Source organism: Nicotiana tomentosiformis, chromosome 1 (assembly GCF_000390325.3).
Source record: "Nicotiana tomentosiformis chromosome 1, ASM39032v3, whole genome shotgun sequence".
In the NCBI taxonomy this organism is placed as follows: Eukaryota; Viridiplantae; Streptophyta; class Magnoliopsida; order Solanales; family Solanaceae; genus Nicotiana; species Nicotiana tomentosiformis.
In genome coordinates this window covers 78,413,183-78,483,451 of record NC_090812.1, presented here as the reverse complement: position 1 = coordinate 78,483,451, position 70,269 = coordinate 78,413,183, and the positions used below count along the sequence as shown (strand labels likewise).

The 70,269-nt window shown below is 37.3% G+C and overlaps 8 protein-coding genes across 10 annotated transcripts; 3 read left to right on the top strand and 5 right to left on the bottom strand.

Moving 5' to 3' along the window:
- Positions 1–1,381: 1,381 nt before the first annotated feature.
- On the bottom strand, positions 1,382–1,946 carry LOC104112990 (uncharacterized). Its single transcript, XM_009623049.4, has one exon. It carries the CDS (start codon positions 1,855–1,857, stop codon positions 1,468–1,470), a length of 390 nt encoding a protein of 129 aa, XP_009621344.1. The 5' UTR covers positions 1,858–1,946; the 3' UTR covers positions 1,382–1,467.
- Positions 1,947–11,302: 9,356 nt separating this feature from the next.
- On the bottom strand, positions 11,303–11,908 carry LOC138907015 (uncharacterized). The gene has a single exon (XM_070196885.1). The coding sequence runs from the start codon at positions 11,906–11,908 to the stop codon at positions 11,303–11,305; it is 606 nt and encodes a 201-aa protein (XP_070052986.1).
- An 18,890-nt stretch (positions 11,909–30,798) lies between these two features.
- Positions 30,799–31,386, bottom strand: LOC138907014 (uncharacterized). The gene has a single exon (XM_070196881.1). It carries the CDS (start codon positions 31,384–31,386, stop codon positions 30,799–30,801), a length of 588 nt encoding a protein of 195 aa, XP_070052982.1.
- A 4,622-nt stretch (positions 31,387–36,008) lies between these two features.
- Positions 36,009–41,190, top strand: LOC104112989 (probable alkaline/neutral invertase B). 3 transcript variants are annotated; one of them, XM_009623047.4, is made up of 5 exons: positions 36,009–36,347; positions 37,235–37,673; positions 38,569–39,000; positions 39,613–40,171; positions 40,652–41,190. In XM_009623047.4, exons 2-5 carry the CDS (start codon positions 37,251–37,253, stop codon positions 40,939–40,941), a joined length of 1,704 nt encoding a protein of 567 aa, XP_009621342.1. In that variant the 5' UTR covers positions 36,009–36,347; positions 37,235–37,250; the 3' UTR covers positions 40,942–41,190. The 3 variants fall into 3 exon arrangements, with proteins under 3 accessions (XP_009621342.1, XP_009621341.1, XP_070042081.1); XM_009623046.4 differs by having other exon boundaries at positions 36,010–36,347; positions 37,193–37,673; XM_070185980.1 differs by lacking the exon at positions 36,009–36,347 and adding an exon at positions 36,410–36,709 and having other exon boundaries at positions 37,193–37,673.
- A 1,269-nt stretch (positions 41,191–42,459) lies between these two features.
- Positions 42,460–48,361, top strand: LOC104112988 (uncharacterized). The gene is made up of 6 exons (XM_009623045.4): positions 42,460–42,887; positions 43,946–44,145; positions 46,822–46,962; positions 47,095–47,175; positions 47,744–47,868; positions 47,964–48,361. The coding sequence occupies exons 1-6, from the start codon at positions 42,665–42,667 to the stop codon at positions 48,010–48,012; spliced, it is 819 nt and encodes a 272-aa protein (XP_009621340.1). The 5' UTR covers positions 42,460–42,664; the 3' UTR covers positions 48,013–48,361.
- Positions 48,362–51,443: 3,082 nt separating this feature from the next.
- LOC104112986 (snakin-2) lies at positions 51,444–52,881 on the top strand. The gene is made up of 3 exons (XM_009623044.4): positions 51,444–51,603; positions 51,806–51,851; positions 52,462–52,881. Exons 1-3 carry the CDS (start codon positions 51,517–51,519, stop codon positions 52,641–52,643), a joined length of 315 nt encoding a protein of 104 aa, XP_009621339.1. The 5' UTR covers positions 51,444–51,516; the 3' UTR covers positions 52,644–52,881.
- Positions 52,882–53,175: 294 nt separating this feature from the next.
- On the bottom strand, positions 53,176–55,840 carry LOC104112985 (type III polyketide synthase B). Its single transcript, XM_009623043.4, has 3 exons — positions 55,546–55,840; positions 54,401–54,992; positions 53,176–53,715 (listed from the first exon to the last, which is right to left on the bottom strand). The coding sequence occupies exons 1-3, from the start codon at positions 55,721–55,723 to the stop codon at positions 53,313–53,315; spliced, it is 1,173 nt and encodes a 390-aa protein (XP_009621338.1). The 5' UTR covers positions 55,724–55,840; the 3' UTR covers positions 53,176–53,312.
- Positions 55,841–56,189: 349 nt separating this feature from the next.
- Positions 56,190–63,919, bottom strand: LOC104112984 (5'-methylthioadenosine/S-adenosylhomocysteine nucleosidase-like). The gene is made up of 8 exons (XM_009623042.4): positions 63,676–63,919; positions 63,483–63,546; positions 62,316–62,407; positions 60,318–60,424; positions 59,857–59,931; positions 59,309–59,383; positions 57,354–57,446; positions 56,190–56,797 (listed from the first exon to the last, which is right to left on the bottom strand). The coding sequence occupies exons 1-8, from the start codon at positions 63,776–63,778 to the stop codon at positions 56,600–56,602; spliced, it is 807 nt and encodes a 268-aa protein (XP_009621337.1). The 5' UTR covers positions 63,779–63,919; the 3' UTR covers positions 56,190–56,599.
- Between the last annotated feature and the right edge of the window lie 6,350 nt (positions 63,920–70,269).

The following is a 70,269-nucleotide window of genomic DNA, read 5'->3' as shown; positions in this document are numbered from 1 at the left end:
ATCTTACTATTAAATCAAGAATTTAAGTTATATACACGACGTTTACGATCACTTTAAACTCCTAAAGGAAATAGTGCATGCACGATAATTTGTCTTTGTACTATTTTTTTGTTTTTTTGATATCAAGCCTCATAAGTCATTTTCAGGATAACAGAGGGTCTTTGGCACCAATAATTGCCTTTGAAGATTTCTTATCCTTCATGATTTCGATAATTGCAACCCGTAATATTTCAATGTAGAAACCAATTATGGTCAAATCTGATTCATTTCAGTTTGACTAAAAAAGAGAAATATTGGGAAAGAAGACAAAAGCTTAAAACCTCAGAAATGACAACTCTAGATAAATCTATTTTCACTTTAATTACTCGCTAATTAAGAGCTTAAAACCTATGAAATGACCTCATACTTGTATAAGTAGAAATTTTGTGTATATTCATTTAAACCAAATGTACCAGAACCACTTATAGGTTCCGTTTCTTATGTCTCATATTATGTCATTAATTAATTGCAGAATTATGTCTCACCACCCTATCCCTCGAAAAATGAAAAATTATGCAATTCTTTATATGAAATTCACCGTAGAAAAAAGATCACTTCTGAAAGACTATTTAACCAACTTATTTCTCGTCTAGAAAAGAATGACGTGACTCAACAAACTCGCCAATTTTTTACTTGATATTTTAATCGAGTGGCAAGTTTACTTATTTGGGCCACTTGTTCATCAATCATCAATGAATATAAAGCTTAAAAAACTTTACCAAATAAAGGAGAGATAACCACCACAAGTAATCATTCTATCTTTCTGCTCTACCCTACAATCAAGTTTGATGGCCCATTCAAAAGACTAACAAACCAATCAAGTAATAAATGACAAAGTAGGACAGTAAACCTTACATTTAGCTCTATAGTACACTCCACCAAATGGCAATCAACTTTTACCTTTAGCTCTAATTCTCCCCTAATGACTTTAATTCCTTGTATATTTTTGAGGACTCATATTGTGTTTGTTTTTATGAGTCATTTTTGTAAAATGGTTTTCAGAAATATTTTTTTGTAAAATGTTTTGTTGGAAAGTTAAAAACTAGAAATTGGTAAATTTACTAAGAAACTATAAAGTGTTAATCTAGATAATAATATTAGCAAACTAAATAGAGATTTCGAGTTCGAGCATTAAGAATGAAGAAATTAAATTAGAGAGAGCACTTTCTCCTTAAATGTATTCTAAATGGTCCTAATCTAAATTAGTCTGAGTCGGTGAATCCCATCTATCAAATGGTTAAACAAATAGATTAGTAACAAAAATTGATAATAATATTGAAGTCTTGGTTAAAATTGTGAAAAGCAGTTAAGAACTGATCAGATAATAGTAATGCAAAAATGATTTCCACCCAAAAGTGAGAGAAGTTGAATTATAATCAGTAGTTACATATATTTACATATCCTTAATTCCTCTTGTAATAAGAACTACTATAAGAACCACATATCAAGAAAAGTAGACTGGTACTGCAACAGAACTAGTAACAACACAATCAAAGCAGCCACCCCCCACGGCGAGCTTCCTTCCGACGGCAGCTGATACATCCTCCGCCGCCGATCCCATGGCGACCCTCCAGAAAACCAGTCCGGCGGGTCCACCGTGGACAACCACCGGACGGCGAATAACAACACCAGTGGCACAGCCATAAGTATCCAACCAAAACTTTCTTCAGTAGCCTCCATCACTTCTTCATATGAAACAAACCATTGAATACCAAGAAAAATGAAAATCACAGCTAAAAATAAAAGCACTGGATAAGGCAAAGGATTTAGTGAAAAGACCTCCAAAATTGAGGAGGCTGTGTTTCTTCTTGGGTACATGAAAAATTATATGCTTAATTTTTTTTCCTCTTGAAAATTAGAGTTTGGACAAGTTCAAGAAGTAGTTGAGACTATGAGATTGTGCAAGGTTCAACTAATTTATAGCAAGGCTAAAGCTAAAAGCTATGTGTGTGATAGTTGTCAGTCACTGATTTGAAGTTGTAACTTTATAGCCGTTGGATACTTGCTTGTTTTTTTGACTATTTTACGAAAATGACATATCTTTAGTTATTACTGCTGAAAGGTGAAAACTTTGAGGAAATTTCGGACTACTTACAAGCTATAATTTCTACTTTAAGAGATGCCAAATGTTTGGTAAAGAACATATCTTTTCACTGTTTCTCTCTTCTAACGTACTCACTTTGATATCTATATATCTGCGGATCATGGAAACTGATACTTCTATACCAAAAAAAAAATATACAACAAAGCAATTCGTTTTGTTTTCTCCTGTTTTAGGGACCAAATAAATCTTTACCTTTGAGTACTAATTTTTTTCTTTAAAACTATTTTTATTCTCGAAGTAGTAACATCCAATTTTAACATCTTAAAATAGTTAATCCCAATCAAACAAATCATTTTATAGCACCACCATTTTTTCAACCAAGTGTGATAACCAAATGTGGGGCATTAATCACGAAAAAAGTTGGGGGCTCAAGAATGTCACATACCCTCCTAATAAATTAAGTAATTGAATAAGGAATCGACTAGTCAACTACTATGTTAACAATTCAAGTTCATCCAACAGCATGGTAAAGTACTACTCCCCATCTCATATTATATATCTCGTGTTTCTCTTTTATATGCTCCTTAAAAATTATTAATTAGGAAAATAATTAAACTATTCTATATTTATTTACGTCTTAAGATATAATCTCTCTTCATTGAATATTTATTCTATTTATGTATTACCTCTATTTTTAAGAATAATTATTACTAAGGATAAAAAAGAAAAAAAACCATCAATCTTATCTTGAACTTCTAAAATGACAAATAATTTGAGACAATTATTTTTAGTAACCATGACTATTAATATGAGACGGAGTGAGTATTTCCTAGTCATTCAAGATTAAACATTAAAGAGATAAAAATTTACAGGAGCATTTTGGAGAAGTAAACAGGTAACTTGGATCTGCAATTTACTCAAATTTCCAGCAGAGAAGAAACAATAAAAAGGCACATATATACATAAAGTTAATAAGTAAATCATTAAAGGAGACAAAGCGATATGAAATTTGGGCTACTTTTCTTCAAAATTTGGTGAAAGCAGCTGTAACAGTTGTAAAGCAGTTTTAAAAATCAGAGTGTATAAGAATTCAGCTAACTATCTGAGGGTTAAAGCTGAAATCTATGCCAAAGTTCATATGCTTAACTTTTGAACAGTTAAAGCTCTGATGATAAAAGATGTAAAAGCCGAAGTAGCATATATATATATATATATATTGTGGTAGTACAAAAAGCTTTGGCCTTGAATAAACACAACACAATAACTCTATAGGTGGTCAACTCCTGGTCAGCCCTCTATAGGTACCTGGACTTCAAGATCCCACATTCAGTTTTTTTTTCTCTTCTCCTTAGGAGCAGAGTTATGCTTTGTATTTATTCACGGGGCATATTAACGTTAGGTTCTACTTAATTACTTCCTCATCCGCTCTCTTTTACTTGTTATATTTATTTTTTACATATTTTAAGAAAACATTAATTAAAAAGACGATTTGATATTAGATTATTCTTATTTATTCCTTGATCTATACACCACCCACCGTTATTTTCAGGCTTCCCTTGGTTTAGAGATAAAAGTGAGTGGCCACAAGCATGAGACTATTGCTCCGCCTTCCTAGCTACCTGGTTAATTTAATTATCTTAAGATTTTGAGAATTGAAATCCTTGACAAGTGACAAGAATGTCACGTCCTCAATAAGTATTTCTGTTATATACCATTGGTCCTCATGAATCTCCTGCTGACATTTCCGGAACAATTGCTCTTCATAGTATAGGGAGTTGGACATATAAAAAGTTAGTGGTTGAGGTCACATAGAAGCATGAACAAATTCGTTTCTTTGGCATGACTAATTAAACCAACTCTTTTGGACTCGAACTACATATATAATTGAAGAATTGACTTTTAGAAATATATTTTATAGTAAAGGTTTGTTTGGTATGATGAAAATCATTCTGGAGAATTTTTTATAGGTAAATGTTTGCAAAGTCAGAAATATTTTAGAGAAAAAGAAAATATTTATTAAAGAATGTTAATAGTATTAACAAATTGGATAATGTTTCGATGAGATTTTTGAATATTAAAGATTGATAATAATAATTAAGTGTTGATTAAAGTAGTGACATGAAATTACGAGTTTTATGAAGGAAAATGACTTTCGTCGAAAAGTGAGGAAAGTCATTTTTTCTTTCTTGTGAAAAATGTTTTACTTAAACATTTTTTGTGACAATCAATCACTAGAAAATAACTTATTTGCTGGAAATGGTTTTCAGAATATTTTTCTTACCAAATCCTCGATTGTTCAATGATCAAAGCAGTCTAAGATAATAAAAAATAACTGAGAAACCCGTCACAGTTCACATGGTGCAAGACAGACCCATAAATAGTAACCAAAATACAAGCGGCAGAACAATATTTTTCTTAATTTTGGGAGGATGGAAATTGTTTACTCGTAAAACGACACAGATGAATTTATACGTGGTTTATAGACAAGTGAATTAATTTGATCCAAAAAAAATAGATAATTAGAAATATAAGACTTAGCCTTAAAATTAGAATAAACGGCAGATATCTTAGTTCCGGGCACAGAGCTACCGGGAGCAATAAAAACAGTGCAAATAAGCCAGAAAGTAAAATGTTATTTGAGCTTTTGATGAAGTATAGTATATGCTTGTCAGAAAATTTATCCACTTATAGTGATGATAGAGAAAATTCGTCCCCTTACCCCAAGACTCAGTTGTCGTCCCCGAGGAGGACGTTTTGGCTAATCCTGCTGACGCGGCAAGGCTGCTGCAGGAGGCTTTTACAGGAACAAGTATCTCCGAGCTTGCTTCTGGTACAAGTGCTTCTTCTCGGAGTCCCCGACCAGAGAACAAGCAACAAAAAATAAGACATTCATCCACGACCGGGGGAACAAATAAAAAGGCAAAGAACGCAGTGCCCGAGTCATCTTCGAATGTTGTGGTTATGAGCGTCGTGCCCGAGCCGGTACCAAAAATCATAGTGATCGACGATGATGGAGAAGCGAGTGATGATGTGGCTTCTCTACATAAAAGACTATGACCTTCATCAACTCAACAGAATGATCAATCTGTTGAGTTAGCTACACCAACCGAGGATGATGCCTTGACAATCTGGGGGAGTTTGATGTGCCCGGTATCGTGAGGTTGAGTATCGGGTCCCTACCGTCTTCGGTTGAGGAGAAACCAATGACCAACACTGCGTTTGCCGCAGCCACATCTCATCCTTCAATGCCATCAACTTCATCTCCCTCTTCTCCAATTTTGCCTTTGCCACCAGCAACTACTACATCATTTTCGCCGGCTACAGCTGCCCGAGTAGAGGATGTCCCTCTTCCCCAGTCCCCAGTTCATGGGAACCTGAGGCAAAATTATGCTGCCTCTCGGAAGATCCCCAAAGGAGGAGGAGCGCCACCCTCTCGGTTTCCACCAGATGCAATCTGTTATCCCAACCGGTGTAACTTGCTAACTATCTCAATTCCCTAGCTTCAGATAAAGATTGGGAAAAGATACAAACTCTCTCAGGAGAGTGTTTGTTGAACAATTCCATGTACAATGCAACGGCGTTACAATCTTTGTTTTCTCTCTTATTTCTTCTACTTGTGTTATGGCAAGGTTTTGAATTTGCATTCTTGTTTTGCAGGCCAACTTTCTTGCTTCCGAGGGCATTCAAAGGTTGATTTGTAATAAAGAGGAGCTTACCTTCGAGCGGGATCAACTATTGGCCGAAAGGGATCAAACTGTTGCTCGCCTCTCAGAACTGGAAGCTCGAGCTGCTGAGGCCGTTGAGTTGGAGGCTCGGTTGCAGCGAAGCGAGCAAGAAGTAGTGACCCTTAGCCAAGAAGTTGCCTCGTTGAGGGCTCAATTTGAAGAGGCTAGGGCCAAATGTGTTGAAATTCATAATGTCGTTCTTGCTGCATCCGATCGTGAGGCTGCCTCCGCTGAAAGATTGAATAGTTTGGAGGCGGCCTTAAACTCCAAAGCTGAAGAGCTTGCTGTTGTTGGGGCGAAGTATGCCCAATTAGAAAAAAAGCATAAGCGGACCATTAAGCATAATAGAATTTTCAGCTCTACTGTCTGTGACCTCGATGTCAGCCTCCGGTCCGTTAGATCCGCGTGGGAAAACCTTTCTGCTGAGGTCGACCAACTTAAAGAAGAACTTCAACGCCGAGCGGCTTCCCTCATTGTTAAAAAAAATATATGTTATGTATAGCATGGGAAGAAAAACCTTGGAAGAGGCCAAATCAGGTATCATTGACTTTGATGCCGAAATCGCTAAGGCATGTGAGCTGGAGTTAGCTGCAAAAAGGGGTCTTTCGGCCCGACCTGATGCTATCGATTCTTCTGGTTTCGGTTCTGAGTTCTCAGGAACTGAAGAGGAGCCGGAAGGTGATGATTCTGAAGGCAAAAATGACGAAGGCCAAAACATCAAACCAGCAACAGATCCACCCACTTCTCCTGGGGGCGTAGATACTTCTCTCCCTCCGGGTTTCGGAGATGCATCAACTTAATTTTTCCTTTTCAAACTTTTGTACTTGTGTTGTCTGGCATATTTATTGTAAATAAAAAAATACTTTTTCGTTCAAGTATCATATAAGTATCCTTTTTGTGTACTTTCGTTTAAATATTTGCGCAAGTTTGCTTTTTGCGTCTTTTTTCGTTTAAGTATTTGCATAAGCTTTACTGCTTGCGTCTAATTGTGCAAGGCTTTGGGTGTATTTTCATCCGAAAGCGTTTGGATTTCGGGCACAGGTTCTTCCGAAATCAACCCTTTATCGTGAGAGTTTCATAAGAGAGGGCCCTCTTATGTTTACGGTACTCTTGAAGAGGACGTCTCCTGTTTATTACGGCACTAACATTTGAAGTACTTGTTTAACTTTTAAATGATAAAATCAATTCATCGTTCAGACAAGAAACAAGATAGAAATAAAAGGACTTTACTTTATTCTTTCCATTTTCAAAAGTACATAAGCATTCGTTGTGCTAAAAAGAAATTGTCATTTCTTGTGGCTAACTTGTACAACTTGTTTCTACAGGGCTGGCCGCGCAGTCCCCAGTCCCGATGATTCAACTATGTTTTCGGGTTTCGTATTCCGGTCGAAGTGGCAGTCGTTGTTGCCATATCCTCATATCATTCCCCCCAAGTGTTCGAATGCGAATTTGAACACTGGAAGTTTTACACCTTCGAAGACTCCACTAGTGAATTGCTAGATAGTCTTTAGTTCGATAACAAACTTCGATAATCTTTAGTTTGACAAGAAACTTCGCTTCCCCTTAGGAATTTATGCTATCGAGCCAAAGATTATCTAACAATCCCCCAGTGGCTTCTACTTGTGAACGATCGGGTAACCTCTGTTCGACAGCAAACTTAACTTCCCGATAGGAACTTTACTATTGAGTAAAAGACTATCTAACCGTTCCGTAGTTGTTCTTTGCTTGTATGCCTTGTCACTTGAGAGTCTTATTGCTGAATCTTCCTTCGCAATATGTTTTTCGTTGCTGCCTCGTTAAAAACCTTGCCATACCCAATTGGGACAAAAACTGGACGAAGGGAAAAAGAATGCAGCACATACTTTCCGTACAGGTGATGCTCATCAACAATAGTATCTCTTGAAGTGTGCCACATTCCAGTTGCTTATCAACTTTTCTCCATCTTGATTCTCTAACTCGTATGATCCTTTTCCGGTGATAGCTGAAACCCGATAGGGGCCTTCCCATGTTGGACCTAGCTTCCCTGCATTAAGCTCATGGGTATTCTGAGTTACTTTCCTCAAAACCAAATCTCATACTTTAAAATAACAGAGGTTTGCCTTTTAATTGTAATATCTCTTTATTCACTACTTTTGAGCTATCATCCTTATATGCACCAAGTCCCTGCATTCATCGAGCATCTCCAAATTAACAAACATTGCTTTATTGTTTTCCCGGAAATATCTCAGGGTAGGTTCTCCTACTTCCATCAGAATCAGGGCTTCTTCCTCGTATATAAGAGAGAAAGGAGTCTCCCCCGTACTCGATTTGGCGTTGTTCGGTACGCTCATAGTACACCTGGCAGCTCCTCAGTGCATTTTCCTTTAGCCGCTTCCAATCTCTTTTTGATATTTTGTATGATCACCTTGTCCGTTGATTCTACTTGGCCATTTGCGCTCGGATGATAAGGTGATGATGTGATCCTTTTAATTTTTAAGTCTTTAAGGAACTTCGTGACCTTCACACCTATAAAATGTGGCCTGTTGTCACAAGCTATCTCTTTTGGTATCCTAAATCTGCAAATTATATTCTCCCACAAGAAATCTACTACTTCTCGTTCGCCAATCTTCTGATAAGGACCTGCTTCAACCCACTTAGAAAAATAGTCAGTTAAAATAAAAAGAAATCTTACCTTATCGGGAGTCGGTGCCAATAGTCCAACGATATCCATTCCCCACTTCATGAATGGCTATGGTGAGTAAACCGAGTACAATGGCTCTGCCGGTTAATGTACCAACGGTGCATAGTATTGGCACTTATCACATTTATAAACATAAGCCTTGGCATCTTGCTCTATCCGGGGCCAATAGTATTCTTCCCTAATTAACTTCAGCACCAAGGAATCTACGCCCGAGTGATTTCCGCAGATCCCTTCGTGGACTTCTCACATATCATAGTTAGCTTCAGAGGCTCCCAAACATCGGGCCAACGGGCCTTGAAAAGTTCTTTTGTATAGTTGACCTCCATTAAAACTATATCGCGTTGCCTTAGTGCGTAGCGCCCGAGATGCCTTGGGATCTTCCGGCAGTTTCCTATGTTCGAGGTAGTCAATAATTCTGTTTCTCTAGTCCTAAACCAAATTAGTCGCTTTACCTCATAATATCTATCTGCGTCCAATACCGAGTGCATAAGCTGTATGACCGTACCGGAGTCCGATCCTTTCATTTCCGTATCAGAGCCAAGGTTAGCTAGTGCATCTGCTTCTGCATTTTCTTCACTGGGGATATGCGTGATTGACCACTCCCGGAACCAAGTGAGCAGAGCCTGAACCTTCATTATGTATTATTGCATGCGTTCCTCCTTGGCTTCGAAGATCCTGTAGACCTGATTTACCACCAACTGGGAGTCACATTTGATTTCTATGACCTCAGAGTCCAGTCCCCGGTCCAATTCGAGCCCTGTAATCAAAGCTTCATATTCCACTTCATTGTTAGTTAGAGGAATAGTTCTTATGGCCTGCCTTAGGGTTTCTCCCGAAGGCGTGGTTAATACTACGCCGAGCCCGGACCCTTTCATATTGGAAGCTCCGTCCGTGAACAAGGTCCAAACTCCTGATGTCGATTCCGACACCATTACTGCTTCTTTAGTAGCCAAAGGTAAAAGTCCTGGACTGAAATCAGCCACAAAGTCGGCCAAAACCTGTGACTTAATTGCAGTCCTAGGTTTATATTCTATGTCAAATTCGCTCATTTCGACGGCCCATTTGGCCAGCCTACCTGAGAGTTCAAGCTTATGAAGAATATTTCGTAGGGGAAAAGTGCTCACCACAACTATCGGGTGACATTGGAAATAAGGCCTTAGCTTTCAAGCGACGACTACGAGGCTAAGGCCTATTTTTGCAGATGTGGGTAGCGAGTTTATACTCCCATTAAAATTTTACTAACGTAGTAAATATTATATTGCGTACCTTCGTCCTCACGGACTAAAATATCACTTACCGCAACCTCCGAGACTGTTAAGTGTATCAGTAATTGTTCGTCTTCCTTCGATTTTGACAATAACATAGGACTTGACAAATACCTTTTCAGATCCTTCAAAGCTTGCTGGCATTCCGGTGTCCACTCAAAGTTATTCTTCTTTTTTAGAAGTGCAATGAAATGATGGCATTTTTTTGAAGATCGGTAAATGAATCTACTCAAAGCAGCCAATCTCTATGTTAGCCTTTGAACCTCTTTTGCGCTTGATAGTTGGTTTGGAATATCTTCGATGGCTTTGATTTATCAGGGTTAACCTCGATCCCCCTCTGCGATACTAAGAACCCCAAGAACTTATCAGAACTGACCCCGAATGCACACTTCTCGGGGTTAAGTTTCATGTTATGTTTCCTTAGGATGTCGAATGTTTCTTGCAAGTATGTAAGATGATTACTTGCGTTCAAAGACTTAACAAGCATACTATCTATGTAAACTTCCACAATTTTCCCTATTTGCTTTTCAAACATTTTGTTCACGAGCCGTTGATAAGTGGCTCCGGTGTTCTTTAGCCCGAAGGGCATCATACTGTAACAATATGTGCCGAAATTCGTGATAAACGAAGTTTTTTCCTGATCCTCCAGGTTCATTTTGATTTGGTTGTACCCGGAGTAAGTATCTAGGAAACTCATTAACTCATGCCCGACCGTTGCATCAATCATTTGATCAATGTTTGGCAATGGGAACGAGTATTCTAGGCACGCCTTATTTAAGTCTTTATAATCTACGCACATGAAAAAATTCTTCTTCTTCTTTGGAACTACTACTACATTAGCTAGCCAATCAGGATACTTTACCTCTCGTATTGAACCGATATCAAGCAAGCGAATTACCTCTTCTTTGACAAATTTGTTTCTGACCTCGGCAATAGGACATTTTTTCTATCTTACCGAAGGGATACTAGGATCCAAGCTTAGTTTGTGTACGACCACTTATGGCGGGATACCTGTCATATCCGCATGCGACCATGCAAAACAATCGACATTAAATTTAAGAAATTCAATAAACCAATACCTGAGTTCGGGGTGCAGTACTATCCCCAAGTGGAACTTCCTCTCCAAGAACTTTTCAAACAATGTGATTTGTTCAAGTTCTTCAGATGTGGACTTTGTTGCATCCGTTTCTTCTGGTACTTGAAAATATCTTGGTACCTAATAAAATTTTGATGACTCCTCCCCTTGGTTGACTTCGCTCGGCTCGGGAGCAGGAGTCAGCTCCTGTAATTGATATACCGTAAGCTCTTTCCCCTTGCTTCTGGAAACTAAGATTGCATTCATTTCTCTCGTTGCTGGTTGGTCGCCTCTTATTTGTTTAATCCCTTCAGGAGTTGGGAATATTAGCAATTGATGATGTGTTGATGGCACAACCTTCATCTCTTGCAACCACGGTCTACCCATGATAATATTGTAGCCCATATCGCCATCCACCACCTCGAAAAGGGTCGACTTCATCACCTCTTCGGCATTCATGGGCAGCTGGATCTCTCATCGAGTTGTCACACTTGGTAGGTTGAACCCGACGAGGAGCTTTGTGAATGTAATAATACTTCCGGTGAGCTTGGCTTGCTCCAACACACTCCATTGTATGATGTTGTCCAAACTTCCTGGGTCCACCAAAACACGTTTAATTTTCAAATCTAATACATTTAAATAAATTACCAACACATCGTTGTGCGGTAGAAACAATCTATTTACGTCTTCCTCCGTGAAAGTAATGTCGTCTTCAGCGACTTCCCGGAGTCTCTTATTGTGGGTCACTAACACCTTTGTCTTTTTTGCCGCCAAGAATGTAACCCCGTTAATCTCGTTCCCCCCGAAAATCATTTTGATTATCAGGCGCGGGGGAGCTTCTCCTGCTTTTGAAGGCTCTACATTATCACGATTACAACCATAGTTGTTCTTAGCCCGTTCACTTAAACATTCCCTGAGATGGCCGTTTTTCAGTAATGCCGCCACCTCTTCACGCATATGCCCGCAGTCCACAATCTGGTGACTGTTTGTCCCATGGTATTCGCACCACAAGTTAGGATCCCTTTGGTTGGGATCAGATCTCATTAGCTTAGGGAACTGTGCTTCTTTAATATTTTTCATGGCCGACGCCAGCTCCACTACGCTGACGTTGAAGTTGTATTTGGGAAGCCTGGGGTAGGAAGAATCTCGAGGACCTGACGTTTCCTTATCCTCTTACGACCTATTATTTCGGCCGCGATCAGTTCTCCTATCAGTAGCGAATCTATCCAGCGATCGAAAACCTCTACCGCATTCTTCGGCTTGTTCATAGAACAAAAACCAACTCCTAGAAGATCGTCAATCTGTTTTGAAATCATCTTTCGATTTCTTCTTATTCTTCTCCCGGTCCCGACCCCTGGCCCACACTGGGAAACCGAGTTGGCCGTCTTTAATTCTTATCTTTGATTTATACCGGTTGTGAACATCCGCCCAAGTTGTTTCCAGGAACTCGAGCAAACTTTCTTTCAATTTTTGGGAAGCGTCAGAGCTTCTCGGATTCAGACCTTTGGTGAATGCTTCAGCCACCCATTCGTCCGGTATGGCCGGTAGTAACATCCTTTCCTTCTGGAATCTGGTTACAAACTCCCAAAGCAACTTGGACTCTCCTTGTGCAATCCTGAATATATCGACCTTTCGGGCCTATACCTTTCTGGCCCTGGCATGGGCTTTGATAAAAGAGTCTGCGGGCATCTCAATGGAGTCTATGGAATGCTCGGGAAAAAGTGAATACCATGTTAGGGCTCCCTTCGTAAGAGTCTCCCTAAATTTCTTCAGCAAAACTAACTCAATCTCATGGGGAGCTAAATCGTTCCCCTTTACCGTCGTTGTATAGGTGGTGATATGCTCCTGAGGATCTGAAGTCCTATCATACTTCAACACGTCTGCATTTTAAATCGCTTCAGAATCAATTCTAGTGCCGCGTTTGGTTTGTACGGCAATTGCATGTACTTCTTTGAGTTCGACCCTTTTAGCACTGGTGGTGCACCCAGAATTTGATCTATTCGGATGTTTACTTCCCTCTCAAACCGCATGAGTTTGATTTTAAAGGGAACACTCTTGTTGTTGTGACTGGATCCGTTCCCTCTGGCCCTATCGGAGCTGACCTCGCCCTTGGGTTATTGTTGTTGACCCTCTGCATTGTTTGATTTGCGGGAACACCGGGAAGAACTGGACCTCATCCATTTGCGTTTTTGGAAGCGCCCGACAACGCCTGCTTCAGCTCCGTCATGACCTTATCCTGTCATGTGAGATGGCCTATAATGGCCTCTTGTTGCTCTTGCAAGACCCTGACTACCTCGACGACGTGCTTTTCTTTAGCATCATCAAGATTCGCCTCCCGAACATGTCGCGAATATCGGCCGCTGTGGGCCGCCGTGGCCTCGTTCCCCTTGTTGCGGGTATCGCTGATAGAATCTTCGTGTTGAGGCTGATAGAATCAAACAAGTTAGTAATAGATGCATGAATCGATTCAATTACACAACTGTTTATGCCCCACGGTGGGCGCCAAATTATTTGCCCGTAAAACGGTAAAGTTAAATTTATACTTGGTTTATAGATAAGTGAATTAATTTGATCTAAAAATAATAGATGAATTAGACATAAATATAAGATTTAACCTTAAAATTGGAATAAATGATAGATATCTTAGTTCCGGGTGCAGAGCTACTGGGAGCAATAAGAACAGTGGAAATAAGCCAGAAAGTAAAATATTATTTGAGTTGTTGATGAAGTATGGTATATGCTTGACAGAAAATTTGTCTCCTTACAATGATGATAGAGCTCAATATTTATAGTTACACCTAGGGAATAAGGTCCTCTTTAATGATAATTATGAGGGTCATTGAAGAATGTGTAACTGTTTACCCGTAAAACGGTACAGTTGAATTTATACGTGATTTCTAGACAAGTGAATTAATTTGATCCTGAAATAATATAATAATTAAAGAAATACACAATACTTAGCCTTAGAATGTAAATGAAATAGCAAAGATGATGCTTCCGTGAACACGGTTTCCGAACACAGCAATGATGAGATCTAAAAGCAAGAAAGTAAAATTGTATAAACCTTTGTGTAGAATATATTATATGTTCTTGGAAGAAAATCCATCCCCCTTACAATGGTAACTGAGCTCACTATTTATAGCTAGACCTAGGGGAAAAGGTCCTAGGATCATGCTCTCCTTTAATGCCAATTATGAGGGTCATTGATGAAGATGTATAAATGCCAAATTCTCTGTAGCGGACCGTCGCTTTTAATGCTGTTGAATATTCCTTATTAAATGTTACCGGGCGCAGAGCATTTAATACACTTTTATGAACGTTATCCGTTCCGGTGACAAGCGCAGTGGATGCGTTCGGTCCTCAACCATCACATCTTGGATTCCATGTGTCCTCCTTTTAGCCAGCCACGTGTCATATCATATTTTACCCTATACAGATAGTCCCCCTGCTTTCCGGTGACATAACTTTGTGTTACCGTGAAGTTGTGCTAATCCTCATACATGGGATGTTAGTAGGTACCCTTCATCCATTTGTCCTTCCAATATTCCTACTGTGAAGAAGGACTGTCATTGTAATGAATTGGAAATTATCGCTCCTGATCTATCAAAGCTAGTGACCCTTCCCATGGAAGGTTTTACATACATTTTCACGTATCCATTTACTTTGGGTGCGTTTTATTTGAGCGGAGATCTTGATTCCGTGATTGCGGAGTTTTGTCTCCGCTACTAGGTATTTTTGGCACAGGTAAGTCCTTCGGTGTGGAGGACGATTGCTTGCCTCCGACACTTGTGCCAAAAAACTGGAGAGGATCTAACCTTAGCTCATATGATGAATCTCTATTCCCCCAAAATCTTCTGCGGGGGAATGATAAACCTTTTGCAAGCGTGGACACCATGCTTTATTGTCTAGCATGGATGATGACAACGACCGTGGGTAGATGGAACGGTTTGTTGCAGTGGCCACCAATGACATCATTCCGACAACGGCTTCATCCTTTCCGGTTGCTTGGAACTGCACTCGTAAGTTCTTTGTATAATATAACTCTTACTAGATATTCTTCTATGGCCGTATCATCTCTTCACCCTTCGCATATTTCAGGAATTCGATGGCTCCCACGGTAGTGAAAAGTTTGAACCGATGGGTTTTGGACGTCACAATGCCCGAAACTCGTTCGTGGAAAGAACTAGCCCTTAAATACGAGTGGAAAGCCAAAAATCATGGTAACTCTAATTTACCTTGCTTCCATTTTTGCATATGAAGAACTTGGTTGAACCTTCTGACTTTGTCCATTTAATTAAGTCTATATGTGGGCTCTGTTGTTGTCCCCGATGAGGACGTTCTGGCTAATCATGCTGATGCAGCGAGGCTGCTTCAGGAAGCACTTACTCAAACAGGTATCTCCGGGCCTGTTTCAGGTGCAAATATTTACGGAGTCCCCGACCGGAGGATAAACAAACAAAGAGAAGACGTTCCTCCGCGGTCGGGGAAAATAATAGAAGGGCAAAGATTGCTGCCCCGAGTCATCTCCGGTGGCGATGATGACTGGTCCTCCTTCTGGGTCGGTCATAGATACTGTGAGGATAGATGATGATGAAGAAGCTAGTGATGAGGGAGCGTCTTTACATAGAAGGCAATGATCCTCATCATCTCAACATGATGCTCGACCTGTTGAAATAATTGCACCAACTGAAGGCGATGTCTCAGCACTTTTGAGAGATATGATTTAGTGGAATATGACAACTCCCATTTTCGGGCTCCAAATACTATAATTGGTGCTGCGGGGCCGAGTACCGGGTCCTTGCCGTCTTTGGTTGGCGAACATTCAACAACCAGCACTACATTTGATGTAGTTGCTTCTCATTCTTCAACTCCATCAGCTCAATCTCCGATTTTACCAACACGAGCAACTGTTATGTCACTTCTATCTTCATCCACTCTTCCACCAACAATTGCTACATCACCTCCATCAGCCGTACATGACCATGAAGAAGGTATTCCTCTTCCACAGTCCCCAGTTCATGGGAATTTGGGGAAAAATTATGCCGCCCCTTCTGAATATCCACAAAGAAGGAGGAACGTTACTCTTTCGGTCTCTACTGGGTGCAACTTGTTATCCCGACCGGTGGAGCTTGCTAATTATCTGAAGCCTTTGTCTTTAGAAAAGGACTGGGAAAAGATTCAGGCACTCTCAAGAGAGTGCTTGTTGAACAATACCATGCACAATGCCGCATCGATATGTTCTTTTCTTCATTCGTTACTTCTTCTACTTTAATATGAATGTATTCTAAGTCTTACTTCTTTTTGTTTTGTAGGCCAACTATCTTGCTTCTGAGAGCCTTCAAAGGTTGATTCGTAAGAAGGAAAAACTTACTTATGAACGGAATTAGCTTTTGGCTTAACGAGACCAGAATGTTCTCTGCCTCTCGGAACTGAAAATCAGAGCTACTGAGGTTGCTGTTTTGGAGGCTCGTATGCAGCAAAGAGAGCAAGAAGTGGTAACCCTTAGCCAAGAAATTAGGCCGCTAAGGGTTAAATTTGATGAGGCCAAGGCCAAATGGGCAGATGTCCAGAACGTCGTTGTTACTGCAACCGACTCTGAGACTACCTCCGTTGAAAGAGTGATTAACTTGGAGGTAGCCTTGAACTCCAAAAGTGAAGAGCTTGTTACCGTGGAGGTAAAACATGCCCAGCTGGAAGAGAAGTACAAGAAAAATATTGAGCAAAATAGGCTCTTTAGTTCAACTGTCCGCGAGCTCGACGTCAGCCTCAAATCTGCTATATTCGCTCGGGAAAACTTTTTTGCCGAGGTTACTCAACTTAAAGAAGAACTTAAGCGCCGAACAGCTTTCCTCATTGTTGAAAAAACTAATTTTATGTATAGCATGAGGAGAAAAACCTTGAAAGAGGCCAAAGCTGGTATCATTGACGTTGATGCCGAAATTGCTGAGGCCTGAGAGCTTGCGTTGGCTGCAAAAAATGGACTCCCGGCGCAGTCTGATGTTTCATTTTTGTCTGATTCCGGTTCCGAATTTTTGGAAACTGAAGAAGGATCGGAAGGCGATGAGGCCAAAGACCAAACTGGGGAAAGCGTTAAGCCATCTGCGGAACCACGTACTCTTCCCGACAATGTGGATACTTCTCTTCCTCCTAGTCCCGGAGGCGCTGCAATTTAGCTTTTTCTTTCTTTTCTCATTTTGTACTTATAATGTTTTGGCACGTTGTTGTGAATAAAGACATACTTTTTGTTCAAATATCGTTTGAGTCTTACTTTCGTTTGAATATCCATGCAAGCTTTAAACTTTTGCATTTGCTCAAGTATTCCATACATGTTGTTCAATTCGTGCTTTACTAAGTATAGTCTTAGATGCCTTTTCTTCGAAGCATTTTGGTTCAGAGTATTATTCCTTTTACGTGAGGTTTTTTATAACGACACAACTTGTCGTTTTGAGAATTAACATTTCGTTCAGCGACTTAAGGTCCCCGAGCAACTACATATTATTTATTATGAATTGTGTGTACGGTCGAGTTTCGTTTTGGAAGGTTCGGATTAAATTGGAAGAACAATCCTTTTTTCGAAGCTTACATGAAAATAGTTGACCAGAGTTGGACTTTTAAGCAAACGACTCGGGAATGGAATTTTGATGAGCTTTGTATGGTGATTCGAACTTAGGCGTATGTCCGGACATGGATTTGAAAGTCCGTAGGACAATTTAACGCATTTTGCGAAAGTTAAAAAATGAAAGATTTTTAGAAAGTTTGACCGGGAGTTGAATTTATTGATATTAGGGTCGAAATTCGATTCCAGAAATTGAAACAACTCTATTATGTCATTTAGGACTCGTGTGCAAAATTTGGAATCATTCCGGATTGATTTGATAGGTTTCAGCATCGAATGTAAAATTTGGAATTTGTTAGTTTTCATTAAGCTTGAATTGGGTTGCGATTCATATTTTACTATTGTTTAATGTAAATTGAAGCATCAACTAAGTTCGTGTCACGTTATGGGACTTGTTGGTATACTTGGTTGGGGTCCCATGGGGCTCAGATGAGTTTTGGAAGAGTTTTTCGAAGAGTTTGGTGTTTTGAGCATAAACATGTAATGATCCAAAGGTTTATTTTTAGTTTTAGAGATCGAAATTTGATTTCGAGACTTCCGGGAGTTTGATAATGAATTATTGGAATGATCTGAAATGTTTTGTCTAATTTCATCAAGTCGCGATTGGGTTTTTAGCGCGAAATATGAATTAATTATTTAACGAGCAAAATTGGTATCACATTGAGCAAATGAGCTCTGAATCTAGTTTCCATTGAACAACTAGGTTCGTATTATTATTATTTGTGACTCATAGGAACAAGAATCGTCGAATTCCGAGTTCGTATGATGGCGTTAGAGCCTTTTTAGTGAAATATTAAATTGTTGGTGCAAGCAGGTCCTGGTGCTGACCTTTAGTGATGGGAAATGGACTTTTAGTGACGAAAAATGGACTTTTAGTGGAGGAAAATGGATTTTTTTATTGAGGAGTTTTGTTTTTTTAGCTCATTTCAACAATTTTGGAGCTAGGGAACTCGGATTTGGGCGATTGTTATCCATAGAATTTTCACCAAATGGATTGGGGTAAGTGTTTCCTACTCGGCTTTCATTATATTTCATGATTCCATGATTATTTTCATCTTTTATTAGTGAATCAATTGGAATAAAATGAGATTTTTGCAAAATCTTTCAAAAACTAAATTTTAAGATTTGGAGGTCGATTCGTTTCGAAATTTGGTATGATTGAACTCGTATCGAAATGTGTGTTCGGATTTCGTAAAGATTATGTCGGGTTCCAAGAGGCAGGCCCTGCGTTGACTTTTGGTTGACTTTTTAATGTAAAATTTTAAGTTGATGTTTATCCGGAATCATTTCCGATGAATTTTAATGAAGTTATACAATCAATTTGGATAGATTTAAGTTATACAGAGGTCAATTATAGCAAGAAGGCTATTTTGGAATATTGGCATAATTTCAAAAAGGTAAGTATCTTGCCTAACCTTGAGTGAGGGAATTACCCCATGGGCATTGAGTCGTATGTGCCATTTGTGAAATGTGAAAAACCGTGTACGCGAGGTGACGAATACGTACTTGGATTATATGTGCAAATTATACCGGTTAAAATTCTTAGACACTCTTAAATATTAAATTGGAAATTTGTTGGCACTTACTAAATCCTCTATTTGCCATGCCTCAATCCTTGGTTGTTGATTTTGTTTTTATATGATAATTTGATGTGATTGCCACCTTGATTTTTACGTGAATCCTGTGTTTTTATTGAGTTGATATTTTCTAGAGATAATTTCATTATGGATTATTCATTTGCAAATAATTTATTAAATAAATTTAAAAGGAGGCATTAATCTATTTGCCAAAAACTTTAGATTAAAGAAGGCGTTGTTCCTTGATTAATTACTTTCCAATTCATGTTGCTGAAATTGGTATTGAGTTATAAAGGCCGTAAATCATATTGAGAAAACGTGTTAAATTGTGAAATATTATCCTGTTGAGTTGTTCACTCCCGGATATTTTTGTTAAGATTTTTGTGCACATTATGATCGAACTATGGGCTCCTTATTGTGAAAAATAATGTATTGTTGATTTATGTGGCAAGTTGTAATATTTGAGAAGTTGAGATGCAATTTGTGATATGTTTTGATATTTGAGCACTTGATGTGCAATTTGTGATATGTTGTGATATTTGAGCACTTGAGGTGCAATTTGTAATATGTGGTGATATTTGAGCACTTGAGGTACAATTTATAATATGTTGTGATATTTGAGCACTTGAGCTGCAAGTTGTGTTATGCTGTGATATTTGGGATCTTGAGGTGTGATTTGTGAAATATTGTGATATTGATACGCATGCAGTGATATAAGGTCAGGGTGTTAAAACACATGCGGTGAGATAAGGTGGGCTTGATACGCATGGCTAGTAAGGGAACTACTAGAAGTCATGCGGTGTGATAAGGTGGGCTAAAATGCGGGATGCTATTTCGGGAAAAATGAGTTTTAAAAAACTAAATGTGAAGGCTCCCGCGGTGATATAAGGAAAGATTGAAATTTATTTATGATTTGAATCTACGAGGCGGTACCTCGGGAGTGCCCTTTGTTGATATTTCTCTATGGCTGCACTTGCCTTTGGTTATTTTATTTTTTCGTGATATGTAAATTATTGTGATCTTCTGTAATATATTATTTGATTTTATTATGTATTTTGTATTCTTTATTGTATTGTGTTGTCTTTGGCTCTTTGTACGAGACTCTAAGGATTTGTGTTTCTGGTTTTTTTACTGATTTTCGAGATTTGAGTTGTTTTGAATAAAAGAAATTTGCTATTATATTTTAATTTGATAAATTTTACATCCAAATTGGTAGCTATCGGATGCTTCATTTTAATTGAAATGTCATTATTTTCACCCAAACGAGTTCAAAAATAAACTCATTTCTTTGTTGATTTCTTACTTGGTTTAAAAATTGTATTGAAAATAAACTTAATCTATTGAAAATAAATTGATCCTCTGGATCTTATATACATTGATATTTTGGTACATGAGTTGTCCGTGCGGTTGTAATAGAGATATAGGCACGAGGTGCTATGAAAATATGAAAGCGACTGAGACCCGTATTCTATGATTATGAAATGAGGTGTCACATAGTGACTTTTATTTGAAAGAATTATACTCGAAGGATATTTATTTGAAGGAATTATATTCGAAAGATATTTATTTGAAAGAATTATATTCGAAAGATTTTTATTTGAAAAACTTATATGTGAAAGATTTGTATTTGAAAGACTTACATTTGAAAGGCTTATATTTGAAGGACTTGATTAATTGGTTACACTTGTGTTCCTTATTCATTTGAGCAATATTTATGGTGTTCTTGTTGCCTTGTTGCCTTGTTGCCTTGTTGTTCATATCCCTGATTGATCTTTGTTGCCGTCACTGCTATTTATACTTGTATATTACTATATTGCACAGGTTAAATGACTAGTGAGTGTCTTGACTATATCTCGTCACTATTCCACCGAGGTTAGTCTTGATACTTATTGAGTACCGACTGTGGTATACTCATACTATACTTTTGCATATTTTTGTGTAGAGCCAGGTATTGGAGATATCAGATTCGGACAGAGGTTAGAGTTTGATCACAAGGATTTAAGGTAGAGTTGCTTGGTCGTCACAATCCCTTGGAGTCTTTCCATTTTATTGCATTGTCAACTCTTATTCGAACAGTATTATATATTCGATCCTTGAGATCATTGCATGTATTCATTTAGAGTTTGTGACTTAGTATTACCAGTCTTGGGAGGTTGTTATAATTATTTTCGTTGTGGATTTCGATTATCTATTTTTAAAAAAAAGGCTAAATGTAATTGTAATCGACTTACCAAGTCTTAGAGACTAAGTTCCATCACGACGCCTGTGGTGGGATTTTGGGTCGTGACAGTTTTTATGAATTTTTCCGCAAGTTTCCCTTTTACGTGAGGGTTTCTGTGAATATTTGTGCAAGTTTCCCTTTTAAGTGAGGGTTTCTATGAATATTTGCGCAAGTTTGCTTTTTGCGTCCTTTTCATATGCGACTTCGGGTGTATTTTTTCCCGATGGCATTTTGGATTTCGGGTATTGATTCTTCTAGAACCAACGCTTTAACGTGAGGATTTTTATAAGAGAGGGCCCTCTTATGTTTACAGTGCTCTTGAAGAGGATGTCTCATGTTCCATTACGGCACTAACATTTGAAGTACTTGTTTAACTTTCAAATTTTAAAATCAGCTCATCGCTCAGACAAGAAACAAGATAAAAGCAAAAGGATTTTATTTTATTCCTTCTATTTTAAGAAATTACAAAAGCATTTTGCTATGCAGAAAAGAAATTGCCATTACTTGAGGCAATCTTGTACAACTTGTTTCTACGGGGCTGGCTGCGTAGTCCCCGGTCCCGATGATGCATTTTGTTCCCAGATATTTGTTCTCGGTTGACGTGGCAGTCATTGTTGCCGTATTCTCATATCGTTCCCCCCAGTGTTTGAATGCGAAGAATATGAATTGGAAAACTGGAAGTCTTGTGTCTTCGAAGGTCCCACTAGTGAATTGCTAGGTAAGCTTTCACTCGGCCACATATCTTGTTTCCCCTTAGGAATACATGCTATCGAGCGAAAGAATATCTAACAGTCCTCTGGCGGTTGTGCCCGTGAACGGTCAGGTAACCTCTGTTCGGTAGCAAACTTAACTTCCTGGTGGGAATTTGCTATCGAACAAAGATTACCTAATCGTCCCCCGAGTGGAAGCTTGTTCGTTTGCCTTGCTATCAAAGGTCTTATTGTTGTTGTCTTCGTAGTATGCTTTTTGTCAATGCCTAGTTAAAAACCTTGCCAGAAAAACCTAATTGGGACAAAAACTGAACGAAAGGAAAAAGAGTGCAGCACATACTTTATGTTTGAGTGTTGTTTATCAGCAATAATATCTTTTGAGGTGTGCCACGTTCCAGTTGCTGGGCAACCTGTCCCCATTCTGGTTCTCTAACTCGTATGAACCTTTCCCAGTGACAGCTGAAATCCGGTAAGGACCTTCCCTCGTTGGACCTAGCTTTCCCGTGTTGAGCTCCTAGGTATTTTGTGTTACTTTCCTTAGAACCAAGTCTCCTACTTTGAAAAAAATGGAAGTTGGATCTTCGATTGTAAAATCGCTCCATCCTCTGCTTTTGAGCTGCCATTATTATATGCGCCAAGTCCCTGCGTCCCTTTAGCAGTTCCAAGTTGATTAGCATTGCTTCGTCGTTCGATTCTTCGTTTATCTGAGAATATCTCAAAGTGGATTCACCCACTTCAACCAGGATTAGGGCTTCAACAACGGACACGAGGGAAAAAGGAGTTTCTCCTGCACTTGATTTGGTCGTTGTTCGATAGGCCCATAGAACTCCGGTCAACTCTTCTAGCCATTTTCCTTTCGCTGCTTCCAACCTCTTCTTGAGGTTTTGAACGATCATTTTGTTTGTCGACTCCGCTTTACCATTTGTGCTAGGATGATAAGGCGAAGATGTGATTCTATTTATTTTCAAGTCTTCGAGGAACTTTTTTAACTTTTGCACCGATGAACTGTGGCGCATTGTTGCATGCTATCTCTTTTGGTATTTCGAATCTACAAATTATATTTTCCCACAAGAAATCGACCACTTCATGATCTTCGATCTTCTGATAAGAACCTGCTTCCACCTGTTTAGCAAAATAATCAGTCAAAATTAAAAGAAATCTTACCTTTCTGGGAGCTGGTGGCAGCGGTCCGACGATGTCCATCCCCCATTTCATGAACGACCATGGGGATAGAACCGAATGTAAGGGTTCTGCCGGTTGATGTACTAGTGATGCGTAGCGTGGGCACTTATCACATTTTCGTACGAGATCTTTGGCGTCTTGTTCCATGCGAGGCCAGTAATATCATGTCTGTACCATTGAAAATAGGGCCTAAGCTTCCGAGCGGTGTCTACGAGAGATAAGGCCAGTTTTTTCACATGTGGGTAGCGAGTTTCTACTCCCGTTAAAATTTTGCTAACGTAATAAATAGGAAACTACGTACCTTCATCCTTCCGGACTAAAGCCGCATTTACTGCAACTTCTGAAACCGCGAGGTAGACTGGTAATATTTCGCCTTCTTTTGGTTTCGAGAGAAATGGTGAGCTTGATAAGTACTTCTTCAGGTCCCTCAAAGCCTGCTGGAACTCTAGCATCCATTCGAAATTGTTCTTCTTTTTTAGCAATGTAAAGAAGCGATGACACTTCTCCGACGATCGGAAAATGAACCTTCTCAAATCTGCTAACCTTCTTATGAGTCTTTGGACTTCCTTCACGTTTAATAATTGATCTGGGATATCGTTTATGGCCTTGATTTTGTCGGGGTTTACTTCAATTCCCCTTTGTGAGACCAGAAACTCCATGAACTTATCGGAGCTGACCGTGAACATGCACTTTTCAGGGTTAAGTTTCATGTTATGCTTCCTCAGGATATCGAATATTTATTGCAAATGCTTAAGATGGTCACCTGCATTTAAAGACTTAACAATCATATCGTCTATATAAACTTCCATGGTCTTTCCTATTTGATTTTCAAATATCTTATTTACGAGCCGTTGATAAGTGGCTCCGGCGTTTTTCAACCCAACAGGCATTACATTGTAACAATATGTACCAAAATTTGTTATAAACGAAGCTTTTTACTGATCTTCCGGGTTCATCATAATTTGGTTGTACCCGAAAAAAGCATTAAGAAAACTCATTAGCTCGTGCCCGTTCGTGGCATCAATCATTTGATCGATATTTGGCAGTGGAAACGAATCTTTTAGGCACGCCTTATTAAGATCTTTATAGTTTGCACACATAGAAAATTAATTGTTCTTCTTAGGAACTACTACTACATTGGCTAGCCAGTCTGGATATCTTACCTCTCTGACCGAACCAATTTTAAGCAAGCGGGTTACCTCTTCTTTGACGAATTTATTCCTGGCCTCAGCAATATGACGCATCTTCTATCGTACCGGTGGTTGATAAATGGGGATTTTGACTACTTATTTGCGCCTTTTGACTTACGTTTTAGTTCAAAAATGCTTAAAGGTATTCCCGAAAACTGATAAAATATGCTTACTTGCAGGAGTATTGAAAAATGAGCCAAAGTGATGAAGTTCAACTCAAGAAGGAGTGATTTTGAACAAGGACAAAAATAAAGCAAAAAGGCTAAAGTGCGGACCGCAGAATTTTGTCTGCGGCCGCAGAACAAGAAGAAAATTCAACAGAGCTTCAGTGTAAAGTGCGGACCACACAATAATTGTGCGGCCGCAGAAGTCAAAGTTCAAAGAGTGTCAAATTCAACCCCAATCAGAACTACGGATCGTACTATAATTGTGCGGTTGCAGAAATCAAATGTGCGACCGCACCCAGAATTATGCGGACTGCAGAACTCAAGAGATGCAGCCACAATCCAGAATTATGCGGCCGCAGAATCCGCTCCTGTCAAGAGCTGAAGAAAAGTGTAGATCGCACATAGAATTGTGCGACCGCAAAACCTCCTAAAGGGCAATTTTATCTGAAATTTCCAGCTTTTGTATAAATAGACTACTTTCACGAAATTAGATCAAGTTTTGAATATCAGAAAATATGTAGCCGTTTTTCTTTACTCTTTTAGGCAACTTTATCTCATCTTGTTGATTTTACATTGGATTTTCATTTATTTATCTTTCAATATGAATTTTATCATCTTTTCTTCTTTATTTTCTTCATCACCCACTATGAGTAGCTAAATTTCTAGCTAGGGTTGTGACCCAACCCTAGTGTGAGTACCTAATGTGTGCTTGATTTAGGGCTTGTTTATGGTTGGATGTGTAATATTTAGCCTAGTTCTTGCTATAATTGTATAATTAATAGTTGCAAACATTGATTCAAGCCTATTTGACTTAGTCTCTACTTGAGAAAGAGAGACTTAGTCTAGGAAAACTTGGCTAATAAGAAATTGGGATGAACTCAAGAAATTGATAGTCACAATTAAAGGGTTGAATCTAGAGATAGTAAAACCCGACTTGAGCATCTATCAACCGTTTTGTGCATTACCCATTTGGACTTGAGAAAGCCAAATTGGGCAAAACTACTCTATTACCGAGAGGTATTGAGTGGGTAATTGTGTGTTGATTGCTATAATATATCCCGTCCAATAAAACCCGCTCTAAAGCCCACAACCCCTTAGGCAAACATCTAGGTGGAAGTCACAACCCTAGTTCTTTTACATACTTGAAAAACAATCAAATTATCAACTTGTGGAAGTGCATCTTAGCCCACAACCCGTAGCATAATTCAGAAGTAGAATCAAAACACAGTTTGTGGAAGTGCATCTTAGACACTTTACGCGCTTAGTCCGAATATATACCTAATCTCATCTACGTTCCCTGTGGATTCGATCCTGACTCCTAGTTGGATATTATTATTACAATCGACTGCTTCACAAACCCAAACTGAGGTGTGATTTGGGCGAGATCAATTTTTGGCGTCATTGTCGTATTTAGAGAAGTTTGCACTGGTGATGCAACTCGCCCTTGGCTAGCTGAGATACTAGTAGCTCCAGGACCACCACCACCATGGATCATAACAGGGGTTCCCATTCTACGGAACGCCCTCAACTTTGAAGCAAAATGGTGGCAAACATTTGTGTGCAGCCGCATAGATTCGAGCCAAAATGAGAACAATCTTCCAATTCCTCGGGCAGTCTTAGTTGCATCTATCATGGTCGGGTACCCAATTAATGTGGGTGCCATCATGTCGGCCAACATGTCGGTGGTTGTCAGGCAGAGTGAGAGCTCCTACCCGTATCCCAAAACTATCACGAAGTATCTCACGGATGCGGGGGTAGAGCCTAGGAGCTTTGATACGAAGGTTCGGGATAAGAAGCCTTTATCCTGGTATTCTATGAAGGACCCAAGGAACCCAATGAACAAGGGTAAGTTGACTACTACCGTAGGCCAGTCTGATGAGGCATCGGTGGTGGTTGCAGATTCAGCTGCTATGCCTTCTACAACTTCTATGCCTTCCACAGCAGCCGGTCCTTCCACCGAGACAACTGGCATGACACCACCTCCATCTTCTAGACCATCAACATCAGTATCAATTCCTTCATCCTCCACATATCCACTTACTGCGTTGCGAGTCTCCCAGACATTGGCGAGTCTCAACAACTAGACGAAGATAGCTATTGCAAAGCTGTCTGACATATCCAGTACCGTTGCAGCATAGTCTTCTGCCCCAGCACCCTAGGTTCCTCCGTTAGTGGAGGAAACCTTGAAGAAGATCTTGGACAATCAGAAGACCATCATGGATACATTTGTGGCACATGGGATTGGGCTATTGAGGAGCTGGGTAAATAGGTGAAGAAGATGAGGAAATCACAGGCCTCGAGAAAATCAGTGGACAAGTTAAGACGTGAAGTGACCAAGATAGCAACAACTGGTGATCTTCCCTTTGACTTACTGATGGAGATAGATCCATCAATACCAGCAGACCCAACAACACCATCAGCACCAGTGGCACCAGCTGGCCAGTCTAAGGAGCCAGACCTCGCTGCCCACACTGCCGAGGAGGTGTTACAGATGTTCACCAACCACGCTACTCCCCGAGCAGAGGATGATGAGATCCAGTTGGAGGAGCCTGAGGGTGGTGATGTTGCTATGGACACCGAGACCACATAGGGAGTCCTCTCTACTCTTTTCCCTCAATTTTTTGATTTTTGTTAAGCATTGAGGAAAATATTTATTCTTATTCAGGGGGGTGGTCTATTTTGATTTGATATGACATTTGACATTGGCTTGTAATAACTATAATACTCTCTTTTTATTTTTATTTTTATTTTCATTATGTATATATTCTTCTCTCTCTATTGATGTATATATTTTCTTGCCCTTTTTCGGTTTGTATATTCATTTTACTTTCAGTAGTTTATTTTATAGCTTCTTTATTCTGTTTTCTTAGTAGTCTAGCTTCTTATTTACTTTAATAGTTTCTTTTTGATTTAGTAGCTTCTTTTTTATGTTTTAGTGATCAAAAAGCCTTTGATTTTTTTTAATGCCACAGTTCTTTCCAAAGGTGGTTTTTGTGTGAACCGGGTGGCTCTTCCCAACGATGGATGACGTGACAACTTTCTTAAGGGATTGGGTCCGTTTTTGATGTTTAGGTAATAATGAATAAGAGAGTCAAGCATGCTTCACTTGGTACCAACACACTTAAATACACACTTATGATTAAAAATAAGTTCTTGGAAAGAAATGGCTCTAGTTAGTGACCTTGTGACTCTTGCGTGACTTAGGCAATCATCGAGTGGTTTAGTTGAACCATTAGTGATTTTCAATATTGAATACGGTTGTTGTGGTCTCTCGACTCTATCCTCTTTAACAATCCAGTTGTGTGAGAGGCGAGATATTTTGTTGCATGTCCAAGTACACGTGCGAATGGTCTCGAACTTGCCCCGAATGTGTTTCTAGGCAAAATTTTAAGTTTTGCTTAGCTTGAGAAGTGATTGTAGGATCTCCTTGACCCGTTTTGAAATATTCCATGGCCCACTAATGATGTTATCCCTAGTCAACCCTTTTGAGCCTAAAGCCTTTCTCATTTGAAAACCATGTTACAATCCTTTACCCATTTTGTAGTGACCCTCTCTTGGCACCCGAGCTTTCCTTAACACTCATGAGAAGCAATTGGCGAAAACTTAAGTTTGGGGGGAGAGAAGAGGAGTTTGAAAGTGGTATCAAGGTACAAAAAAAGAGAAAAGAAATGAAGAAAAAGAAAAACACAAAAAGAAAGTGAATAAATTTAACAGTTGAAGGGATTCAAAGAAAAGCAAAAGTGCAAAGCATGGAGAAAATAAAGAAGGAGAAAATGAATATCATGACCAAGAAAGAGTGATGTCAAGTCTCTCTAGTTCCCCTAAGTAAAAAGAAAATGACTCAAAGAGTCGGCAAAGCATGAGCCAAAAAGGGAAAATGGAGTGCTTAACGAAAGATGAACCCGTTCTATTCCAACATTTCCTACCTTAGTCCAAAAGCCTTCATTACATGCTGAAAAAGCCCTACGTGATTTCAAGACGAGTGAGCTTACATTAGTGGTGATTTACATGAGGAAAAGCATATGGTACTTAGAGTCGTACTTGTGACATTCTTTTGAAAGTGATGAGTGAACTTTTCATAAATTACTGAATCAAGTACTACATTCTTAAGTGAGATAAGCTAACGGAGAGTATAGGAGGAGGAGGAGTTTGGGATCCACAGTGACCTACATGAAAGTGCGAACTTCCTTGATGAGTAAAGTCAACTTTTGATGCTCAAGTATCACATTAGAGCTATTTGTACTTTAACCTTCAAAACATTGCATTGTTGATGATTCATGAGTGTGTGGGTAATTGTTGGTCCTAATTGATGTATGTTTGATTCAACTTAGCTTAGATGGAATGGATCTTTTCTTGTGGAGGTGGGAATTACCTTATTTGCTTGAGTACAAGCAAAAGCCTAAGTGTGGGGGAGTTGATAAGTGGGGATTTTGACTACTTATTTGCGCCGTTTGACTTTCGTTTTAGTTCAAAAATGCTTAAATGTATTTCTGAAAACTGATGAAATATGATTACTTGCAGGAGTATTGGAAAATGAGCCAAAATGATGAAATTCAACTCAAGAAGGAGTGATTTTGAACAAGGACAAAAATCAAGCAAAAAGGCTAAAGTGTGGATCGCAGAATTTTGTCCGCGGCCGCAAAACAAGAAGATAATTCAACAGAGCTTCAGTGTAAAGTCCGGACCACACAATAATTGTGCGGCCACAGAAGTCAAAGCTCAGAGAGTGTCAAATTCAAGCACAACAAGAACTGCGAACCACACTATAATTGTGCGGCCGCAGAAATCAAATGTGCGGGCGCACCCAGAATTATGCGGACCGTAGAACTCAAGAGATGCGGTTGCAATACAGAATTATGCGGCTGAAGAATTCACTCCTGTCAAGAGCTGAAGAAAAGTGCGGACCACTCACAGAATTGTGCAGCCGCAGAACCTCCTAAAAGGCAATTTTGTCCGAAAATTCCAGCTTTATATAAATAGACTACTTTACGAAATTAGGTCAAGTTTTGAATACCAAAAAATCTGTAGCTGTTTTTCTTTACTCATTTAGGCAACTTTAGCTCATCTTGTTAATTTTACATTGGATTTTCATCTATTTATCTTTTAATATGAGTTTTATCATCTTTTCTTCTTTATTTTCTTCATCACCCACTATGAGTAGCTAAATTTCTAGGTAGGGTTGTGACCCAACCCTAGTGTGGGCACCTAATGGTGTTTGATTTAGGGCTTGTTTATGGTTGTGAGTGTAATATTTAGCCTAGTTCTTGCTATAATTGTAGAATTAATAGTTGCAAATATTGATTCAAGCCTATTTGACTTAGTCTCTACTTGAGAAAGAGAGATTTAGTCTAGGAAAACTTGGCTAACAAGAAATTGGGATGAACTCAAGAAATTGATAGTCCCAATTAAAGGGTTAAATCTAGAAATAGTAAAACCCGACTTGAGCATCTATCAATCATTTTGTGCATTACCCATTTGGACTTGAGAAAGCCAAATTGGGCAAAATCACTCTATTACCGAGAGGTATTGAGTGGGTAATTATGTTTTGATTGCTATAATACACCCCGACCAACAAAACTATCTCTAAAGCCCACAACCCGTTAGGCAAACACCTAAGTGGAAGTCACAACCCTAGATCTTTTACATACTTGAAAAGCAACACCAAAAATATTATTCTCTAGCTTTACATTTGCAAATCGTAGTATAATTTAGAAGTAGAATCAAAACACAGTTTGTGAAAGTGCATCTTAGACACTTTACGCGCTTAGTTCGAATATATACCTAATCTCATCTACGCTCCCTATGGATTCGATCCCGACTCCTAGTTGGGTATTATTATTGCAATCGACCGCTTCACAACACCAAACTGAGGTGTGATTTGGGCGAGATCAGTGGTACCTTGGGGTCCAAACTCAGCTTATGCACGGATATTTCCGTCGGGATACCTGTCATATCCTCGTGCGACCATGCAAAACAATCATCATTAATTTTAAGAAATTTAATAAAACCAGACCTAAGCTCAGGATGCAGTCCTGCCTCCAAGTGAAATTTTCTTTTTAAGAATTCTTCGAACAATGCCACTTGCTCTAGTTCCTCTGCCATAGATTTTGTTGCGTCCGTCTCTTCTGGAACTTGGAAATATCTCGACACCTGATACTGTTCTGATGCCTCTACCCCTTGAATAACCTCTTCTAATTCGGTAGTAGGTGCTGGTTACTGCAATTGCTATAATGTGTGCTCCTTCCCTTTGCTACTAGAAATTGAGATTGCATTCATCTCCCTCGCGGTCACCTCTTACCTGTATGATTTATTCGGGCATTGGAAACTTCAGCAATTGGTGATACGTCGAAGGTACAACTTTCATCTCGTGTAGCCATGGCCTTCCCAAGATGATGTTATATCCCATGTCACCATCCACTACTCCGAAGAGAGTTGTTTTCACTACTCCTTCAGCATTCCTGAGTAGCAAGATCTCTCCCCGAGTCGTCACACTCACAAGGTTGAATCTAACGAGGAGTTTTGTTGCTGAAATAATACTTCCGGTGAGTTTAGCTTGTTCCAGAACTCTCCATTGTATGATATTAGTTGAACTTACTGGATCCACTAGAACACGCTTATTTTTAAAATCTAACACATTTAAAGAGATTACCAATGCTTCATTATGTGGTAACAGTAATCCGTCTGTGTCTTTCTCCGTGAAAGTGATATCGTCCTCCCGGAGTCTTTTGCTGTGAGTTACCAATACTTTAGTCTTCTTTGCCGTCGAAAAGGTGACCCCATTAATCTCATCCCCCCCCCCCCCAAAGATCATGTTCATCGTCTGGCGTGGGGCTTCTTCTCCTACCTTCGAAATTGCTCTTAACTCGATCACTGAAGAATTCTCGGAGATGACCATTCTTCAATAACATTGCTACCTCCTCCCGATGATGTCTGCAGTCCCTTGTCTGTTAACCATTCGTCTCGTAGTATTCGCACCATAAATTAGGATCCCTCTGGCTGAAATCAGACCTTATAGGTCTCGGTACTCGTGCTTCTTTAATGTTCCTCATGGCTGACACCAGTTCCACTACACTAACGTTGAAGTTATATTCTGACAGCCTGGGGTGAGAAAGGTCTCGAGGCCCCGACGTTTGTTTATCTTGAAGTAATCTATTATTTCGACCATGATCAGTCCCTCCGTCAATGGTGAACTTATTTGCTGCTCGAAAATTCTTTCCACGGCCTTCAATGCGCTTGTAGGGCAAAAACCGACCCCTGAAAGTCTGCCTATCCGCGTCGTAATCATCCTTTGATTTTTCTCTGTTCTTCTCCCGCCCTTTGGCCGATGATGTAGAACCGACTTGTTCATCTTTGATACTTATCTTTGACTCATAACGGTTGTGAACATCTACCTAGGTCGTTGCTTGAAACTCAAGTAGGCTCTCCTTCAGCTTCCGGAAAGCGTATGAACTTTTCGGATTCAATCTTTTGGTGAATGCTTCACCTACCCATTCATCTGGGATGGCCAAGAGCAACATTCTTTCTTTCTAGAATCGGGTAACAAACTCTCGTAATAATTCGGATTCTCCTTGTGCGATTCTGAATATATCGCCCTGACGTGAGCTTTAATGAAAGAATCTGCGAGCATCTCAAAGGAATCTATGGAATGCTCGGGCAGTGATGAATACTACGTTAGGGCTCCCCTCGTGAAAGTTTCATCTAATTTCTTTATCAACGCAGATTCAATTTCGTGAAGACCTAGATCATTTTCTTTCACCACCGTTGTATAGGTGGTAATATGTTCTTGTGGGTCTGAAGTTCCATCATACTTTGAAACTTCAGGCATTTTGAAACGCTTCGGGATTAGTTCTGGTGTCGCACTTGGCTTGTACGGTAATTGAACATATTTCTTCGAGTTCGAGCCTTTCAATAATGGTGGTGTGCCCGAGATTTGATCCATACGGGGCGTTTACTTCCCTCATGAACCGTAAAAGATCATCTTTGAATGAATCGTTCTCGCTGTTAAAACCTGATCTGCTCCCCCAGCCCTATCGGAGCCAACTTCACCCCTGAGAGTGTTGTTGTCGACTCTCTGCGTTGTTTGGTATGCGGGAACAACGGGAGGAACCGGGTCGTGCCTGTTTGCATTATTCGAAGCACCTGATAACACCTGCTTTAGTTCCATCATAACCCGATCCTGCCACGTGAGATGGCCTAGGATGATTGTATGTTGCTCTTGTAGGATCCTCACAGCATCCGCTACTTGTTCCTCGTCAGCATCATCGGGGGTTGTCTCCCGAGCCTCTCGAGGGTACCGTTGGTCATGCACCGACGTGGCGCCATTCCCCTCATTGCGGGTGTCACTGATCGAGTCCTCGAAATGAGGCTGATCCCCTCGAATTTCAGGGTTGCGTGCATCGTTAACAATGTTATTTGCCATTTTTTGCGATTTTTTCTAAGACAAAATAGTCAAAAACGTTAGTAAAAAAGGCAAGGATCAATTTAATTGCACGACTGTCTAGGCCCTACGGTGGGCGCCAAACTGTTTACCCGTAAAATGATACAGTTGAATTTATACGTGATTTCTAGACAAGCAAACTAATTTGATCCTGAAATAATATAATAATTGAAGAAATACACAATACTTAGCCTTAGAATGTAAATGAAATAGCAAAGATGATGATTCCGTGAACACAGTTTTCGAACACAGCAATGATGAGATCTAAAAGCAAGAAAGTGAAATTGTATAAAGCTTTGCGTAGAATATAGTATATGTTCTTAACAGAAAATTTGTCCCCCTTACAATGGTAACTGAGCTCACTATTTATAGCTAGGCCTAGGGAAAAAGGTCTCAGGCTCATGCCCTCCTTTAATAACAATTATGGGGGTCATTGATGAAGATGTAACGTTGGGTATAAATGTCAAATTCTCTGTAACGGATCGTCGCTCTTAATACCGTAGAATATTCCTTAGTAAATGCTACCGGGCGCAAAGCATTTAGTATACTTTTATGAACGTTATCCGTTCCGGTGACAAGCGCAGTGGCTGCATTCGGTCCTCAACCATTCCATTTTGGATTCCACATGTCCTCCTTTTAGTCAGCCACGTGTCATATCATATTTTATCCTATACAATAACGGTGGGCAGTGAATGTCATATTCTCTGTAACGGATCATGCACTTAATGCAATAGATTATTCTTCATTGAATGGATGACGGCATTTATTTTGTCTTTATGAATATTATTTTTTCCGATGACATACGAAATCATTGCCTTCGGGTTTGACTATCTTCTATCTTCAGTTCCACGTGTCGCTTCCTCGTGCAATCATTAAATATGAACATATTTTACCCCATACAGAAATGACATAGTAGCCAATCGTGTAGTTCTAGAGTGGGGAATACAAGATCCAAAGGGGGTTGATAATTTGATTGGTGAATCTTCAAAGTATCAACAAAGTGGATATTTCTGTTTCTTTCTGTATGTATACGACGTTACACGAATATGCAAGAACAATAAAGATCCAATGGCATATGTAGCCCGTGAATGATAAAGTACACTCGGTGATGTTAGAAGGTGCAAAATTAACAGGTGTATAAGTTGCTACAATTACTTCGACAGGAACTACTGTTGGTATTGGAAACATCCTTATTTCCTCGACTCATTATGTGACGTGAAGTCCCTCGTTGGCAAAATAATTATTTGGTTATATATGCCATTTTGGGTTTTGCTCTAGTAAAAAGTTTCAGACATAAAATTATTAATACTAATGTTTTGATACCAACCGTATCGTAGTACAACTACAGCTTTAGTTAGGTAAAATGATTGGAAAATGCAGTTGTGTTTGTGCTTGTGGAGCTGTATCTTTGCAAGAATGTTGATGAGTTAACTGATTTATAATTGGGAGAAAATTCATATTGATCAAGTTTAGTCAAAGACACTTGGATATATGTTTGTTTCATTTGTTATAAATTTATTCCCAACCGAATAGAATTACAACAGTCTATCCTTGTCTTAATTTGATATGTTCATGCTTGGTATCGCGACTCATTGCATGCATTTCATAGGTTCACAAATTAATCAATTAGTATGTAAAAGAAATGGCTACAAATCCAGAAATTACCTCAGTTTTATGAACGAATTAAAAACCACGGAAGACGGAGGTTTGAATCTCAATAGAAGCGGGAAAAAGAAGAAGAAGTAATCTTATTTCATATGTGTAAGTTTTGATTAGGAAAATTACTCGATATCATTCTAGTTCAAGAATGCAAGTATTAGATGAAATAATTGAAGCACCTGCAAGTTAGCGCGGAATACCACCGTTGTCATAAAAGAAAAACGGTCATGTTAAGCTTTGTGCTCCTTTGTTAATAGGTACTATTTCCTACTTTCTGGATTTCTTGGTTGATTGGTTGATAACTCGAATGAAGCTACTGCATCATTTAACAATGAATGTACAATATTAACAATTGGTGCTAACGAACTCTCCCTTTAGCTTTTAAAACATATACCTATTTGTGTGCATCAGTGTATTACTAAGTTCGTACTCATTATCACAAAGAATTAGTGGACACAATAATACTTCGCACCATTGAGTAAAATTTTTAAATATCGTTTCTATTTTTTACCTTCTTGTTCTAATGATGAACTAAAAGGGAGATAACAAACTTAGTGTGTGTTGGTATGGAAAAAACCCTTTTTTGGAAAACGATTTCTAACTTTTTCATGTTTGATTGACCAAAATATTTTTAATTTTTTTTATAGGAAAATAAGTTCCTTATAAATCAGGAAATTGACTTTTCTAGTGAGAGTAAGAAAAATAAGTTTTCTAAGTGGCATTTCATGATGATTGTCTCCTCTCTGCCTCCCAACATCCCACTCCACTCCTTGCCCTCCGCCCCATAGTATTAACCTAAATTATATACAATCAATAATCTTAGAACAATATTTTTTGCTTATTAAACACAAAAAAATAAATTTAAAAAATTACTTATTTTTTGGGAAACCATATACTACTATCTTTTTCGTACCAACAAACCCTTAGAGTTGTTTAAACATTGAGGAACAATTTATTGTTAGTAGTTTTTATTCGTTATGTTTGATATCATAAAGGACCGAATTTAATTGTTAAAACCTTGAGGTCTTAATTGATTCTCACATGTGACAAACTAGCGGGTCGAGTCGGATATAAGACGGGTCAAAATTGGGTAATGCAAAAACGAATAAATTATACGATCCGACTAGACCTATATTTAATACGGATAAAAAATAGTTAATCGACGGATCCATGGTATATGATCATTCCTCGGAGAATTTCCTAATCTCCCAAACTTAGTAACTTTCAATTTGAAATTTTACAAATATAAAAGTTAAACTCATTAGTTATTCATTACTTATATTTTTATCTATATTTGACCTATTTTAAAAAATTTATTATCCAACCACAGGATAATATGATTGAATAATCATTTTCTTTTATCCATTTTGGCATGTCTAACCACTGAGTCGATAATTTACACGGCAAAACTAGCGTTAACGCATTGACGTACGGGTAGAGTCAGCACAGAAAGAAAAAATCCGAAACGCCAAAAAAGATTTGATTGATCGGTTTTATATTCACGTACTCTCCGTGACGGTGTGAGACAGCAAAGAGTTTTGCTCCACCTTTATGGTTATGGTGTACGTACACAATGCAACCATCCAAAAAAACCATTACCCTCCATTGATCTGTGACCAACCTGTCACCATTTTCTCTCTCTCTCTCTCTCTCTCTCTCTCTCTCTCTCTCACACACACACACACACACACACACACCAAAAGCCATTGATGTCTTCGCACTTTCTCGCTTTTCATCCGATTTCAGACGTCGTCGTATGTGTAAGTTTTCAAATGCCCATACGAGAACATGGTTTCTTTCGTGATTTCTTCTTTATTTTTTATTAACTTCTTTTTTGGAATTAATAGATAGAGATTAATTCATATGCATAACGCCAACTAGTTGTTGTTGTTGTCTTCTTCATTTTTTGTGATTTCTCGGAGATAAGTTAGTGATAGTACATGCATGCATTCGGTTGGCCTTCGGTTGAAATTTTGATATGGGTTGTTAAGGATTCTCATGATTTTATTGAATTTATACATCTGAATGTGCAAATTACCCCTGCTTGGTTCCAGTGAAGAAACAAAAAGTAACAAAGGATATGAGAATAAAAGAAGAGTTTATCGTGATTGTTGAATCTAAGGTGCACTCCATTTCTTGAGTTGTTACATTAGGTTAATTAACGCCTCTACTGCAATTCCTCTCCGTACAGAATATGATTAATGAGTCATGCTACTAGGAGAGGATCCAGAATTTAAATTACTTTATGGGTTCGAGTTCGTGATTCTACAAAAGCTTCTAAATTAATTATTTGTACTTATCTAGTGCATTTTTAATACATATAGGGTTCGAGCCAAAATTACTGGGTTTGATTGAACCCATAACTAATAATGCATCTGCCCCTGGGTACTAGTCTTGATCTGTATGAAACACACAGTTGCTTTCAGTTACATTGATAACTGACATACATACTCTAGAGGGGCGCTAATGTTTGATTAATAACATATCAAAATGGCTTGAAAAGGTGTACCTGCTATTCTAGGCTCGTTTAGCTTCTTCAAGCTTCTGCCCCTTGTTTATAATTTTTATCAGTAATGCATGCTGCTGAATTCTCGTTTCAATGCAGATTGTTGAGCCTCTAAATAGCTTGTAAATCCTTTAACTATAGGCTTCAGCCTTCAAGAATGTCAACACTTTCTGGGGATGTATCTAATCATGGCAGTAGTATAAGAAATGTGGACTCTTTCAGTAGTGTGGCCGAATTGGAAGACATTGATTTCTCGAGGTTACCTAGGCCAAGACACTTAAATGTTGAGAGGCAGGGCTCACTTGAGAGGTCCCTTACCGATACTCAACTGGGCTTCTCTCCTCATCCCCCTTCTAGAGCTGAAAATTTCTTCCGCGCTTTGGACCACTTTGATGGTGTTTTTTCACCCTCAAAAAGATCGGGGTTCACTACCCCTAGGTCACCTTTTGGACCTGGGCCAAATCCTATGATTGCCGAGGCTTGGGAAGCTTTGAGGCGTACCTTGGTACACTTTCGCGGGCAGCCTGTTGGGACTATTGCTGCACTAGATAATTCAGACGAAAAGCTTAACTATGATCAGGTAACGTGTATTATGTCATTGTAAGGTCAACGGTATTGTGCATTGTTGTTTTAAATAGTTAACTTCGTAGTGATCTGAGGAAGAATTTTAGTTTTGCTTAGTTTGAATCACTAATTTGACATTACATATTCTGCAGTCCATTACCTTGCTAAAAGTTATCTGTAGTTAATTTGATTGAGCAATATTTTTTGCTCTTTAACAGTAGAAAACAGCTTAGTATCTGTGGATGGGATAATTGTACTCTCTAGTAAAATTAATCAGGTCAAATTAGTTTTACCTTTGGGAATCATGTACTATCACTCTCTTAGGCTTCTTGGTCCAAATACTAAGTGCTCTTTTAAAGCCATCTATTGCAAGATAAAAGTTTGTCGGTCAACTATGTTTGGCTCTAGATAAATTATGGTAATTGCAAGAAGTCCTCTACTCAGAGGGGAGTTGAGATGCCATCTTATTCCTCTGAGCTTGTTTTATAGGCTTTCAATTAATGAGCTATAGTTTCTTTTATCATTGTAATGATGAGAGTTTTATCCTTGTCCAATTAAAAGTGTTAATATCTGGAACTAATTGCATCCCAATAATGTGTATTATTGCACTCTATCCCCCTTCCAAATTCACATTTACTGGGATATCCACTCTAGCTGTCTTTTAATACACTAATTTCAGGACTGGGAAATTTTTTATATGCTGTCAAAAAGAAGTCTGGTCCACTGAGCAATTGAGTTGATTTCTTCCAAAATCATTGGTTAATACAATTGTCTGGAATATCCCTCTTTTATAATTATATAAATGTTTCTAAAGACATGAAAAAGTGATTTTCATTTGTTGTATGTGGCATTTGGAAGAGTAAGCTGTACAAAAGTTCTAGATGTTTGTTAATAGTCATCTATAACTTCAGGTGTTTGTCAGAGACTTTGTTCCAAGTGCGCTGGCTTTTCTAATGAACGGGGAACCAGAAATAGTGAAGAATTTCATCTTGAAGACTCTTCGTCTTCAATCATGGGAGAAAAAGATAGATCGATTCCAATTGGGAGAGGGTGTAATGCCAGCTAGTTTCAAAGTACTCCATGATCCAGTTAGAAATACCGAGACATTAATCGCAGATTTTGGGGAGAGTGCAATAGGAAGAGTGGCTCCTGTTGATTCTGGATTTTGGTGGATTATATTACTTCGTGCATACACAAAGTCTACAGGGGACACTTCTCTATCTGAGATGCCTGAATGCCAGAAGGGTATGCGCCTGATACTCAGTCTATGCCTTTCAGAGGGGTTTGACACATTTCCGACTCTTCTTTGTGCCGATGGATGCAGTATGATAGATCGTAGAATGGTGAGTTTCCTTCTTGTTTATCCTTGTTCTCACTGTTCTGAAATGATATAGAAAGGTCTCCATATGTTTTGTATACTGAAGTTTCATTGAGGTTGTAAATTCAAATTACAAGGGCTGTCATCCTTGCAAACTCAAATCATCACTCTCATGTTAGTATTTTACCAAATTAAGGAGTAGGAAGTTGGAGCTCAATTTGTTTTTGCGTCAGAGGTGTTAGATTTGTTCCAAACTTCCAATTGCTAATTTAATTTGGAATGTTCTTATACAAATTTATCCAATAAATACTATCAGCTGAACTGGACGACCAACGTTGATGATGTCCCTAGAATACTTTCACATACCACACATATAAGCATCATATTTCTGTTACCTTTTCATCTAGTTATATTGAGACATAAGTGGTATCTCTGTCTGGAATTTCCTAAACATTTCTCATATGCAGATCTCTCTTTATCTCTCCCTCTCTCATATTAACCTTTACATCTGCATAGCAGAATTAGCAAACATTTGCTGCAACTAAAAAAAACTAGTTCTTCTATCTCTTTTGTGCTTAAGTATGCACTTGTATCCTGAAGTTTCACTGACTACTTTGTGATACACAAACATTATCAGGGTGTTTATGGATACCCAATAGAAATACAAGCACTATTCTTCATGGCTTTAAGGTGTGCACTTCTTTTACTCAAGCATGACGCTGAAGGGAAGGAGTTCATAGAACGAATTGTGAAGAGACTGCATGCATTGAGCTATCACATGAGAAATTACTTTTGGCTTGACTTAAAGCAACTTAATGACATATACAGATATAAAACTGAAGAATATTCCCATACAGCAGTCAACAAGTTTAATATCATGCCTGATTCTCTACCAGAATGGGTTTTTGATTTCATGCCAGTTTGTGGTGGCTATTTCATTGGAAATGTTGGTCCTTCGAACATGGATTTCCGCTGGTTCTGCTTGGGAAACTGTATTGCAATTTTATCTAGCTTAGCAACTCACGAACAGGCAACTAAGATCATGGATCTTATTGAGTCACGTTGGCATGAATTGGTGGGAGAGATGCCTTTGAAGGTTTGTTATCCGGCTATAGAGGGTCATGAGTGGCGGATTGTAACAGGATGTGATCCAAAAAACACTAGATGGAGCTACCACAATGGGGGATCATGGCCAGGTACCTATTTGTTCCTGGGTGTATACTGAAGTTTGAAATAGAATAGTGATGATCATCTCAGGGAATAGCAAAATGTTCTTTAATTATAGTTTGAAGGTTATTTTAATCATATTTGAAAGATATAATTTGGTTGAGATATTGAATTACACTTTTAGTTCCTCGTAAAACAATCCCAAGGACTTCCGAAACTGCCTTAAACTGGGTCTTCAATTCTCTAGAAGCGGTCAATGATGGAAAAGTTTCTTGTCATGGATGTGCCGCTCATCTATGTATAGTATTTACTTATTGTGTTTTTCCTTATATGGCCTATCTTGATCTTTTCTCAAGCAATTCCATAATTCAGCTTAGATGGTCTTATCAAATGCTTAAGAATTATTAAAAAACAGATCTGACTTGCCATATGAATTCTTTAGTAATTTTATATCTTCTCTAAGATTGTGTAGAGCATTCTCTCATATTTCATTCTGTCTCTGGCTGCAGTGCTTCTATGGCTCCTCACAGCAGCGTGTATCAAGACCGGGAGGCCTCAGATTGCAAGACGTGCCATTGAACTTGCTGAACTTCGGTTGTCCAAGGATGGGTGGCCTGAATATTATGATGGAAAACTTGGCCGATTCATAGGCAAGCAAGCGCGTAAATACCAAACATGGTCAATAGCTGGTTATTTGGTGGCAAAGATGATGCTTGAAGACCCATCTCATTTGGGAATGATTGCACTTGAGGAAGACAAGCAATTGAAGCCTGTCTTGAAACGATCAGCTTCGTTTTGATTGCTATATCTCAGCTTTTGCATCCGGATGTTGCCTACTAGAAATGACAAAACTTTGTAGAATTAGTATACAATGTAGTCAGAATGGGTTAGTCTGATTCTTTTTTCCTGTTTACCTACAATTTTCTTCCATTCTTGCTATTAGTTTCTGTTCACCCATACTTGCTATCTTGATTCTTGAACTCCATTTAGCTGTATTATTGACCTGTCTAGTTTACCTGATGAGTTATGACATGATTTTTCAGCCGTATATTGACATGTAGCTCTTCATAGAGTTATATCTATGATGTGGAATGTCTATGATGTGGGTTATTGTGCGTTCCCAAAGAGACAATTCAGTAGTGAAGACGTGAGGTGATGTGTAATGTCCGTAAATATAGTATGTCGTGCATGCTTTCCCAAATAGACAATTCAGTAGCCATAAGTTGATTCTAATTGTAAAGTTATGGGTCCGAATCAGTAGCTCTGTCCGTGTGCTTGGAATATTACAGGAACATCACCTATCTGTCACCTTTTCTCCATCAGATAATATAGTGTGGGTTCTAAAAATTGTCACTGAGCAAGAAGAGCTTTGAAGGAGCAGTCACTCCATGTTAGTAGCAGCTTTTTAATTTTGCTAGTTCCTTGTTAACTCTTATTGCTTGTATGTGTACTCATATTTTCATGCATCTTTCTGTTTTTTCCAGTTGTAGAGAATTGAAGTCACTCAAAACCTGGTTGAAGTCTTCAATTTTCTGTACACGCAAGTCATAATACAGAATATGAAGTCACTCAAAACCTCGAACCACTGAACGGAACGCTAAAGCTCAAAATGACCGGTCGGGTCGTTACACTACTATCCCCAGACTCTACTTGTGGGATTACACTACATTCATTGTTGTTGTTGTTGTTTCTATATTTTGTTGATTCGATAATTCAAATAATTAGCCAATACACGCTTTATGCAATTCAAAACACATATTTCAAATTCCTGCTGATCTAGTGTATTACCATATTCCACCAATTGTCATTCTTTAATTATCTGGTCATATTGTAGTTGCTAATTTTCCTGTATTTCTTTAGCCAAGCCTGGTCAAAGTTTGGAAGTGCATATTTACCAAAACAGAAGATTTTAATATTGGCAAAATTTAAGAGGAAGTAACATGTTTCTATTTTATCATCTCAAACATAATTCTCATACTATGTATGTGATTAAAATTTTAAAATCTTTGTATTATGAAGTTTACGAGCTACCCACAATTTTGAGTGAACTATGTTGGTGGAATATCATGGCTATCCATGTATGAAAAATTATGGTATTGCTAATCCAATGGTTGTTATGTATAAAAATAGTATTAAATAAGGTGTATAACTAATACAAGTATTGGTTATATATAGATTGAAAAATATCGACATACAAGGGATTATAGTACAATATATATATATTATTTTATTTTTTTATTTTTATTTTTTTTGCTATTGTTTAGTTGACCTCTGTTTTTACTTTACTTCCCCAGAGCCTAATTTTTATCCTTCCGAAGCCCCAACAAGGTATACTGGTAAAAAAAAAAAAACCATCGGTTAGTGTCCGACAAGATCGACTCCTCTTAATTAATGAATTCTTTCGCTACATATTCTATTTTCACCAATATTCACCTCCTCGTATATTTCAATCTTAAAGTTTAATTTCGTTATCGAATTTTAGGCATATTCATCCGCAAATCGAGAAAAAAAAAACAAGCAGCATGAGGACGACACGGAGGCCGATCCACGCCGTGTCGACATGGGTCCGCCGGCAACCGCCAAAGGTGAAGGCTTTTCTGGCGGTCATCACCGGCATGGCGGCGCTTGTTCTCCTACGCGCCATCGTTCACGATCACGATAACCTCTTCGTCGCCTCTGAGGCTGTTCACTCCATTGGAATCTCCGTTCTCATCTATAAGCTCATGAAAGAAAAAACTTGTGCCGGTAATTAAATTCATTCCTCCCTTTATTTACGAATTGTGTAATTGTTACCCGTTGTTTTATTGTCAAAAGATTGCTTCGTTTGCCTGAATTTAGAAAGATCTAACTTTTTGGGTTCAGCTGTTGATGAATTCTAGGGTTTTGTTTGTTGATTTAAATTAGGAATTGAAGTAATCTAGAGATCGTTGCTTAATAATTTGGATAACAGATCGTCACTAGGTGCAATTTCAGATTAACAGCTTTTTTTATGGATTTGATGAGTGGGATGGTGTTTTTTTTTGGGGGGGGGGGGGGGGTGTTGATTTTGTTGACTCTATAATATGTTATGATTGAAGGGTAGCCTCGAGGTCGGTAAAGTTGTCTCCTTGACCTATATAGGTCACATGTTCGAGTTGTGAAATCAGTCACGCTTTGCGTCAGGGTAGGCTACCTACATAATACCCTTTGGGTGATCGTGTGATCCTTCTTGCATCGGGCTGCCATTATTGAATGTGACTGATGAAATTTATGATGCAACAGTTTTCTAGGCGGAATATTAAGCAGTGTGACGCAGACCTATGTTAACTTTGCCTACCGGTGCTTCTGTTCTTAAAGAATGCAACCATTCTTGTGGGTTAAGATGAAGTGGCGAACAACTTGCTAGGGTTTTTTCCTTTTCATTACAAACATTAGTCATAAGGAGTATCTTCAGATATGTAAAGCAGTCCTTTTCTCGTGGCTAATAATTTTAGATTAGGGAGGTGACAGGTGAATAAGAGCTAAAGCACTTGCTTGATTTTTTGGAGCTCGTGCTGGTTATGGTTTCTTTAAGGACTAGTAAACATGGCTTATACTATTTTATGCGCATGCTTAAAGTTCTTTGAAAAAAAAAACGTCAATAAACAAGTAAAATATGAGACTGTGGAAGTAAAAGGCAGACTGGAACTTTAAGCATGCGCATAAAATAGTATTTTGGGAGCTTTGCCTTTTATTTCTGTTTCAATCCTTTGCCTCAGTTTTTTCTGATTGCATATTCCATAAGCAACAATAGTAATTTATAACTCTGTCGTATATTGTTGCAGGGCTTTCACTCAAATCGCAGGAGCTCACTGCTATGTTTTTGGCTGTTAGACTGTATTGTAGTTTTGTCATGGAATATGATATACACACTTTACTTGATTTAGCTACATTCGCTACGACCTTGTGGGTTATTTATATGATCCGTTTTAAGCTTAAATCAAGTTACATGGAGGACAAAGACAATTTTTTAATCTATTACGTGGTAAGTCACAAACACCTTATGCATACCTTTTTTCAATTTTCTTGTTAAGTGGTACTTAGTTGTGTCATTGGGGCTAGTTTCTCAGTTGGCATCTTCCTCTCAAAGAAAGATACATGATTCCTGGTTTTGACATGTTAATAGTGTGTTTATGTATGTGTGTGCATAGCTATATATACATGCGTGTAACGAGGCAACTATGAGTTATTATGGCTTCAGAAGTCTATACCTTGATGTAAAGGTCTATGATTGATTTAACAGTCCATGATAGATACAGCTCTCACCAGGATCTGCTAGTGTTGAAAAATCCAGTTTTACAGATAGAAACAAAGAAAGATCTTGACAAATGACAAGTTTTTGGTGTGGATAAAATCTGACATACAACTTACTCATCCAGTCTAACAATTCAAAAGTTTAAGTTTAGTATGCACGACTAACAGTATCATGCTCTTGGTCTCATCACCTGCAATGCTATTTCCAAAAAATGATTTGGTGTCTTTTGTTTTCGCCATACAAAAGTAGATTCTGGTTCAATCTGATGTTCGATTTCTTTTTTTTTTTGGCGCATAAAATAAGAAGTCGCTGGTGATTTTTGCACTACTTTGTCATAATTAACAATTTGCTCATTATATGAAAATGATATTAAGTTATAGATGAAAGGTTATTTTGCTCTGAATATTTTATTCTACTCACTCTTCTCTGCACTGTTTTTTTATATGAATTGGTTGCTGGAAAACGATAGGATAGTTATTGAAAACTGTAGAATGCCAAAGTCTAAAAGGATTACCAGGACGTCGGCACTCTCTTTTATGCCATTCTCCATGTACATGTACTGTCCCAACTCTCAAGTAATGAAGGATAACATTTAGATGCGTCTTTAAACTTTCTGTCAAATAAAAGGTTGATGTTTTAAGAGTAGTTTGACCTACTTTCTATTTTATCAGAAAAATGTGTAAGTATTAACTTTTACATATTTTGAGTTTAGTAATATTTGTCACTCGTTCTGTCTATTCAAAATTAATGTAATTGATAGGAATCCACTATTGTTATGATAACAAAGCTATACTATGTTTTCATCTAAACTATCCAGGATATAATAAATAGATTTTGTTTATTTTAACATCATAATTGCATATAAATAGATTTTGTTCATTTTAACATCATAATTGCATATAGTGTGGATCCGATGATATTTTCTTATCAGGTGTGATTATTTTCAACATAATGTGCATTAGGTCTTTGTTTAGGCAAGATACACATTAGATCCGACATATGACGCAAAGAACTAGCTCACATTAGGTTTTTGCTTAGGCAAGATACACTTAAGCATGGATATATGTCAAAACTTATTTGTATTAAGTTATCAGGATCGGTATTATTTAGGGGTCTTAAGATAATGAAAATTGTTCAACTAATTTGATTAGACGTGAAGATTAGAGGAAAAAAGAATTTTATTGTATCTATTGGAAGAAATAAAGAAATATAATCTATGTCTAATTATCATATTTAATGTCAAATTTGAACTTAAAATGGTTCTCAATGTTTGGAATTCGTGTGAAGAAACAATCTATTAAAATATTTTAGTCAATTGGGTGTATCTCAAGTTACAGATAGCTTAGGCCTCCTCCTAGTAACCTCTGCTCCCACAACAGAAGAAGGTAAAGGCATAAATGAACGGGCTGATCATCTTGTTATAACTTTTCCTTGTTTTCTATTTATTTATTACTTTCAGTACGGCAAATCAAATTCAATAATAAAGCACCTTTCTTGGTAATATAAGAGTAACCAAAAGTTCAAAACACAGTTCTTCCTTCAGGAGCCTAAGAACTGAAACACATTTAGTTGTTACCATCTGCAGTGCTGTATTTGCTATCTAATTTAGTTATCCACTTCATAAATTTATTAATCTTATGTTCCTTTTGATAGATGAAAGCTAAAGGGTTTATTGAACTCACACTCAAACCTCAAGTGCTATCCAATGTTGATATTTGATACCAGCATATCCTATAATCTCTCTGCCCCATTTTTATGGTATTCTTCTATTTTTTAAAGTTTCGACACTATTCCACTAAAAATCTTATTTTATATAATATATACAACTTTTGTAATTTATAAGATTCAGAATTTAAACTTTGATGCCATGTTTCCGCTATCAAACTTTTTTTCAACCTTTAAAATAATAATTTTTCTTCCACTATTACTTATATAACACACAAGTCAAATTCGAAAGCTTAGACTCAATGTCCAATCAAATGGTGTAAAATAAAGTGACATCGAGGGAGTACAACCTATTTTATAGTAAGCATTTCGAAGTAGTAATTTATTCATGGATTATTTTGCCAGTTTAGCAATGCCATGTTAGTGAAGTGACCAGAGACTGCTATTTTGCCATTGCTATAGAAGCTACCCTTCGGACCAATATATCTCTGGCATTGGGGATTAAGAATCGTTTTGCAAATAATTTTCTGTGGACTCTGAATGGAGTCTGTGTGGCTTTCAGTTTTATCTTCATTTCAAGATTGTAAAGTATCTTTGATTCATTCAAGCAGCTGGTTTCATTACGTCTCCTTGTTTTTGTATTAATTTTGTTTGCATGACTCTTGTAATGCCATCCTCTGCAGAGTTTTTTCTATTTTCTTTTGAGAAGAATGTATGTGTGTTTTTTTCAATTTTCTGCAGGTGATCCCTTGTGCTGCCTTAGCTTTATTAATTCATCCATCTACATCACATCTCTTCGTTAATAGAGTCTTCTGGGCTTTCTGTGTTTACTTGGAGGCAGTTTCTGTGCTACCTCAACTTCGTGTCATGCAAAACACTAAGGTATAATTGCATGTAATTATTTATGAAATGCAGATTCCCCCCTTCCCTCCCCCCAAAGTATTTTTGTGCTGTGGAACTAGAATCAACTGCCTTTGCTTTCCTTTGACAACCCCTTCGATGTTTTGTATACAGATAGTTGAACCATTCACAGCTCATTATGTATTTGCATTGGGTGTTGCAAGGTTCTTAAGCTGTGCTCACTGGGTTCTCCAGGTTTGATTTGCAAACTCTCAGTTCGTGAAGTATTTGGATATCAAAACTTGTCAGATAATTTATTTCTCAAAATATCACAATTTGTCAGATAACTTTATTTGAAAATGTCATTCATATTTCCTGGATGGAGCCGCGTTTTACGATTTTACCCAGCATAGTTTGTTCTGAAGAAATTTAACTAGCTGATATGATGCTCAGATTTTATCTTCTTTTTTTTAATAACTGCCTAATTGGCTTAGCGTAGGGATACTGTATGGGATATATTTAGTTAAGCAGGCATAGAATTGCATTGTTATCATACCGAGTTCTCACTATGTTGTGTGGAATTCATTAAGAATGTTCAATTATTTTTCACTTGGTTGATCAAGATGTTTGATGTATGATAAGTTGTCAATGCGGGAATATGTATTGGTTGGTCATATATTCACATCGTAGGATCTTGTTGGCATTATAAACTTTGCTATTACTATTTAAGGAGTATTTGAGTTCTCTTAGTCTCCAGATTCAGTTGTACACCCATGCTATACAGTTGTGATAACCTTCTGGTTTCTTCTTGGCTTTGTGTCAGGTCTTGGACAGTCGCGGTCATCTGCTGGTAGCATTGGGTCATGGTCTATGGCCTTCTATGGTTCTTATATCCGAAATTGTCCAAACCTTTATCTTAGCAGACTTCTGTTACTACTATGTTAAAAGGTTGAAAATGCTCTGCATGTCAATTTGTTTCTTATCTTCTGGCTTTCACAAAGCTGTATTGACTATGACATCTGCACATTTTAAATTTATTGCAGTGTTTTCGGTGGACAGCTGGTCATGCGCCTTCCTTCTGGAGTAGTGTAACTGATGATTGTGTTGGTCATGGACAGAAATTTCACATACGTTTGTTGCCTTCCTTTTGCTTATCTTTGGTCTCTCTACAAGGTCAAAATCTGGTCTAGGGCTCTCCAGGCGTAAAATCAAGAGTGCGGTGGTCTGTGAAGTTAGTATTATCTAAAATATTTTCTGGTAATCCTAGATTATACTTTACTTTTTTAGCAGTTAGCATTGTCTTAAAATGAAGCAGTTGATTTTCTCTCAATCCTAGATTACTTTACTTTGTTAGCACTAACATCATATGGCTTTCAGATATGTACTCATTTTTGTACTTATGTACCACTGTGAATGATTAATGATTCTGATTCCGACACAATTTATCCCTGTTTGTTGAACAACTGGATGTACCCCACCCCTCCCCCCTTTCCCTTTCCCTTTCCGGATGGTCATATTGCAAGGGACTAAGAGTTTGTACCTTCCAGTCATAGAGGCTTTCATTTGTACGAACTTGTGACACAATTTTTCTGAATGGATATGCAACAATGGATCTACCACTCACTCCGCCACAAAGATAATGTTACTTTCATTTCTATTGGCCCCTCAGGCAATCATCTGCTTTTGTTGAAAATGAGAGGTATACCTGCTTTTAGGTCTAAAGGATTCTTGGTCCTTTCGTTTGTTTTTTCCTTTTCTGATGAGGTGGTCTCTGAGGCAACTTGCATGCGCTTCGATTATTTCACCGGTTATTTTTGTTATTTCCACCAGTACAGTAACTCTTATTATGGCTAAAGATATATATGAGAATAAATCACTATGTCTTTGTTGGGAACTCTGGCTTCACACAGGGCGGGCCTCGACCTTCATTTTATTGTAAACGGTTGGGAATTTTTGGTTGGTGTTTTAACATCAGAAGTTTGAAATAATCCTTTTTTTTTCCTTCCAGCTCTTTCTCTTTATAACATATGTTGTCCCTCTTTATCCTTGAGGTTACTTATAGCCTGTTTGGCCAAGCTTCTCCGAGCCAAAAGCACTTTTTTTCCCCCAAAGTTTGAGTGTTTGGCCAAACTTTTAGAAGAAAAAAATTGCTTTTGAGTAGAAGCAGAAAAAAATAATTTTTCTTCAAAAGCACTTTTGAGAAAAATACACTTAGAAGCAGTTTTTAAAAGTTTGGCCAAACACTAATTGCTACTGAGAAGTGTTTTTCAAATGAATTACCCAAACACAAAGTGGTTCTCACCAAAAGTAGAAAAAATACTTCTCAAAATAAGTGGCTATTAGACTTGTGGACTGTTGCATCAAAGCTAGTCATAGATGTGTAACGATTGGGTTCCTCTCCCTGGTCACTTGATTCAAGGGTTAAGTTTGGTATTCCCACCATTGCATTTGCACAGTGCCTGCTTCTGTGAACTGATAGTGTACATTTTTATATCATCGTCTAAGAAAAGTAATTGAAACAATTCTCGATTTAAATACACTATAGTAAGTATTTTCAATGAACTTGTTAGAATATCTAATAACAATCTTTCACCTATATAACACTAAAGTAAAATGATGAACTTGTGAAGTTTCTTGAAATAATTGTAATCAGCTTCCCCGTTGGTGAAATGCCAAAAATAAAACAAGGAGTTGTTTTACCACTCGTGGGCTACATAAAAAAGTCACTTCGGTCAAAATTGACTCAAGTATTTTCCGAATATTCTTAAGTTTGTGTATGATTTTTTTAACACGATAAGTATGTGCATGATTTGAAGACGAAAGTGATAGGAGTATTATTGACGTAAAAATCTTTTTCCTCATTAGTTTTTGTCTTTTTTTACTTTTTTGTTGCCTTCCAATGCTCTTATTAATCGTGCGTCTAGAAAGTTTCCAAGTGTCTAACATGTTGTTTTCTTCCAAATCGAAGAGCTAAGATTTAAATATAATTTTTTGTGGTAATCCTTTTGGAAAAGGAGAGTTCCAGAATACAAACAGCTGTAGTGCAACAAGATGCTAGCTGTTGTCTTAACTCATTCAATAGTAATCACATTACACAACAAAAAAGGAAGTAGCATTCATAGTAGTAGTTGTTATAAGATGTTAACTTTTGACTACCAAATCATGCTCTTATCTTTCCATTATATGTATCTTTATAAGTTTTTTGAATTAATGGCTCAAACTCCTAAATGATTATTTGATGCTTTGCTCAACTTCAACTACTGGTCCAAACGCGTTTCGTTAAAAAAAAGGAACTTCTTTTGTCATATAGCTTTATTATTGGTGTTCTATGGATTAAGATGGATTCCCTATTTCGGTAATGAGGAGATTGATTGAACTTTAAAGTTTAAACTGCACCTTACTTATCTGTCACTCAACTTGTTTCTTTACCTCTGTTAAATATAAAATGTTGAATTTTTATTTATTCTTGTCTTATCGGTTTCAACACATTAATTCGTATTCGATTTAACTCGGCCATTTGTCATGCTAGCTAGAACTGAGTTCTCTCAAGTTCAAATAGAAATATCCCGGGGAGGTAGGCGGAGTAAGAATTTCAACCTTATGAGTTTTGAATTTTAGAACGATTTTAACTATTAATAATATAATTGAGTTTTAAATTTAATATTTGTATATATTTATTGAACTTTTTAACACAAACACATTGTTTGAGCAAAAATTACTGAGTTCGCCCGAATCTAACGTCAGGCTACTAGCTCTTCCCTAGGAGGATTGAACAAATAATTGACTTCTACTATTACCTTTAACTCGAATTATGTATACGTAGCTGATATTTTATAAGAAAACATATACTTATTGTAAATTCGTAGTTATTATCACAAAAGAGTGTCATATACTATATTATTTGCGGTTATTCGTAAGAATCTTGAGTTCTTTTCTGGCAGCGGATAATGTAATTAAATAGAACTCAACTTGTTTTAATTAATTCATGTAATGAAACGTCTGAGACTTTATATGTTAGCTTTGTCCACCTACTACTGCAATTATACACACTTTGGGAAGTGTACTAATAATTCCAGACTCTCTGACCAGGCTGTTAAATTTTACTTCCTCGAAACATTTCGTCATTTTACTTTTTTTTCAAGTGATATACTCTTATGTTTCCAATTAGTTAGTAGCGTGTTAATTAAATAAGATATTTTAAAAAAGGATAAAAATAGTCTAGAGACAAGTATTTTTATGATTAAAGCTATTAAATATTTTTAATTAATGGTTTGCAAAAATATTCAAAGACAAGGGAGCAATTATATTCCTTCTCTATTTAATTAGTATACTATAGCGTAGTTACCTACTACAATTAAGCATTTACGTACCTAAATTTATTCGCATGCATGCTATTCCTCTGCGTACTTGCCTTTATTCTTCTTTTTTAAAATTTTTTTTAATAATTTTTGGGTGTTTCTATGCTATTTGTCCTCAAATGAACCTACACACTTCTTACTTGCCTATAAATACCTCATTGGTCTTCCTTCTCAAGTCACACTAAAATATTAAGCTTTAAACAAATTTCCATTACTTCTAAAGAATTTCAAACTTCCAATGGCCATTTCTAAAACTCTCTTTGTTTCATTAGTTCTCTCCTTGCTCCTCCTCGATCAAGTTCAATCCATTCAAACTGATCAAGTGGTAAGTATTTTTATCAACTCCTTTGCTTACTTCAAAACCTAAAAATATCATATTTGGTTGATCATCTATATTTTCGAATTGCTCATTTTAGTGACCTTCACTATTTTAACCATATGAAAACAATAAATTTTCCTTGCTACATAAGTAAGTCTTATTTCTTAAACTCAAGTTTCATTCAGCTGATGATGTTTGATTTTTGCAGACCAGCAATGCTATTTCTGAAGCCGCTTATTCCTACCCGAAAATCGGTATGCTATCCTTGTCAACTTTAATTACTCTCTGATGCCATATACTAACATTTTGTCACCTTCTTTATACACTTTTTTTTGGTCGTGTATGTCCTGTCCTTTAAGCTTTGTTTATTATCTATTGAAAAACCATATTGTTCAGAGTTACATAAAACTGACAAAAGAAACTTTTGTCCTATTTAATTCATTAAAAGAATTTATCTTTTATCCGTTACCGTGTAATTAATGAAATTTCTTTTTACACTCGTAAAGCATTTAACCGGTTTTAGCATGCCACTAACCATCTTTTTCAGGTTATAATCTCGAGTTTACTATAATAAAAATTTACATACAGTTAGCTCTTGATTATTCAAATACTCCTATTATTTATACCATCAGCATATAAGCTTAAACTCTATCTTATTCTGTTTTAAGAAAGTATAATTGTACTTTAGTATGTTATTTGCTCTATTGTCTAAAATACCAAATTAGACGTACAGTTTACCAGTTGCATATGTTATTGTAGGTCACTTTAACCAGATAATATAAAAAATCTATACAATATCAGTATATATACAATAATTACACTCTTTATTAATGGGCTTTATTGTGTGTGTGTGTGTGTGTAAAGATTGTGGGGGAGCATGTAAAGCAAGGTGCCGTTTATCATCAAGGCCAAGATTGTGTAAGAGAGCATGTGGAACTTGTTGTGCTAGATGTAACTGTGTTCCTCCTGGCACTTCTGGCAACACTGAAACTTGCCCTTGCTATGCAAATATGACTACTCACGGCAACAGACGCAAATGCCCTTAATTTATTAATCTTCTTTTTAAAATCTTCTGCTACTTATTGTTTTCCTCAGACTATACTATATGGTCCTGTCCATATTGTATCAATAAACAAAATGTAGTAAATGTTTTTACGATATTTGTTTTTGTGTCTTTTCTTTTTGAGGAATTGTGTCCTCTCCTCTTGGTGAGTTAATACATTTGTAATGCTTTGTATTCTTGTTTGTATTATATGAGATGTGGAATAAATGAAGTTTTGTATAGTTTTTGATATTCTCTTAAAGAAGTTTCTTTTTCACATACAACCATCCAAGCAGAGTACGTATAAATGTGGACATCTATAACTAATAATAAAAACCTCAAAGGAAACAGTAGACGCAAGGAGGTCAAACCTTATTTTAATTACTAATCTTTAGCTTTAAAATTGGAGTCAACAAAAGATTTTACAACATAGTAATTAATTATCAATAAACCATTTATGAATGACAATGAAATTTAGATCCTAATGTCATACTTTTTGTTCAATTATATTATGGACTAGACAATAAACAAAAAGCTTCAACAAGATCAAGAACTATAAATTGAAAGCAAGAGGACTTGCAATGAGTACTCTTTAACATATTCAAATGGTCATATTCTTTTTTGTTTATTGTTTTGACAACCGAGAAATTTTCGAGGACCAGTGACATACAGCTCAGACGGTGAGATTCTTTGTGAGAATACCCTCAAATGTGATTCCAGGACCAAATGCAAGTATCAATCCCCAGTTAGAATCTTCTTGATTTTCTTTCTTCTTATCTTTCTTCTCCTCTAACATGTACTCTAACACATAAACAATAGTATTACTACTTGCATTTCCATAATCAGCCAATGCTCTTCTGCTAGCACTCAATTTCTCAGGAGACAATTCCAGCTTTTTTTCTAGCCTGTTTAAAATAGCAGGACCACCGGGATGAACTGCCCAAAATAGCTTGTTGTATTCTCTATCATTGTATCCTGTAATACTAATTAACTTGTCACAAAAATCTTCAATATTTTCTTCAATTATCTGTGGTAGTTCTCTTTCGAGCTTGAAACTAATTCCCTCTTCAGTAAGCCTGGGAAAAAACAAATTCATGTTTTAGTAACCAGCCCAACTTAAAACGGGTTGGATCATGACTCTGTTCGTTGATTTGATTCAACAGGTTGAACATGAAATAACTCATCAAACTATTGGGAAAAAAACAAGGCAAAATAGTGTAGCGCGTCAAGTCAAAATACAACCCAAACATACAAATATGGAGATTCAGAATTAAGTAAATATAGAGGAACTTAGGCTAATAAGTTAAGAAACATATAATAGCTTTCAATTGTTCTTTATTATTATTTTTTTTTCAAAAAGCATACTAATAGAAAAGGAAGGGAAACTGAGTCATATTAGATGGGTTTAGTTAGGTTATGACTCGACCCATTGGGACCAACTCATTTTGACCTAAACAAACATTGAACTGGTCGAGTCATGAACCGTTTATTAATTTGACTCGTCTAATTTTGACCCAACTTGCCCGTTTACCTGCGCGCCCATTTACCTGAGTAATTTTCTTTTCTTTTTTTTCCTTTTCAAAAAGCATACTAATAGAAAAGGAAGGGAAATTAGGTCATATTAGATGGGTTTGGTTATGATTCATAATTTGACCCATTGCGACCCAACTCATTTTGACCTAAACAACATTGGACTGGTTGAGTCATGACCCGTTCATTAATTTGACTGGTCTAATTTTGACCCAACCCGCCCATTTTTACCTGCCATCAATGATCTTTTCTGTGTCAGGCAAGAAATGCTGAATAGCAGTATGCAATTCAAACAGAGGCCTTTCAATATCTTGAATCGGGTTCGAGCCAATTATCATAGCTCCAGCACCATCACCAAACAGAGCCACTCCAACTAAATCATATGGCCTGTCAACACTTGGTGGTTTGAACCCAATTATTGTAGTCTCAGAAGTAGCTAACAGGACTCTGCTTCCTGGATTATTCTCAGCAATGTCCTTAGCAACACGAATGCCCGCGACTCCACCAGAACAGCCAGCAAAATATAACATAACTCGTTTAGTTTCTGGGCTTAAACCAAGTCCTTTTGCTAAATAAAGATCACCTCCTGGCAATCTAGCTTCACTTGAGGAAACATATACTACGTGAGTAATGTCTGAAATTGGTCTGCCCCATTTGTTAATACAAGATTGTGAGGCTTCAATTGCCATTTCTGTAACTGCTGCATTGCATATGTCTAGTCTTTGTTTTACTGTTGGAAGGCCTTCGACTGCTAACTCAGGGTACTTCTTTAGGATCTCCTCTGACATTACCACGTACCTTGTTTTTACTGTTGTTGTCTTGCCTGCAAACATTCCAATATAAAAGTTTTAAAAAAGGAAAAGAACCAGATAGTCCAATTTGTAAAAATCGGAAAATATTGCACTTACTAGTATATATATTTTTCTTAAATTTTCAACTATGTATAGGTAGGTTGAGCAAAGACAGTGACTTTGTTTGTTAAGAAAATGAACACTGGGCTTCACTCAACCTCAAAAGTTAATTCATGAACCGGTGATTGTTCGATACGAGACAACACCCGTTCTTCCAACCCTGTGATATTTAACACCTCCCCCAGCACTGGACATCTCATGCCCGTATAATATAACATAGTGGCTCAGCATCGGTAAACCAAGAAAATGTCATGTTAAGAAAATGTTCGTTGTACCTAACTCAAGGTAGCTCATGAAATGAGGATTACTCAAATTCATATAACGACAACAACTCATTCAACCAAATGGGGCACTTTACAGTGTCCGGGTTAGCTTACAACTCAGACTGTCCGTTCCTGATCAACATGAAAATCTAGTTCGACATTTACTGTTAAAAGGCTGAAAGAAAGAAAGAAAAGAGATTACATAGCCGGGTGAGCCTCTGCTTGAGTTCTGGATCGTCGCAGTTGGTGTTTTTGAAATAGCCATCAACCAAAAACTCTTGCATGACAAGCTGATGAGGGAAGGCTTTGCCCAGAGCTAGGATGGTAGCGTTTCCGGTGTTGGTCTTCTTCCTTCCTTCCATCTTCTCCAATCTCCCCATTACTCACTACTTGCCGTTGGATACCATGGTTACACAACTTTCTATTTATAACTCCTACCAAATAGTTTTTGTTATTAAATAAAGGTTTTTAGTTATATCATCAAAATGTGGAGGGGCCTAAATACTTCTGTTTATGGAGTTCTTGGGATTAGTTGAGGAACAAGATGTCCATGATTTTGGCAAGTCCAAAGTTTAATCTCGATTTAGTACTGTGAGATGTTGATGAGTGGTTGGTGGAATTCTGGTTTAATATAATGTACTTAGATCGACTGAATTCTGGTTGAGAAGCAGTTTTGTTAAAGCAGCACAATTGGAAAATATTTCTCTTAGTTAATGTAGAGGCTGGCCCGCTCTTAAAAACCAAGAGGATTGTTTGGTTAAGCAGAGATTTTAATACATGAATTATTATGCGGTTAATAATCATACAAGGTTCGTTATGCTTAAATTGTGAGAGTAAAGTCAAGAATTATCTTCTAAACAAAATTAAACTCAAATTATTCAATTCGACAAATGGAGGTTTCCATCCAACACTGGACCTCAGGTTGCTGAACAGTAGTTCATGTGGTTCGCGGATTATTTGTTCTCAAATCACTTTACTTATATAAGAATACCACAACGGCACAACCCTACTACTCCAACTAAATAAAAATTCTTAATTAATTTTACAACAGTTTCAAAATAGCAGCTACGTTTAGAAACTAGCTGGAACAATGTGAGGCTGATGCAATGCACTCTAGAAGAATATTATGCAGTTCGAAGGAACGTCACATTTCCACTAACTGGAAATCTGAATGTCACCTAATGAGACCACAGATATTGGAAACCCAGTATTGTCCATTTTGCACTGAAGCATGCACAGGATGAAATAAGATTAGATCACAGTTCGGACAAGCATTTCCCACTGATGCAATCAACAACTTGGGTGGCAGTTTGATCAAGAGCAGCTGTTACTGCTGCCAGATTTTGCAAAAACTCCTCCGCTGTTGGTTTATCACCATCCACAACGTCTGTCACAGCTTTCAGAAAAATGACAGGAACTTTCAACAGATCTGCCACATAAGCTACGGCTGCTCCCTGGAACCCAAAAACACATGATCAGAAAAAGAGAGAAATCCATGCCCTAAAATAGAGAGCAAAGCTAAATTAAACCGAAGTTACAAACGAACACCCAGTACAATTACAGCTTTCAAATATCATACCTAACAATGCCATTAATCATGCCTGAGAGAGGATCGCATTTTACTTTTTAGATGGAGCGGCAATTTGTTTTATATTATAAGAAAGGTGATCCTTGAGATGTAAATTTCTTAGAAGACGAGTTTATATGATCTACGCAGTATGTGGAGCTACAAAAGTTACTTACTACCCTTAGATCTTCTTCTAATTTTTTTTTTTGGGGATAAGTAACTTACTACCCTTGGACCGTATATTCTCAAAATAAGGACATCCTAGACAGGAAGAGCAGACACATGTTAACGAGTCTGCAGAGCAATATTTGACATCCGCTAAATCGTTGGAACAAAACGACCAGGGGCATAGAAAACAGAACAAACACCTATGCACAGGACACTAGTTTCTCTAAGTCTTCCCAAATGCCATCATACTGAACTTAAGACATTTAGACGGTTACCTCCATGTCTTTAACTGTTGCATCATTTGCAACGATAGATGCTTCATCCATTGGAGACATATCAAGAGAGTCACCAGTGGACAGTTTGCCAACCTGAAACGAGAAGTCAAGTTTCACGATAAACTAAACTTTAATGCCATTAAGATATGCCAAAGTAAATGTAATGACTCTGCAAGTACATGTGCACTATTAGCGAGCCAGGAAATAATCAGAAGTTAATAGTGGAAACAAGTGTACACATGGATATCAATAAATTGACAAAACAGCAGGTAGACAAAAAGTCTTTCAAAGCTAAAATCTAGATCATCAATAGACTTTCTTGAAGAAATTGTTGTTTAAGAATGAGAGGAACTTGGCACTTTCGAATTTCACATGCCGATTCATGAGCAGGCAAATCTGCCAATTAAAGAAATTGCTAAGAGGTCATGTAAAACTGGTAGACATCACAGGATAAAAAGTTAGCACATCTTAAGTTGGTAAGACTTGTCTAGCTGGTCTATATTCAAGTGTTGTATTTGGAAGAAGATAGCAGATAATGTACAAGTACCGACACAAAGTGGATTGTGGGAAGGTTTCATATTACATAATCCACCAAAATAATTTTGGGATTGAGACGTAGGGTGTGTTTGGTATGAAGCAAAACATTTTCCGAAAAATATTTTTCAATTTTCCCATGTTTGGTTGGCTTAAATGTATAGGAAAACATTTTCCTCATCAACAATTGGAAAATATTTTCCCTATCAAAAGGAGGAAAAATATTTTCCAAAACTCTTTTTCAACTTTCTCCACCCTATTCCTCATGCCAACCAACCGTCACCCACCCCATCCCCAAACTACCCCAACCCCCTCCTCCCTACCCCCGACCACACCCCACCCACCCTAATAGAACTACTTATTAAGAGAACTTTCTTTTCATGTTGTAGATAAAGTACTTTTTTTTATTTTAACAAAATGAGTATATTCTTTTCATGATGTAGTAAAAGTATTTTCTTTCATTTCAACAAAAAAACAGTACTTTTTTTTCATGATCTAGGAAAAAGTATCTTTTTTTTTTTTGATAAGGTAAAGGTTTTATTGATAAAAGTACCAAGATGGTACATAAGATTACACCAGGATCAGACAACACCTATAATAGCATACTTCCAGTTACAAGTTGCTTAGCACATCCAAAAACTCCATATATTTTCTTTCATTTCAACCAAACGAGTACTTTCTTTTCATGATGTAGAAAAAATATTTTCTTTCATTTCAACAAACTAAGTATTTTCTTTTCCTAGAATAGAAAAAGTATTTTTTTTTTCAAAAAACGAGTACTTTCTTTTCATGATGTAGAAAAAATATTTTCTTTCATTTCAACAAAATAAAGTATTTTCTTTTTAGTTATCGAGCTCAAATTTTAACGTTGTTCTTGTGTGAAAAAGTAAAGTAGCGCATTAACTAGTTCCTTTGAGTTTGTGTGAATTTTGAAAAGAGTAATTAGATTCTTGAAGAAAATAAAGTCGGGGGGGGGGAGTACATGATACATGGGGATTTGGGGTTAGATGGGTTGAGGAGAGTAGCATTAAAAATTATTTTCCTAGAAATATTTTATACTGTCTAACCAAACACTAGAAAATATTTTCCGGAAAAATTTTTCCACTCACCAACCAAATAAGGAAAAATAAGTGATAAAACCACTCATTTTCCAGAAAAATATTTTCTAGGAAAACATTTTCCTTCGTACCAAACACACCCGTAGTATTTTGATTTTGCAGCAAAATCAACCACCATCCAGCTTGACAAAATGACAATCAAAGGACAATCTGAACCCACATAATTTTAACTCAATGACAAAGCAGCTAAAGCCACACTCAAAAAGTACATCCACCAGCCATAGACAAGGATAGATATCAAAGCATGTGAGCTATGAGCTATTAGATTTGGTTCTTTAATATGCACGGGTGAACAGTGTTTACCTTTAGGTTAAGCTCCTTCAGAAGATTGGGTGTAGCAAAAGCCTTCCGCGATCCAACTCCATATATATCAAATACCTGGAGGTGCACGAGTGCAGCCAACAACCTTTAGTTACTTGCTGATGATTTTACCAACAACGCTATCCAAATCATAAAGTAGGTGAATCATCTATTGAGATTTCCAATAAAACACCAGGAATTTCTTTAACTTGGCTATCAATCCAAATCTCCTCTTCCTTTTTTTTTTGATAAAATTATCAATCCCTATTTCCTTAGCACGGTTGAAGCACCAAGTCCAGTAAATATACTGGAAAAGATGTTAACGATAGAAGTTTAACCACAATAACAACGGGAATTGTGATCTCTTGTTAGAGTTATAGTAGCAAAGATAAATATTCCGTCATCCTAGTGTCAGATTTGTTCCTATTTCCTGCATCCCATATGTTTCTTGCACAACATATAGAATTCAAAAGGCCTGAAGCAAGGATGGGAAATGAACATTTTTTTGAGAAAGGAAAAAAAAAAACTTGAGGATGGGAAATGAACATTACTGGGATTGGTATTCTTCTGTCATGGAAAGCAACTTCTGATGCAAGAAACACATCTCCTATAGAAGCACCTTTGGCCTGAAAATAACTAAACGTCAGTCAAAATTAACATATCGAAAGAATAATTTATACAGGGTTGCTCAGCACAGAGGAAAGGATAGGAAAAATATTTGACAAAGATCTTGTAAATGTGTTCTTTACTTCTTTCATATCTTTAAGTGGACAAGCTGCAAATAGTTACCTTTCTGTAGTTTCTAAAAGTCTACATATTTTTTTAGAAGGCTAAAAGTCTACATTTTACTGGGAAAAAATGAATTGTCCTATACTCCTATGTCCAATTTTACACAGACAATTAATCTAATCAGCGTTCGATAAGAGAGATGAGACAAGTACATTGGGAAAGAGGGAGTATCAGGGAAAGAGCAAGGGGAGATTATTTCATAATGTATAGGCACAAATCTTACCCCAAATGCACCTGCTGTGCCAGCATTTATGATAAGGTCTGGCTTTAATGCTTGGATAGAAGCATATGTCACAAGAGATGCAGATACCGTGCCCACACCATCGACCCCTGTGTTAGACCATTCATAAGTCAGTTCTACAAAAGTTAGGACACAACCAGATTTGATGCATACAAACTATTCGATATATATGAAAGCATACAAACGTGCAAATTAAAAACATTAAATTAATTAGAGCATCAGACACTTAATGGTCTAGCAAAGTTTCCGTCAAGCAAGAGGAAGGTTTCCATATATCTCCTCTATTAGCTCTAAGAATTACTTTTCTAGTTTGTACTGACACAAGACTTGCCTTTTGTTCTTTTTGTCTTTCTGGAAGTCTTGTAACTAGGGTCTGTTTCTATAAGCACTCTATCTTTGTGCTAAGTTCAATTTATAATGAAATCTGTTACCATTTCAAACAAAAAAAGAATTACTTTTCTAGTCTTGCAATCAAGTAGAGATCTGGAAAATTAAAACCTTGTTGTTGGAAATGCAATTTGATCTTTTTGAAGAATAAAACTATCTAGTCTAGGTGAACACAAACTCAGTAGCTAGGCCATATGCGTCTCAAAGATGAATTTCCCGATCTTCACCACAAATGTAGAAGCCACCATGACTCAGTGCAAAGACAATGGAATTGGAATATCACCTTTAGAAGAACTAGGAGGTTACTGAAAATTCTGGAGCTAGTGGCTGTGAAGCATGGAGATCTGATTATGTGCAAAGGTGCAAAAAAGATACTTTTACAGTTATAGCATGGTACCAAAATATGGTCCATTCAGTGAAAGCTGATAAAATATGGCTATGGCAGATTTTTGGAAGAGTAGAACCCCCACAAAAGTATCCTGTTTTGGATGGGTACTATGCATGAAGCATGTCTTACACAAGAAAATTTGAGAAGGGGCCCTTCAAATGTTATCTTGTGGTACTGATAGTGAAGATGCCAACCACACTTTTTTGGGACTTTATCTGTGTGACATATGCTACTTGAGTCTGATGGATAGTGAACATATTAAATATTCACTTTCACATCATGGAATAGCAAGGAAGATGATATATAATTCTGAAGACTTTTAGGTTGCATTGGATGATGCCAAGAATCAAAGGGTGTGGCCTAAAGGTTAATGAAATGGATGAACTGAAAACCATGGAAAACCAGGATTCAAATCCCAATATAGACACAAAAAAATATTAGGTGATTTCTTCCCATTGGCCTAAGCCTTGGTGGATAGAATTACCCGATCCTTATGCTGGTGGAAAATAGCAGGTAATTGGTGGAACATTAGTGCAGGCAAGATGGCTTGGACACCACTGTTATTAAAAAGGACTATTAAGCAAATGTAGAAAAAAAACCTCAGGTTTCCCTGTTTTACTGTTTAGACTCATGGAAGAAGAGAATAACTAGTTGCTTTGAAGGAAAATTTAAGCCTCCTTGTAGATTGAGGGCCTTTTGTAATTTGTTTAATTGCTTTAGCTCTTAGGTATGTTTTCGTTTTGTTAAGATGTAAAAGAATTTTTGGATTTCATAGGCACTCTACATTAGAAAAAGGGATGACCTTGCTTCTTTTGTAACTCATAGCACTCCCTTAGTGCTGAGTTAGCGAATAAATACAACTTCACTTAGAGATGAACTTTTCTATATAATTATGTTGCACATGTCCACTCAATATATTTGATGATTTGATAGGACACATCCCATGTAAAAAGATGAGAGTATCTGGCATCAAAATCCACCATTTCAGGTTGAAGTATTAGTTGGTGAAACTATGTCCTACCACTAAATGAGGCAATAAACAACCTGCTAACACTTCATAGGGAAAAGTGGCTTGTTATTGGAAACATAATTTGCAATCTCAAATATAGGAAAGACTTCATGCAGCGCATCATCAGTTAGATAACCATCCAAGTTCATAAGATAAAATCAGCAAAGCAAAGAGTTTCAAGATGAAAATACCCTACCCAATGCTGGGTCTTTCCCAGGACAAACAATGTTAATGGCGAGACCCTTGTAATTACCATAGAACCGCACCCAAGGGACTCCCTTTGGGAACCTGCATTGTGCACATCAGAAATTAGATCTAAGAAAAGACGGTAAAACAAACCACCAAACATGGTGAATATTTACTGCATGGATAATACACTCTACAATTGAGTACATGGAAAACATGGAGATTCCTGGTATCCATAATAACAAAATTCCCATACCTTTTCAAGAGACTAAAGATCCAAAAGTTCTCTTAGCAAATTTAGTTTCTAATAGGATATCATTTTTTCCCCAAATCAAATGAATCATCCTCAAATATTTCAAAGCTCGAATGAGTATTAATGCATACATAACGTATCATAATCTTGCTATGTTGTTTAACATGCAACCAAATACCACATGATTCAACAGAAAACACTTTTGCAACATTTCTATTGTCACTTTGAGTAACATACTTTAAACCCTATGCATAAAATGTTATTCATAAAATGTTATTCCCTCTGTCCAATAGCAAAATCTCTTGTAAGTAGAGCTCTTGCAGTCTTGCTTCCTCAAAGGATTGTGAAAACTTAAAACTCCAGTTACCTAATTGACAAAGTTGATCAGGTAAAATCGCTTAGATATACCAGTAGACAAGCCTTACACGTTCTTGCTGGTAAGAGCTCTAGCATCTAAAATATTTACCACCTCAAAAACTTGTCTAATAACTACTTCATTTCTTCTACTAGTGTTGGTTATCTTCACATTTCCTTGTTAATCTCAAAGTGAACACGCATCACTCTGTTTCTAAAGAAAAGGTCAATATTTTAAACCTTTGATTATATATTTCAACATTTTTAAAGAATAGCTTTAGCTACGAAATTGTGATTTATTTAACTATGTATGTTATATTTCAAAAATGAACAAGTCATGTCCAAAATCACTATTTTTGTTGTTGATAAGTAATAAGGACAAAGTTACTACTAAAATAAAAGTGTTGAGTCCTCCTACTCTTAATCTCAACATCCGCGAGGAAAAATGAAAAGATAAGTGGAAAAGCGAAAAAAGAAGAACTCTAGCAACTTTTTAGTAGTGATTTTGTGCAAACTTTCTTCATCTTTTAAGTGAGTAAAAGACTCAAAATAAGAAAGAAAAGAACTTACAAGGAATCGAGGTCCTCAGTAAGCTGAAACTTGTTAACAAGTGGTAACGCCTCCGTTTGCATAGCTGCCGATTCACATATAATTTTTTTTTACCGTCAACACAATTTCTTTTACTAAACATTAGATGAAGCACTTATACATATAGAACAAACAAAGAGAGTAAAAACTAAATTTTTCTTTTTAAAAAAAGTACCGATGATGAAGACGATGGTGGAGATAGGGCGGTTATCAACGGCGGCGGACTCCTCCTTGACTTCTGCTGACTTTTCGCCGTGAGGAGGAGGAGGAGGAGCCATTTTTTTTATTTATTTTCCTTTTACCTTTTACGAATATAAAGTTGAAATGAAATCTACTCTTCGATCTCAACTTCTGCAATTGAGAAATTAAGAATCGAAGTGGTAAGTGGTAACCGATACAGGGGATAATTGGCTATTATTAGAGTACTATAAAGTATAAACAGCACTGACTGAAAATGTGGGTTTAAGGGGCCCACTTGTCCTACCGACCCATCCGGAATCCAATGGAAATTGGACATATGGCGACTCATAATTTTAGCAGTCGACAATTTTTGGAAGAATCTTTTGAAAGGAATAAAATAATTATATGCTTGAATAACCAAATTTTGTAAAGAGTAAGGTTTGTAATTGAATCCATAAATTTATTACAACGTTCTGTTCAATCAAACATGTAGGATAAGATAAAGATGTATATTATAATCATTCAGCTAAATGTGGTAACTGGTAAGCTAGGATACAGGCACTGATGAAAAGTAGAAAAATACCAACGAAAAAAGAGATAAACACATAAGACTAGAGATTGAAATTTTATCTAAAATAGGACGGAATAGATAAAGTAAGATAACTTTTTATCAAAAGTGCAAAGCAGTTCTTCAACAAAAAATTCTAATTTATTGAAATCCGTTTCTGAGAAAGTTAAATACAAATAACAAGTTTGCATACAATTTTTTTTTTCCTTCCGAAATCCGAATTGATATTTTACCAATTAAAACTCAAGAAAAAACGACACAAAGTTCAGTCATAGTTAAAGACACCTCTTGGCATCTGCAACCTCGTACAAAGACGTTTATCTCAATTATCAGAAATTGTTCATTATTCATTCTTTACTTCTTTTTCTTTTTCTTTTTCCTTTTTCTTCTTTAATACATATTGTCTCCCTTTTTGCCTTTTTGTTTTCTTTCTCTTTTTTTTTTTTTTTTTGATGAGCCGAGGGTCTTTCGGAAACAGCCTCTCTACTCCTTCGGGGTAAGGGTAAGGTCTGCGTACACACTACCCTCCCCAAACTCCATTAGTGAGATTTTATTGGGTTGTTGTTGTTGTTGTTCTTTAATACATGAACGTCATTTAGTCGGTTATTATCCAAATTCAATGATTTCCTTTTATCTTTTTCTTTTTAGCATAGATATTATGTGTATGACTTGTTCGTAAGCAAGACCTTAACTATAGTTGGCCAAACAATAAGTTATGAAACGAGGAGCACAAGGAATTTCGATGGAAACTATCTAGTGAATATGGGCTTTTTAACAAGCGGAAAAAACTTGCTTCCAGATATGGATTAAAAATCTAAATTAAATGAGTTTAAATTTTTAAGGTATTATCATTAAACTTTTTGTAGTTTTGAAATTATAGGTTTAAAATTTAGTATCTCTTGAAATTTTAGTAATTTTTCACTTGTATATTTACGCTCTCATGAATGATAACTAAGGTCCATCCGCCTCTGCTTGCGTCATGTCCCTTCTAGAACAGCTGTTAATATGAGGAGTGATCCTATGGGGCGTATCCAAATTTGTGTGGCTTTTTTATTAGAATGCCTATGGTTTTATTTTCCATGTGAGTTAATTAGTGAAGAAAAGAGAAATAAGAAATGCTCCACGATTGGATGTCAGTAACAATTTGTCAAATTTTTACCAGAACTGGCTATAAAACTCAATTCTGTTTGCATATTGGTACAAAAGCAGAAGCTAATTACAACTAATGTTATTCCTTTTACCCTCGTTTTTCATATGTATGCGGTATGCCTGAATACAATTATGAGCAAACATGTACAAGTTGTCAATTTTACAAGTTAATCATGTCAAAAGGTCTCAGAACAATAATGTTAACCATGGTCCACTTTTTTGGAACCGCCCTTGAGCCAAAAATCGAAGAGCTCTTCAAAGGATTTATTGCTGGATTTCCGCTACATCTACTTTGATTATTGATTTCTCACATTCGGCCTCTGTAATATATGTTAGTCCCGTTAATATTGCTGTATTTGTAAATAATAATTCTGAAAAATATAAGTTATCGTAATGAAACAGTAATTAATTCGAGCCCACTGAATTCACAGTGTTTCCTTAAGAAATTTAATCCCCTCCTAGTACCCAAGGTTATGGATTATTTCCTCTCAGGATAAAACGAATCACACACTGGTGTAGCGGAACTTCAAACCTCAGTGTTTCAGCGAACACAAAGTTCGGCAGCAAATCACACTTACAGTTGCTTTGTTTGAAGTTAAAACAATGCAGAACAAAGGAGTAGAAACTCAGAAAATCGTATGGAAATGCTGAGAGGAAGGAGTGCAATGTATAGCCAAAGTTGAGCGTTTTCAGTTTTGTTGGTTTTTCGTATATTTCTTCAAAAGCTGCTGCAAATATTTATAGCAGTCAGCATTGAAGATGAACGACCCTCCACCCTCCATGATGGAGCATGCACTAGCTTGTTTGTGGAGCAAGCACTTGGCCATGGTGGGAAGAGCATTAGGCGGCTGCTATTGAAGCTGGTGGTCAATACACGGATTGGAATATATCCGTTACAAATGCGGATAATCTTACGTTAATATTTACTATTAACAAATAAATTTAGTCCAAAAAATTAATCGATCATTTGACCAAATCCAAATCCGAATCTGAATCTGAATCCGAAGCCGAAGCCGAGCGAGCGACGACGGCGACGGCACGAGGCTTGCTTTCTTCTTAACTCTTTAAGAGCTACAAGAAGAGCAATTATATATATACCCACCAAAAATCTTTTTCTCTTCCAATATGGGACAATGTTTCATTGTCAAGAGGGGAAAACTTAAAATTTTACTCAAAAATTTTATTTTCCCTCCATTTCCCATTCACCCTCATTTTAAGACTATTTAATCTTAAATAACAAAAAAAAAACCTCAACAATCCCCCACATGAATGGGGATTGGCTATATCACGGAAGTATGCATGGAAAACCCGTATGATTTACAAGCAAGGATTAATCGCATCTGGATAAGTAGGTTTCCCTTTGAACTTTCCGTAGTAAACTTATGTCGGATATACTCGGTCAATCGGTAGATTTGAAATCTTTGAACCGTCGATCTTTGGTGTATACCTAGACAACCATAAGTCACACAATCAACCCTTAACCGTCTTTGGTTCTTATTATTGTGTTCGTTTCAGCCATGAACACCGCCTGGTTTCATAAGTGCGTAGAGAACTGGCCTTACTAAGTTCTCCTTGAAGCGGCTAACACTTCACACTTACATAGGTGATTCCTAAACGTGTCATCATGTAGATACACTATTTGATATACCCCGTATCAAATTTAGAAATTATTAAAAAGCCTTAATGCTTTATCCTTGGTACTGAACATTGTCTCATCACGAGAACGGACTAAAATTTTATTTGACAATGTTGAACCGTCATTAATGACTTTGTTTGATCTCCTTGAACCTAGATCTTGGGATCTCCAGTCTTCTAGGTAGAGTTACCGCCACAATGACTTATTCTCGGCCATAGCCCCATTCCCCTTGATGATTTCTCAACTACCTCTCTAGTTAGGCCTTTTGTAAGTGGATCCGACACATTATCACTTGACTTTACATAGTCAATCGTGATAATTCCTCTAGAGAGTAATTGCCTAACGGTTTTATGTCTTCGTCGTATATGACGAGATTTACCGTTATACATAACGCTCCCAGCCCTTCCAATTGCCGCTTGACTATCACAATGTATGCATATTGGTGCCAACGGTTTGGGCCAAAATGAAATGTCTTCCAAGAAATTCCGGAGCCATTCAGCTTCTTCACCGGCTTTATCTAAGGCTATGAATTCAGCCTCCATTGTAAAGCGGGCAATACATGTTTGTTTGGACGACTTCCAAGATACCGCTCCTCCACCAATAGTGAATACATATCCACTTGTGGACTTAGAATCAGTTGAACCGGTGATCCAATTTGCATCACAGTATTCCTCAATCACCGCAGGGAATTTACTGTAGTGCAAGTCAAAGTTCTGGGTATGTTCTAAATATCCCAAAACTCGTTTCATTGCCATCCAATGAGATTGGCCTGGATTGCTCGTATATCGTCTAAGTTTACTTATAGCACAAGCTATATCTGGTCGTGTACAATTCATGATATACATTAAGCATCCCAACACACGAGCATAATCCAATTGTGATATGCTTTGGCCTTTATTCTTTGCTAATGCAAGATTCACGTCAATTGGAGTCTTTGCAACTTTAAAGCCCAAGTGCTTGAATTTTTCAAGTACTGTCTTAATATAATGAGATTGTGACAATGCCAGACCTTGAGGAGTCTTATGGATCTTAATTCCCAGAATTAAATCAGCAACTCCCAAGTCTTTCATATCAAACTTGCTATTGAGCATACGCTTAGTAGCATTTATGTTGGCAATGTCATTACTCATTATCAGCATATCATCCACATATAGGCAAACAATGACTATGTGATTTGGAACATTTTTAATGTACACACATTTATCACATTCATTTATCTTAAAACCATTTGACAACATTGTTTGGTCAAATTTCGCATGCCATTGTTTGGGTGCTTGTTTTAGTCCGTAAAGAGACTTAGCAAGTCTACATACCTTCTTTTCTTTACCTGGAACCACAAACCCTTCAGGTTGTTCCATGTAAATTTCTTCCTCCAACTCTCCATTTAAGAAGGCCGTCTTAACATCCATTTGATGAATTTCAAGACCATACACTGCAGCTAATGCTACTAACATCCGTATGGACGTAATTCTTGTAACTGGAGAGTATGTATCAAAGTAGTCTAGACCTTCTCGTTGTCTATACCCTTTGACTACGAGTCTTGCCTTGAATTTATCAATAGTGCCATCATCTTTGATTTTTCTCTTAAAAATCCATTTAGAACCCAAAGGTTTATTTCCAGGAGGAAGATCAACCAATTCCCATGTATGGTTGTTCAATATGGATTCTATTTCACTATTGACTGCCTCTTTCCAAAACAATGATTCCGAAGAAGTCATAGCTTCTTTAAATGTTTGAGGCTCATTCTCCAATAAGAAAGTCACAAAATCTGGTCCAAATGAAGTAGACGTTCTTTGACGTTTACTACGTCTTGGATTCTCCTGATTACATGTACTTTCTTTTGTTTCTTCCCGAGGTCGTTTAGATCCTTCACCAAACGACTCACATTCCTTTTTATACGGATATATATTTTCAAAGAACTCAGCATTATCTGATTCTATAACTGTATTATTATGAATATCGGGATTTTCTAATTTATGAACCAGAAATCGATATGTTTTACTATTTGTCGCATACCCTATGAAAATACAATCAACGGTTTTCGGTCCTATCTTTACCCTTTTGGGTTTAAGAACTTGCACTTTTGCCAAACACCCCCACACTTTAAAATAATTCAAGTTGGGCTTCCTTCCTTTCCATTTTTCATATGGAATGGATTGTGTTTTTCTATGGGGCACTCGATTTAATATTCGATTAGCCGTAAGAATGGCTTCGCCCCACAAGTTCTGTGGCAAACCAGAACTTATCAACAACGCATTCATCATCTCCTTTAATGTGCGATTCTTTCTTTCCGTAATCCCATTAGATTGGGGCGTGTAAGGGGCTGTTGTTTGATGAATAATTCAATATTCTAAACATATTTCTTCAAAAGGTGATTCATATTCACCACCCTTATCACTTCTTATCATTTTTACTTTCTTGTTAATTTTTGTATTGCCTGAATGCGTCTATTGCTTCATCTTTACTATTCAGTAAGTAAACATAGCAATATCGAGTACCATCGTCAATAAAAGTTATGAAATACTTCTTTCCACCGCGAGATGGTATTAACTTCATGTCACAAATATCTGTGTGAATTAAGTCTAAAGGATTTGAATTCCTTTCAACTGACTTATAAGGATGTTTAACATACTTAGATTCCACGCATGTTTGACATTTTAATTTTTCGCATTCAAACTTAGGCAGTACTTCCAAGTTAATCATTTTCCGCAAGGTTTTATAATTGACATGACCCAAACGTACATGCCATAAATCATTTGACTCAAGCAAGTAAGAAGAAGCTGAAATATTATTATTGTTTTCCACAACCATTACATTCAGATTGAAAAGGCCCTCGGTGAGGTAACCTTTTCCTACAAATATTTCATTCTTACCTATGACAACCTTGTCGGACACAAAAATGCACTTAAAACCGTTCTTAACAAGAAGTCCAGTAGTGACTAAATTCTTTCTCATTTCGGGAACATGAAGGACATTGTTCAAAGTCATGACCTTGACAGAAGTCATTTTCAGAAATATCTTCCCATATCCTTCAACTTTTGCTGTTGAAGCATTTCCCATATAAACTGTCTCTCCGGGTCCAGCAGGAGCATAAGTAGCAAAAGCTTCTCTAACTGCACAAACATGGCGAGTGGCTCCAGAATCAAACTACCACTGTTTAAGATTTCCCACCAACTTATATTCAGAAAGTATGACACACAAGTTATCAACATCATCATGCTTTACTACCATATTTG

What these genes read in the sequence shown, in the direction of transcription:
- LOC104112984 (XM_009623042.4), bottom strand. Translation starts at nt 63,778, where the DNA reads ATGGCTCCTCCTCCTCCTCCTCACGGCGAAAAGTCAGCAGAAGTCAAG. An exon ending in ACTGAGGACCTCGATTCCTT is followed by an intron (nt 62,408 to 63,482) that starts GTAAGTTCTTTT and finishes TGCACAATGCAG; the next exon opens with GTTCCCAAAGGGAGTCCCTT. An exon ending in CAACAGTTAAAGACATGGAG is followed by an intron (nt 56,798 to 57,353) that starts GTAACCGTCTAA and finishes TTTGGGTTCCAG; the next exon opens with GGAGCAGCCGTAGCTTATGT.
- LOC104112988 (XM_009623045.4), top strand. Translation starts at nt 42,665, where the DNA reads ATGAGGACGACACGGAGGCCGATCCACGCCGTGTCGACATGGGTCCGC. An exon ending in GTGTCATGCAAAACACTAAG is followed by an intron (nt 46,963 to 47,094) that starts GTATAATTGCAT and finishes TTTTGTATACAG; the next exon opens with ATAGTTGAACCATTCACAGC. An exon ending in GTGCTCACTGGGTTCTCCAG is followed by an intron (nt 47,176 to 47,743) that starts GTTTGATTTGCA and finishes GCTTTGTGTCAG; the next exon opens with GTCTTGGACAGTCGCGGTCA.
- LOC104112989 (XM_009623047.4), top strand. Translation starts at nt 37,251, where the DNA reads ATGTCAACACTTTCTGGGGATGTATCTAATCATGGCAGTAGTATAAGA. An exon ending in AAAAGCTTAACTATGATCAG is followed by an intron (nt 37,674 to 38,568) that starts GTAACGTGTATT and finishes CTATAACTTCAG; the next exon opens with GTGTTTGTCAGAGACTTTGT. An exon ending in GTATGATAGATCGTAGAATG is followed by an intron (nt 39,001 to 39,612) that starts GTGAGTTTCCTT and finishes AAACATTATCAG; the next exon opens with GGTGTTTATGGATACCCAAT.
- LOC138907014 (XM_070196881.1), bottom strand. Translation starts at nt 31,386, where the DNA reads ATGGTCATCTCCGAGAATTCTTCAGTGATCGAGTTAAGAGCAATTTCG.
- LOC104112990 (XM_009623049.4), bottom strand. Translation starts at nt 1,857, where the DNA reads ATGTACCCAAGAAGAAACACAGCCTCCTCAATTTTGGAGGTCTTTTCA.
- LOC104112986 (XM_009623044.4), top strand. Translation starts at nt 51,517, where the DNA reads ATGGCCATTTCTAAAACTCTCTTTGTTTCATTAGTTCTCTCCTTGCTC. An exon ending in CCATTCAAACTGATCAAGTG is followed by an intron (nt 51,604 to 51,805) that starts GTAAGTATTTTT and finishes TGATTTTTGCAG; the next exon opens with ACCAGCAATGCTATTTCTGA. An exon ending in TTATTCCTACCCGAAAATCG is followed by an intron (nt 51,852 to 52,461) that starts GTATGCTATCCT and finishes GTGTGTGTAAAG; the next exon opens with ATTGTGGGGGAGCATGTAAA.
- LOC104112985 (XM_009623043.4), bottom strand. Translation starts at nt 55,723, where the DNA reads ATGGGGAGATTGGAGAAGATGGAAGGAAGGAAGAAGACCAACACCGGA. An exon ending in GCAGAGGCTCACCCGGCTAT is followed by an intron (nt 54,993 to 55,545) that starts GTAATCTCTTTT and finishes GAATGTTTGCAG; the next exon opens with GCAAGACAACAACAGTAAAA. An exon ending in GAAAAGATCATTGATGGCAG is followed by an intron (nt 53,716 to 54,400) that starts GTAAAAATGGGC and finishes GTTTTTTCCCAG; the next exon opens with GCTTACTGAAGAGGGAATTA.
- LOC138907015 (XM_070196885.1), bottom strand. Translation starts at nt 11,908, where the DNA reads ATGAAAAATATTAAAGAAGCACAGTTCCCTAAGCTAATGAGATCTGAT.